Source organism: Zootoca vivipara, chromosome 1 (assembly GCF_965207765.1).
Source record: "Zootoca vivipara chromosome 1, rZooViv2.hap1.1, whole genome shotgun sequence".
Taxonomy (NCBI): domain Eukaryota; kingdom Metazoa; phylum Chordata; class Lepidosauria; order Squamata; family Lacertidae; genus Zootoca; species Zootoca vivipara.
The window spans coordinates 37,673,299-37,745,387 of NC_142582.1; the positions used below are offsets into that span (position 1 = coordinate 37,673,299).

The 72,089-nt window shown below is 41.6% G+C and overlaps 1 protein-coding gene across 2 annotated transcripts; it reads right to left on the reverse strand.

Moving 5' to 3' along the window:
- Positions 1-2,340: 2,340 nt before the first annotated feature.
- Positions 2,341-36,942, reverse strand: SPOPL (speckle type BTB/POZ protein like). 2 transcript variants are annotated; one of them, XM_088661846.1, is made up of 12 exons: positions 36,451-36,912; positions 32,247-32,312; positions 19,717-19,854; positions 18,954-19,075; positions 17,830-17,981; positions 15,397-15,524; positions 10,768-10,945; positions 10,627-10,682; positions 9,660-9,782; positions 8,336-8,478; positions 8,187-8,240; positions 2,341-6,938 (listed from the first exon to the last, which is right to left on the reverse strand). In XM_088661846.1, exons 3-12 carry the CDS (start codon positions 19,792-19,794, stop codon positions 6,794-6,796), a joined length of 1,179 nt encoding a protein of 392 aa, XP_088517972.1. In that variant the 5' UTR covers positions 19,795-19,854; positions 32,247-32,312; positions 36,451-36,912; the 3' UTR covers positions 2,341-6,793. The 2 variants fall into 2 exon arrangements, with proteins under 2 accessions (XP_088517972.1, XP_034986618.1); XM_035130727.3 differs by lacking the exon at positions 32,247-32,312 and having other exon boundaries at positions 36,451-36,942.
- Between the last annotated feature and the right edge of the window lie 35,147 nt (positions 36,943-72,089).

Sequence of the window (72,089 nt, forward strand, 5' to 3'; positions counted from 1 at the left end):
CAGGGACCGGAAAGTAACCCCGCATAAGTGGGGGGATGTCTGTATAGAGAAATGGAGACTGTTGTCTAGCTCACTTAACAGGATCAAGTTAAAGTATGCTAATTAATATTCTGTGCTTCAGGAGGGGGAAAAGGTTGTACTTTAAAATCTGGGGGGGGGGGCTCATCCATGTAGTGTGCATTTATGACGTTTCTTTACCTCTGCAGAAATTCTGACTTGCCCTCAAAACAAATCTGCATGTTTTAGACATGCTCAAGCTTGAATATGCAAATGGAAAAGAATGTATTAATTATCATTAGACATTCCTTCACAAAAGACTAGAACTAATTGGAGAAATAATTTGGGGAAATTGAGCTACATGACAGAAAACATTAAGATTCATCAAGTTTCAATTCTCTAATTCTGTCAGCTTGTCAAAAGTAGGAGTCTGCTATTAATATCTAAATGACTGGAGAGCATTTTTTCGCTCCACACCCACTTCCCACCTCACCCTCCAACAAATAGTAAAGTTTACAGCCTCTTAAAATGTTTGCTTTCAAATTAACCAGACCTGACCAGAGTGGTTCCCTCCCCCCGCCTCCCGGTTGAATGTTATTGGCAAAGAACTATGGCTATAAATCCAGAGTTGTATAAAAATACATTTTCAAAAACTCACCTTCTAAACAATATGGCCTCCTAAACAATATGGGATGAAGTGCTGCTGGGAAGCCGGGGGGGGGGGCAGACTCAGTCCCAAACTGGGCATCAATCTTTGCAGTACCTCACAAGCCAGCCTGCTTTAGAAAGGAAGCAGTTTTATTTTTCAAGCCATTATTTCACAACACTCCCTTCCCTCTTCAGTCCTTTGCCTACACTTTGGGTGAAGCCATCTACCCCAGGATGACCGTGGCTGAAAATGTTTGTGCTGAAATGCTGACTGGAAATCAAATTGCTAACCATCTGCTTCAAACCAATAGTTTGAAATGCAGATAGTTCTGTTATGAATACCTGTCTCTTAAACTATTGGTTCGGAGCAGATGCTTTTAATAACGAAGCAATTAAACAGCCAAGGCATCTCTTAAGCTGGAAGTCAGCAATCAAAGTACTTGTGTGGTGAAAATACCTAGAAATCCTGCAGAGTATGATATGAACAATACTTATAAATCATCACTCAACGTTTTGCATTTTTGTGAAACTAAAACAAGAATACTGGAAAAGGAAAGTCTTAGTAATGCAAGGACTAATATCCAGAGTTGCACAGAACAGAATTCCAGTAACTCTTGCAAATACCTTGTTCCCCTTCCCCAAAAGAAAAATCTGCTTCAGTGGGTTGGGGGTCTAGCATATATCACTTCCCTGTCTGCCTGAGGAGGCACCCAGTTCATGGGAGCTTCTGCTGGATTCAAGACCTTTCTGCTAGCAGAAAGAGTCCATCTATTTGTAGGATAACAGGTCTAGCTCCAACTCATTGCCAACAAGTGTAAAAATGATCAAAGTTAACAAATGTAATTTCTGCCAAAGTATTTTAAAAGAGGCCAGGAAAAGAAGGCAAAACACGATTCTCTAGGGAGAGCACTCTGTAGCTCAGGTGCCAAAACAGAGAAAGCCCTGCTTTAGGCAGATGATAATTTTACAGATCAAAAGTAGGGATTTGAAATCAGGCCCCAAACTGGCAACCTATGCTGGTGGCTTGAAAACATATTAATATATTCTCACCATCTCATTTCATTCCATAGATGGACAGCAACATTTTGTACCACCTAAAGTTTCCAAGTCATCTTCAATGGGATGTGCTTTGGAGCTCATTACAGTAGTCCGATCTGGACGTCACGGATGACAAATAGCTGTTTTTATCTTCCAACATTTGCAAACTGGCAAATTAGTTAGTAAAAGGTATTCCAGACAGACCAGAGATATTGTTGTGTGCAGCACACATGCCACAACTCTACCCTCCCCAGCTGTAACCCAACACCCCAACACCACCCAAAAAATGGGATCTGAAATCAACCTTCTATTCGCTATGAAAGGCTTCTTCAAGTGAAAATTCAGTAGGAAGCGGTCAGTGTGCTAGCTCTCGGTGCAGATGTACACCGATGCCACTCCAAACTTTTGAATATGAATCTTTATGACACTTCCTACAATGTAGCAGTCTATAAGGAGCTCTAAAATCAGCATCAATACAATGTGTGTGTGTGTGTGAAGTTGTAAACCTGTGTATACAAAGTGATCTGTTTTCTATTCATTTCTGAATTAAAAAATTGTCAAGACGGTGAACAACATTGTGATCCTTGTTGAAGTTGCTATATGTCAAGGGAAACGTAGCAAAGTCAGTGTCTCAAAGACAACAAGGTACACAGAAGATTTCTGTATAAGTAACAACTTTATTGTAACTTGATGTCCTGAAATGCAAAAATATTTTCAGCAACAAGGTACAAAAAGTATTTCACTGTTAACATCAGGCGGATATAAAAGGCTGGATGGTTTGATGCAAGTGTTTAACATGATAGGTAATGTGAATAACTCCCAGCTAAGACCCAGGTTTAAAGTCCTTCCAATGTTTAGATTCTAAAACAGAACTAAAGAGAAACCTTCATTCTGACATATAAAAATCCAGAATTAACTAGATTACAGAGTATAATTAACGCAAACCACAGCAAACACTGACAAAAATGAGTGTCCATTTCAGGGGAAGTCCATTTGCTGCAAGCAGAAAGCAAGCAATTCAATGCACTTGTGTTGTAAAACAAACCAGTACCTAACAGTTTGTAGGAAGTGTTAAGAAAATTCAATCAACCCAGCCAATAAGAATTAAAACTTGGGACAAACATAAATTGGTTTAAGAAATCATATGTTATAGCCTAAAAACAAAGCATCTCCCACTGTTTAACCTAGCAATTTCTATAGGAACTTTACTTAGCACAATTACTTAGACTTGACTTTGAAGGAACAGCCTCTTCATAAGGGGACAAACAAAGATATTGTACTCTGTCTTACGCTTAGAAGGCAGATGTCATCAAAAACTCATTGAAATTCCATACTTAAATAATGAAACCATGCCAACAAAAACACACACACACAACCCCAACACAAATCGTCTTAAGCCTTTCTTCTATCAATAACCTCATTTTAGAATTCAGAGTTTACTGAGCACAGAGAAAATATACATCTGAAACATATTTTGCATCTGTAGCTTCTGAAGATAGACAAACTGTTGTACACATACCCACTCTATTCTGCATTCATGTATTCCTCATACATCAGTACTCCTATATACCTTTCCCAAGAATTTTCAAAAACAAGTTCATCCCATTATATTTCAAAAAGGCACTATGCATTCATACTTCAGCATGCAGTAAATGGACTGTCGAAATCTGGATGGGTTACTGAAGTTTCCTTCACTGAAGTACATTGTCACATACTTCAATTAAGTGAAACCTCAGCCACTTCTAACAGCAAATAGAGTCCTATTTTTCTGAAAAATAAATCTGTTAAAAACTCACACACCATTACACAAAACATGCAGGGTGCTCCCTTTGGGGGGGGGGTTTGATGGTGATGGCCGGTGGGTATTGAAGGGACAGAGTTGGCAAGCCAAACATGGCACTTGGGTAACTGTGCTGAAAATCCCAATGAGTAGACTGTTCCTATTCTCACCAAATGTCAAGTATTCAGCCATAAAACGCATGTGCAAACAGACCTTTTCTCCTGCAGCACTAGGGGAAGGATCAAGACTATCACTGGGCAGAACCAAATCAACAGGGCCCTCCAGTGGAGAAAGGGGTGATTCCTACCAATTTTTCCCTGCTCCCTTAGCCCCATGCACCCCCCCAAGCTGCCCTAGGGGGTCAGGTGAACCTGCAGGACAGCTGGGAGATGGAGCGCTGAGGCTGAAGGAGGAAGGAAGTGAAAATGACCTTTCTCACCTTTTCCCACTGAGAACCTCTAACGGACTTTAGATCTCTTCTCTGGAAAGAAAAGTCTAGTTCCAATCAGGATTTTTTAATATGGAACAAGAGGAAATGTAATCAGGCTGCAGTGAGACAGAGAAAATTGTTCTTGCCAGCACTATTGGAAGAGTGACAACACTGCATGTGGTTCACTAAGGGGGGGGGATGTGGATTTGTTTAACCCATTTTGTGCATTTTTAATAGCAAATGCATTGAACAATATACACACAGCTCCTGCTTTCAGAACACAATGCATTTCCAGGAAATCATTTGTTAGGCAAGTGTTCACATAACAAGCTGATGGTTTCCAATGTTTCCTATGGGAACATTTCTAATCCATGATTTGTCTGATCTCCCTGCCTGGTTTCTGCCTGAAATGGCTGCTGCAGACTAGCAAGCCACAAACAAGGAAGGAAGAGGGTAAACTCTGGCTGTTCAGATATCTGAATCAGCCATTTGGGTAGTGAGGTTTGGGTGTAATTCTTTGTGTACAGATAACTGAAATTCCAGATAAAGATTATTCCATAGTGGGACCTGCGTTTATATCAGTTATCATGATTGGCTGCTAAGTGTACCATGTGACATACATTTTGTTAATTTGACAAGTGGACTTTTCATAGAGATGTATCCTACAGCATTATTATTTTTTTGGTACAAAGTGTGCTATTATGCTTTTTAAAAACTTGTAAACAAAATGCTTAAGATCTTCCATCTGATTGCTCTATCTAGCAGTTTCTGAATAAGCTGAAATGGACAATTACGGTATTAAATAGTCAAGTCACGCTGTATATTATAGCTGCAACTTTCACGTTGCGAGGCTGTTCATTATGATAATTTCTTACACTGCAGCAGAAGTTTCTCTGTGATGGAAGGACACAGCTTACCTGATAAAACACCTACAAAACCTTAGTTTGGATTAGGAGAAACTGCCAATAAATGTTATAAGCTATGATGCATCTCTGTATCAGTTTGGTTCACTGAATAATATTGGGGCCCACTGAAACCACCAGGAGTGCAATTAAAATGGCCTTTAATTGTGCCTGAAGGATGATAATTTAAATACTGCATTCAAGTCACCTTAAAGAGTGAGTTTAGCCAGAAAGTGGGTATGTTTCACATTTTAGCACTGTGCTGGCTTGGGAGCACTCTGTTTGCCCCCAACTGTTCTTTAATAAATGTTTACTCAAATTAATAAACATGCTCGAGAACTTTAAACATGTCAATGCTCCTCACTGAAAACAGAAAGGAGGCACATTTTGAGAAGGTAAACAAACCTTAATAGAGTAAGCATGTGAATCAAACGGGTCAATTAAAATATTTAGCTAAAAATTCAGAGCAATTCCCTTTTCCTATGTTAAATACAACTTTTACCACGCAACAGATCTAGCACATCACCAGGTTTAAAGTAAAATTCATTGTCAATCAGTCAAGAAGCGTTTACAAATGTGCACTGCTGCAGACAAATCCTCCCAACTGTAAACAAAGCTAGCAAAAACACTGGAAGTGGTGGCATTAAAGCGAAGGTTTGTATAGAAAAACTGGCCCTTTACAAGCAGTTTACAGGTTGTTATATCCTTTTCACATTATGCAGAATTTCAATACCATCCACAATGCTAGTACAATAGCAAATGCTAAAAACAGCAAGTCAGTGCTTATAAATACTGACATTTCAGACTCCTATTCTTCCTGTTAAGTGTGTGTCTGTGCAACTTCCACTAGTGTGAACAGGCTTGTGCATACACACACTAAAGGAACATAGCTAAGCCTGCCCAGAGTGTGAAAATAGAATGGATTCTAACATGAACACTTGAGATAGTCACTTTGAATCAACATCTCTAAAGTCATGCTTTCCTTGTTTGCAGTAACAAAACTAAATCCCATGTGGCTGTGGGCATCTTAATGTATTTCAAAAGTTAGGCCACAATTGCTGTACCATATTTATCAAAACCAAAATATATATGTACCACACAACATACAAAAGTTACACATTAAAAGTGCATACTGAGAATCCATAATTTGGCCCATTTCTGAAATTTACATTTGGTCATTCTTATGCATCCTTGACCTTCCATGTATCCCATGTGAGAAATAACCACTTCTTCCCCAGCATATATCACTTGTTCTCTCTCCATACTAGCTTTCGCTCTGGTTCAGTACAATGTAAATGTAAAATAGCAATGAACACAGGCCAAAAAGGGTTACTGTGTGTTTCTTTTAACATCTGATGGAGACACTCACGGAGTAAGCATTTAGAAATTCTAGCAAAATACATTTCTGGGCCAGGACATTGCATATTTCTCTCACTCACCTGAACCAATGAAAAATAAATTATATTCAGAGTAATATATTGCCACAGCATGCCTGACAGCACCCTCTGAAGGTAGACAGATGCACCCTAAATACAGTACTTTGACTGGAGTGCTTGCTGCCCCTCAACTCAAGCGCTTTTAATAAGAGGCTAGTTGAAACCTTCCAGTTACCACAAGACCAAATTATACTCTTCATTATGGGTTTTTGTTTTTGTTTTTTTAAAAGGAAGATCCCTTTCAATAACGGTCTTCATTTATCAGCATTACTGCATTATGGAGCTAGTGCAATCCTACATAGCCGAGTCAAAAAGACGAGGCACAATTTAAAAAAGAAAAGAAAAACCACAAATGAACTCGAGTAACTGACGTTAAGGCCTTTCAGTGAACTGGAGAGTTATCAGTCTAAATTAAAGCTGATTATTAAACCATATATTATTATCCACTCTTAAAAGCTTTCTGTTCTGTGGACAGGGGGTAGCAAATTCTGGCAGATGGTCTGTGGAAACCCCTCTGGACAGGGATGAGGAGTCTTTTACTCTCTATAGTTCATGGAAGATTTCATGACTGTTTTAGTCGTTTGCGTGGAATGCCAAACTGTGGACACTGTGCAGATGCTAACGCTCGAAAGGCCTCAGCTACTAAGTGGGGGTGGGAGTGGATCATTGACTTCCAGCCGGCTGTTTCCATGATGTCCGTGGCTTGGCTGTCAATAAAAGAATTACAAGAATCAGGTTCAGGAGACAATGCAATCCTATGTATGTCCACTTGGAAGTTACACAGTAAGTTCAGTGGGACATGCTCCCAGGTAAATCAGCTTGCTGGTATATCTAAGCCATGGATTAGAAGAGTGCCTGCGATCCTGAGCATACTTTTCTGAAAGCAAGCCCCATTAACTCAATGAGAGTTGCTTCCAAGTAAGCATGCATAGCATTGTACTATCCAGGATCATTTTTTTCAGCTGTTTTAGAAATTGTGCACTTGGCTGCAAAGGACAATCTAGCTCTTGGAGAATCTGCAGCAAACTTGTTTTTCAATTTGAAGCCAATTTTTTATTATTTGTACCCCACCCGTCCCGCTAGGTCGCTCCAGCCACCCTGCTACCAAAGCAGAATTTAAAAACTTGCAGTAAGTCCAACATTGGCTTCTCTGTATCACATGATTAAGTTTGACCATGACTACAAAAGCTGTTTTTCAGATCTTCGAGTCCTGGATCAACATGGGAAGCTTGTTTAAGGTTTCAGCAAAGGCCCTATTCTGTTCCAGATGGACATTACAAGAATATCTTCTGTGACTTAAGACGCTGCACTTGTGGTATGAGAACAGTGGAAGGTATTCTCTGTCAATTTCAGTGCCCTATGTACAAGGAAAGAATTGCTGGCCCGGATTCAACTAACTCAAGTGTACTAGCAGAAGCAAGGGGAAGGGCTCCCATTATTGAAACATGGTGCCCCCACTCCCCCAAATTTGCTCTAGGGAATGAGGAAAACCCCCAGAAGAGTACATTTGGGGCGGGGGGGGGAGGAGAAGAGGGACTGCTCCATCTGGCAAGCAGAAATGCTTGCGCTGATGGAACAATCAGAAGAGTGTGACATGGAATTCCACCCATAGTCTCAGTTTCAACTCTGCTTAAGTCTACAGAAAATGGAGAAACAGGGAAGAAATTGTTAACAGAAAGTGGCTTCATTTCTTTTGCAAGAGAAAGTTGGGAACAAATCTATATGGATACTGGTATTTTAATTGTTTCCATTTGGTATACATTGTTTATTCCACTATGATAGAATTTAAGATCAAGACAACAAAAACTGATTGGGTTGTATTCAATCATGTTTTACTCAGAGTATAGCAAATTAATGACCCTTAGTCATATTTGATAGGTCAACTCCGATTACAGGACTTGCACCAAATACCACACCCTGTTTACAGACAGCTTTGAAGCGTAGCCAGTACATACTTGCTGTTCCAGTTTTTCGCATCTTTACAACCAAGTTGCCTAAGAACACTGCACCTATGGCATGAAAGAATATCCAGATATTAATTTTTCAGGAGATTTCACTTCACGGGATGCAAATTCTTTTTAAAGGAAGGAAGTCAATTACATACCTGTTAATAAACTCTATTGCTTGTGCTTTCAACTGCTCCGCACTGTGCAAATCTGCGAGGATGAGGATGTCTGCAACATTTTCTACTGAGAGGTTACTACACAGAGCTTCTTCACACATGATCTTTAGCCGTTCCAGTGCATACTAAAGGAAGAGGGAGAAAGCCCGTTGTCATTCACATTTGTTCTTTCCTACCTTAATCTAAAAAGCAGATGTTTCTAATAGGTATATACTTTCTAAGTAACTGTGAAGTAATTGGCCCCTCAAAGAATTGCCAACTGTTTTAATGGAAGGAAATACACAGACTCCCTTCAAACACACATTCAGTGGCCGTGTGAGGTGAAATGGGACTGTGCCGGCTGGTTATGTTACCCGGCGGTTGTATCTCTGGCAGAAGAGAACCTATATATATATATATATATATATATATATATATATATATATATATATGTACAGTCATACCTCGGTTTAAGTACGCTTCGGTTTGAGTACTTTCAGTTTAAGTACTCCACGGATCCGTCTGGAACGGATTAGTCCACTTTCAATTACTTTCAATGGGAAAGTTCGCTTCAGGTTAAGTACGCTTGAGGTTAAGTACGGACTTCCAGAACCAATTACACTCATACTTCGGGTTAAGTACGCTTCAGGTTGAGTACTCCGCGGACCCGTCTGGAATGGATTAATCCACTTTCCATTACTTTCAATGGGAAAGTTCGTTTCAGGTTCAGTACGCTTCAGTTTAAGTACTCCACAGACCGCCTGGAACGGATTAATCAACTTTCCAATACTTTCAATGGGAAAGTTTGCTTCAGGTTAAGTACACTTCAGGTTAAGTACAGACTTCCAGAACCAATTGTGTACTTAAACCGAGGTACCACTGTACAGCTTAAATACAATTTGTCCACTATTAGCTATAAAAGCCTGCTGCTGTCATCTCAAGCTTTAAACAAATGTTAAGGGTTCGCATCTGAAGCTCACCTTCTGTATCCGTGACACTGTGATAATGTCTGGACACAGCGTAAATGCAATAGGCCTGAATTAGTCCTCTATCACTTGTCTTTGCATATTTACTCTTTGTAAACAAATCCATTCAATTTGCACAACAGCACAGGAAGGCAGCTGTTCCTCAAGTTCTCTCTAAAGACACCCAGAACACCTGAGAGGAAGCATTTAGCTAAATTACATAGGATCTTATGTCTTCTAGTACATTTCTACTGCTAATAATCCAGTTCCCTTTTCTTAACTATATAAAAATCTCTCAAAACAAACACTTTTTGGGCTTCATTCAAATGACCTATAAAGCCCTTGTATAGGCAATTACTTACTTTGTCTGCTGCTGCCAACAAGCTGTCAGCCATTTTTTCAAGGTTTGGAGCTTTCCCGGTATAAATGAACCTCATCATCTCTTTAAAAACGTCAGGGTCTACATCATTTATTTCTACACGATTCTGTTACGTGAAACAGGGAAAAAACTTGTCATGGTTCCGACTTAAAATATTACAATCCACCTACACTGTGTAATTCCTAATAGCTTACTATTTCATATCCAAAGTGTCCTGATGTAACGCGACAGGAGATATTTAGCTCCTGCTGTAGTTGCTTGGAATCCTTGCATCAAAATAAAGGTGGGCACATTCAAATCCTATTCAAAAGTTAAAAATGGGGGAGCCTAACTCTTAACATCTTAACATCCACATACATTTCAGACAGGTTTCTAGAGCATGCTGAACCATAAGACTGCACTTGCTGAAATGGATGGAATCTGTCTAGCTGTTGTAATCTTAAGGGCCAGGCATGTTAATTCTATGCTTCTCATACAATTAGTCCCTCCATTTCCATTTCTGAGGGAAAGTTTAAATTTTAATGCAATGCCAGTTTTATTTGAATGCTTCTCAATATTAAATCCTTGCAACTATGTCCTTTGCCCCTCATTTTGTTTGGTAACAATGACCGTTTCAGGAGCAGCTAGGCCATATTGTGCCATGCATTAGTCTTGTTGAAAATGCAGCCCGCCCCCTGCCCCCGGGGAGAGCATGAAGACAAAATGCCCCATCTAATGTGGCACTATTACCCATAGTTTTTCTGCCCTATAAATAATTGCCATTTTAAACAATGTCCAGTTAAAATCTTGATCACCTTTTAAGTTAATTGTAAGGTTTTTTTTAATCAGTTAACCTAACCCAGTTACCCAGCTACTGCATTCTTGATCTACACCAAAAGCTTACAGTTTTCTGTAAAAAAAAAATCCTCCTTTAAGTGACTACAAGTCATATGATGATAACATTCTCTCACCTTTTTGCTTTCCTCCATTTCGTGTTCAAACATTGCATTAAAAACAGGTGAACGAGCTGTAGCAAGAGACAAAAGCATTAGTACCACACTAAGGTCAAAATAATTTTATCAAACAAATTATAATACAGAAGGAGGAGGTACCTGCAAGAACAGATTTATGAGCTTTGAACTCTTGTCCACCTACATAAAAGCTACAATCTGTAAATCTTGTTGTTTCCCAGAGATTTCCTAGATCTTCTGCTAGTCGGCATTCAGGTACCTTTAGTGTGTTTGTACTGGACTGTCCTGATATATTCACTGAGTCTTGGACCACGCTCACCTAGCAAAAAACAGTAATTTTATGTGATCATGATGTTACAGCTCCTATGGTTAACCTAGATTTAAGAATACAAACAAATAGATAGTTCTTCAATCCTCAAGCAGTGACACTTCATTTTAGTTCAGATATTCCGATATCCCAATATAAGCTGGAAGAAGAAAATGAAGCACAGAAGCAGCTATCCCTATAAGCTCACACTCAACTGGCACAGTTCTTTATACAACCAGCACAGAAGAAATAAAAAAATCAGGGGTGGACATTTCTTTGAAATCCACCACCAACAAAATCAGCATCACATAGTACTACTGTTCCAGCTTGCACCCTGAGAAGTTCCTACCCTGAAAGTGAGATTCAAGAATACAGCAGACTTGAAAAGAGATTGCACTGTTAGTATCATTAGAAACTAAGCAGAAGAATAGTACCGTAATTTTGTAACACCCGGGAATGCTTTTATAGGTCAGAAAAGATTCTGCTAGCTAACATTTTATAGTACTATTTAGAGATAAAGCAAGTGTTTTAAACAAACAAACAATAAAACAACACAGAATGCAGGTGGCTCAACCAAGGTCAGAAGGAAGTGGCACTGATACAGACAATGGCCTCTCCTGGCTGAAGTCCACATTGGAGAAGGACTGAAAAAGGGCCAGGGTTCAATCCCTGGAATATCCAATTTATTTGTTTTTATTTTTAACATTTAAAAAAAAATCAGGTAGAAGAGAATGTGAAACACATGCCCAACAAATAGCCTGATCTGGAATAAGATTGCGTCATATGGATGGTATCCAACCTTCTTGCTCTGGGAACAAAATAATGGCTTCACAAGGTGAAACTATTGGATCACATCCCGTGTTCCTAGGATAACTCTTGACCTGCAAGCAAGATCAGCCTTAGCAAATTCATGGATAGGTAGTGTTCAAAGCCAATACATGAAGCTAATGCTTCAAGACTTGCTTTGCTCAACAAAGCAGTAACTGAGCACTCCCTGAAAGAAGTTGTGAAAACAAAGGGCAAGGTTTGATTCCCCCCAAGTCAAACCACTGCAGTGCAAAATATTTCATCTTTTACAGAAACCTCTGACCTCTTAGTCAATATTCACTTATAAAACTACTTTGATCTACAGCAAAAACTATTTGAATCAGAAATATTTTATGGAGTAAGGATCCTTTTCAGACCTAGACATGTGTTACATCCACTTACCAACTGAATAATTGTATTCATAACAAATTCATCACACAGCTAATTTAGCCTGTCTATCTAAATAAAATAAGATGCAGTATATTTGCACTATTTAGTCTCAGGGGCCACATTTCAATTATTCTTCCTACACAGCATAATGACACATAATTAAGTTGTAATCTTGCCAAGATTTTTTTTGTGTACACATTTCTTGTAAATACACAGATCAAAGCAAACTTATTAGCAGTTAGAGCATATGTCATCCTCCTAAGCCACTAATCAGTCCAGGGCAGCAGTGATAACCTGCCAATGTATATTTAACATTCAGTGCACTGGGATCATAACCTTCCATTTTTAAGTACTGTATCATAAGCAGTCTTACTGGATTTTACTAAGACTGTTTAGGTTTCCGGCATAATTTTTAGCTATGTGCATATATTCCTCCCTGAGGCTAAAGATCTATTCCACCAGAGAATCTATATTCACTGGATTTTTCAATTAATCTAAGTAAAATGCACTTGCTCAAACACTCATGTGTAGCAGGGGTTGCCAATATTTTGTAATGTTGTGTTAACAGGCTTAAGTCTGAAGTGTACCATAATAAATTTGCTTCTAAATATCTAATGCTATCAAGGGATAATTGCTGTAGAAACCTTATCAATATATGGAAAGTTACAATCGCTTTTAAGAATGCCTAGTCCTGTTGTGTTGGATGTGTTTCAATCAGGAAGGCTCAAGGATGTGGACAAGATGCTTGGATCGTTCAGGGTGGCCACTTGTACTCTGGAGCCTAGCCCCTCTTGACTGAAGAAAAAAACTAGCAGGGAGGAGACAGCTGTTTGGGGCAGGGACTTGATTAATGCCTCCCTGCGGGGTGGTCCCTTAAAAAACACTCCCTGAATTCAGAAAATCTAAGTAACTACCAGCAGTTGCTAGTCTCCCCTTCTTGGGCAAGGTTCTTGAGCAGGTAGTCACAGACTAAATCCAGGCGCTCTTGGAGGAAACTGACTTTCCAGATCCATTTTAATCGGGGTTTAGGCCCAGTTTTGGCACAGAAACTGCTTTGGTCGCCCTGTATGATGACCTCTGTCGGGAGAAAGAAAGGGGAAATGTGTCTCTGTTAATTCTCCTCAACCTGTCAGCGGCTTTTGATACCATCAACCATGGCATCCTTCTGGAGCAACTGTCTGAATTAGAGGTGGGTGACATTGCTTTCTGGTAGTTCCCGTCCTCCTTGGATGGATGTTTCCAGAGGGGGGTGCTTCAGCCCCATGGAACCTTCAACGTGGGGTTCTTCAGTGTTCAATTTTATCCCCTATGTATGCTATTTAATATCTACATGACACCATTCAGTGGGGTTATCCAGAGGTTTGGAGTACATTGTAATAATATGCTGATGACACACAGCTCTACTTCTCCTTTACATCTGCAGGTGAGGCAGTGAATGTCATGGACCATTGTCTCACCTCAGTCATGGACTGGATGGGAGCCAACAAACTGAAGCTCAATCCAGATAAGACTGAGGCACTATTAGTGGGCAGTTCCCTAGACCGGAAGGCTGCCTGCCCTTGATGGGGTTACACTCCCTCTGTAGGAGCAGGTATGTAGCTTGGGGGTACTTCTGGATCCTTTACTGTCGCTTGAGGCTCAGGTGGCCTCAGTGGCCTGGAGTGCCTTCCATCAGCTTCGGCTGGTGGCCCAGCTGCGCCCCTATCTGAACAGGGATAGCCTAACTACTGTTTAAATAAATAAATAAATAATAAATAATTGTCCAGTAGCACCTTAGAGACCAACTAAGTTTGTTCTGGGTATAAGCTTTTGTGTGCATGCACACCTGTATCTGAAGAAGTGTCAGACCAACACGGCTACCTGCCTGAATCTAACTACTGTTGTCTATGCTCTGGTAACCTCGAGGTTAGACATAGGGCTGCCACTGAAGATGGTTCAGAAACTTCAGCTGGTGCAGAATTTGGCAGCCAGGTTCCTCACCGGGGGAAGATGGTTTGAGCATATTACACCAAACCTGACTCAACTGCAGAGGCTGCCATTTACTTTTTGGGCCTAATTCGAAGTGCTGGTTTTGACCTATAAATAGGGTTGCCAGACTCAATAGAGCGTTTAATTGCCCTGCTCTCTTTTGAGTCTAGAAACCTTAAAGAGAAACCAGCAGACCCTTTGCTTGGAAACAAAGGGTCTGCTGGTTTCTCTTTAAGGTTTCCAGACTCAAAAGAGAGCAGGGCAATTAAAGGCACAGAAGTCATGTCCTCTATTGAGTCTGGCAACCCTACCTATAAAGCCTTAAATGGCTTAGGACCGGAATACCTCACGGACCCCCCCCCTTTCCATATGAACCAACCTGGATCCTGAGATCATCATCTGAGACCATTATTCATGTGCCTTCTCAATGGGAGGTCCAAAAGGCAGCAATGTGAGAATGGGCCTTTTCTGCAGTGACTCCTTGTTTGAGGAATGCTTTCCCCAGGGAGCTTTGGCTGGCACCTTCATTATACACCTTTAGGCACAAGGCTAAAATGTTCCTCTTCAACCATGCCTTTGGCTGATTAACACCCTATACCATTTTAAATGTGTTTGTGGTAGGGGGTGGGGGAATTATTGTTTTTGTTTTTATTATATATTGTGTGTTCTTATTTATATTTCTATGTTGTGAACTTCCTTGTGATCTTCGGGTGAAGAGTGGCATGCTGCTACTACTACTACTACTAATAATAATAATAATAATGTAATTATGTCCAGATGACTGAGATTTTACTAACACTTGTATGTCAAATTCAGCCCTACATTTGGCAGTCAGGAGCATAAAAATCCAGGTCTTCAGTTGTCACTGTCCAATTTAAACACAGACATATTATTAATTTAAATCATAGTAAAGGGGAGTTCACTTCCTCTCAAAGACAAACCAACTGTGGCTTCTCTGTAGCTCCACAATGACCATCATAGAGTACCAACCTAGGAAATTGATCCCACAACCCTGCCTTATATGTTACACCTTCTTCCACCCAAACAAGACTAGTGCAGTTTTTATCCCAGGGTCATTCTACAGCTTTCCCTTCTCTACATGCCAAACAGGAATGCTCCCAATGGCTGACATAGAAAAATCTTGCATCGAATACTTTAAAAAACCCACTATTATGCTAAAATATTTTATCAGGGCATTTCTGTATCGCAGAGGGATGAACATAACATTTGAAAATATTCTTCAGTCATAGCCATGGAAACCAATATTCTATTTTAAAAAGCACTGGTTGATTACCTACCTCACAAAATAACGTAAGCTTATCATCTGGTAAAAGACCATTAGCTTCATCAAGTAAGAAGTCTCTTCGAATGAATTTTTTAAAACCCCAATCTTTGCCTTGAACAAATCGATATGCTCTTTGGCTTTCTAAATAAATCAGATTAAGTACATTCAATTAAAACTGTTTTAATATACATACACAATAAGTGAAATCCAAGAACCAAATCAAACTTAGTAAGATAACAATTGTACTAAAGACTAAAGCAAAATATGAGCTGTATCCAGATTAGCACCTTCATTAAGAGAAAGACTCCTTTTGTTTATACCTGGGCATGGAAGCGGTGGTCCTCCAGGTGTTAATGGGCTACAACTTCCATCATCCCTGGCTGGGGCTGATGGGAATTGAAACACACCACCAGCTGGACAGCCACAGGGTCCCCACCACTATGTTTGGAGATGGAATTGGTTCCAGTACAGATTTCCCCCACATCCCCAGGTAGCACACCCCATGTCATTCTGTAGGGTCCCCCAGCCCTCCAGTGCAGTTTTCAGGGGTTGCATTGGGAAGGAAGAATCAGTACAAATCACCTCCCAAGTGCAAGTGGAATGTCACTGAATGCACATCTGGATCCAACCCTATATTTTAAAATTAAGCTTGGTGGGTTGGTGGAGGTTTGCGTATCATGTTCACATTCAGAACCCAAAGCACTGTAGAAATAACTTCAGAAAGTCAAAAAAAGGTTTGAGACACAGCACAAGGACTTCATGTGGACAAGAGGCCTTGAATTTAACTCATGGGATTCTTTTTAATGTTTGATATGTTACTGTTTTATATATGTTGTAAACCACCCAGAGTCGCTAGGGAAACCCAGCCAAATGGGTAGGGTATAACAATAACAATAATTGCTATTATTCTGACTACAGTACTGTGTTCAGTTTCGTAGAATTACCACTTCCTTTTCCGAGATGCCTTTTAGTACAGGAGATTGGTGCAAGAGTAGAATTCCAGCCACACGTTTCAGCTGGAAGTTCATAAATCACCCCCCAAATCTCTCATAAGCCCAGATGCAGCAGAGGAACCACTGATGTCAGAGACACTGCAGATGGCTAAGTTCATAGAATTCCATTTAGTCCTCCCTCTGCCCCTTCCTCACATGATTCCAACCTCCAATTTCACTTCTATGCCCACATACCACAAATTTTCTGGGAGCTACAGTGGGGGTGTGAAAATTCCCCTAGCACTTAGGCAGCCCAGGGTACCCCCCCCCATTATTCTGGTTCTAAGTTAATGCATTATTACTTTTTAAAAACAAATGTTAGCAGCAATTGGACCATTAAAGACAATGGATTTTTTCCTGCAATTAGCTGCTGTTACATTTTAGGAGCATTTTAGTGCTTTGAACAATTTACAATCCTTATCCCATTAAGGGCAGAGGATATTTTTTCCATAATTGAATGATACAAAGTTAAGCAACAGCTGATTTCCTCACTTTCTTCAGTAAGTTTATAATGACAAGGATCTGAACCAGTCTATTATTGAACCATATACCCAAGGCTACACCATATACAGTACTAGAGGGCACATGTTTCATTCCTGATGTGGTGACACACAAGACCAGCTCCCATACATACTCTTTTTCAGTATGGCTGAAAACACACACACACACACACACACACTGTCCAAATATCTTGCTTGTGATAATAGTGCAAGTTAGCAAGATATAATTTATGACAAAATTAAACTTCAGAAAGTGGGATTCGAAAAACTGAAGTCAGTTTTATTCAGGATATGTAAAACAGAACAACTGATTTTTAACGACAAAACACACTTGGTAGTCTCATTAACCCCTGTAGGCTAAAATGCGAACATGATTTGTAGATAAAAGGTAATAGCCAACATTCCTCCCTTCTGAAAGAAAGTATCCATCAGCAGAATAGGGGAGAGAAGCATTCTGGATGATTCCTCCTCCCCTTTGTCCCCACCCCACATGCTCCAGGGGGCCCCCCAACCCTATGGAGATTTTATTTTTAAAGAACTTGTCAAACAGTGAATAGTCCCTCTTTGTCCTGCTTTCCCCAGGCAACAGCTGGATACTTGTCATGGCAACTTGAAAAATTATATCATAAATAAATATACCACAAAACATTAGGAAAACTTATGTAATCATGTTTGAATAGGAAATGCATACAAAAAGAAAGACAGTCAAATCTCATTTAGATTTAAATAACTGAATTGCCTCTGAATTGCCAACTATACCATTCTCCAAACTATACCATTGACCAAAACCAGAGGAAGCCATTACACTGTGACTGACCTTGTACACAGACACAAAATAATAAATCTGAGTTTACCAGCTTTTAAATAAATAAATAAAAATCTGATTTGACAGACCTTTTACTCCTTAAACTGAAAACAACCTATCGTTCTTGAAGCATTTTAAAATCCACTTACCCATTGCTTTCGTTTCTTCTCTTTTTGCATTTAAAAGAGAAAATTTAAATTTTGCTCTCACTTCACTTTTTGGACAACTAACTAGAAGTAAATACAGTGAAAGGTAATCTTTGCTTTCATCATCCAGTCCTTTGGGGTTTACTCTCAGGCACCTGAAATAAAGAACATAAGAAGCAAGCCTTAGAAACATCAACTTGTTCTCCAATCCATAAAGGCCTAACCTGCTAAGATATTTAAAAATTGGAGTACTGTTGTGATATGTTTTTTTTTACATGTATAGAAGATGTCCCCTGGGTTCTGGAGATCAGTTAAACTTACATATGTATTCAATACCCATGACCTCCAGTTGCTCATATCTATATATCCCTATTGCTCTTCTCCTGCTGTCACACCTTTCAATACTCCAAGGAGCGATCATATATACAGTGGTGTTCTCCTGAAATGTGTCTCCAGAAGGGTGGGGCCCTCTTGAACAAAATGAGATTATTATTATTTATTACATTTCTATACCACCCTTCATTCAAGGATCACAGGGCAGTTTACAAATAGGGAACCCTGCTAGTGCCACACGGATGGGAGTTGAGCCATAATTTGCTTAGCAAATCACAAGGCCAGTTTGGAATGCATGTTGCTCCAGACAAGTCACAAGACAGCAAGTCATTCAACTACCCTGGGCTACCATGGCTTTGCTCATAGCACTGTGGCGGGAGCTGCAATGAAAGAGCAGCAAAGCTGCAGCAATCTTCCTTCCAGGAACTTGGCTTGGCTTAGTATTACATGCAAACTGGGGCCCTGAATTCCCCCAAATTGCTCTCAGTAACCTCACAGATGAAGATTTGAACCCAATGTCTCTCTGGCCCTAATCCAACACATTACATCATCTTGCCTTATTTTGCCACAAACTACTGTATATAGTATTTCAAACTATTAGCTGTTCGGATCTCTGCAATGTACCAGAAAATAAGTGATAGTTTGCCCCACTTTCATCAATAAAAACAGTTTTAACACTGGAGGATAAACCACCATACATGCGATTTTATTTATGACATATTCACAGAGTCTCAAGAGACCGTATGCTTAAAGAAAAGAAAGTGAGAAGCCACTGACAAATGACTCATACCTACCATTTCATTTTGTCATTTGGCCCTGATGAAAAAGTAGAACTCTTTAAAACTTCCCCCATTTCTTCTCGGCAGAAGCTGAAGTTATTAATGGTCCACATATAAGAAAATTTTACAACTTTAACCTGAATAAGAGATGCAGACAATCACGTAAATTCACCAGATTCACTTTTCTTCAGCTAATTTTTTTTTAAAAAAACAGTTATTGAAGAAATAACCTCAACTGAAAAGTTCAAACTGTTTTTTTTTGGGGGGGGGGCGGATATCTCATAGAATTAAGGAGTCACTGAAGCTTATATTGTGCACTTGTTTTAAAAAAGCCAATGTTTCAGAATAGGATTCCATAAGCTACCAATTTGGGACATTTGAGCGAGATTCATTCCTTAGGGGCCCCTTATTTGATCAGTTATCCACCAGCAACGGCAGGCTTTTTCAGAGCCACAGGTTGAATTATTGTAGACTTTAGGTGGTTAATTCATTTGTCCTACACCTCAGCAACCTTCAGTTGTATTCAATAGCTGCACAAATAGAAGGCAACTTGCACAATGACTGTTTCTCAATGGGTGCCCTCACCTCTGCAAACCCTCCCAATCACTTTATACAACCTTCAGTATTTGATTTCTTGCCTATTATATTGCTGATCTCATAGTCACCATATGGGTGTCACATTGCATTACTGATGGAAGCTACATCTGAAAGTGTCCTGCTATTAAACATGTCATTAACAAAACCTGGACACACACATACATACAGGTATGTGGCTTACCTGTGTGTAACACCAGCTTTCAGCTATAGGACCACTGGACATCTCTCCAGGTGGTGGAGGAGTGGAGACTCTTGACATCCCCACTTTATTGCAATTTTTTACAGTATAAAGGCAGCAATTCAATTGTCAGTATTCTTCCTACACAAATTAAGATCAAACAATGCATTAGTATTTAGAAAAGGTACAGCCAAGTACTCACTATTAAGGTATTGCTTTAACTACTTATGGTAGACGTTAGATAAATTACTGAAAAAATATCAAGGGCAACTGTAAGAAAAGTCTATTGACCAGATATCAAATACCAACAAATGTTTGTGTTCCACCCATGTAAATGAAAGATATTTTGTGATTTAGTACCCCGGGGAGGACATCCCTCAATTTTCAGATGGCACACAGTCAAAGTGAGATTGTCTAAACATCTGTAAACCGGTATTACTCTTGGGGATGTGTGAAATCAGTGGGAGACTGGTTAAGTTATTTGTGTGCTATAGAAGAATAAATGTATTCATCTCAACTAGAAATTCTGCGAAGACCATCTTTTGAAAAGCAGGTGGCTTTTACAGCAGCTGAATCAGAGTAGATATTTCTACCTGAAGTCATTCATGCATTATGTCTGTCCAAAAGTTCTTCTCTACTCTGTTCTTGACTGAAAAGTACCCTTTAGTTCAGAGGCTCTGGTATGTGCAATTGCCTTTACTTTTTATTACAGGATGGCTGTCATGTCTTTACATGGAACAATCCCAAATTGTCTGGGTTAGTGGAGTCTGTAGCCTGAAGCATCTGTAACCCGAGGTACCACTGTACTACCAATTCTTCATGAATAACCTTCCTGTCCCAATTTACAATAATAGTAAGAGCACAGCAAGTTGTTTTGATTATTTAAAAGCTGCCTCCTAGGACTTTACACCTTCCAAGAAGTTTTATAGAACATCACACTATGTAATATGAAGAGTCTACCTCTCATTAAATGCAAATGATTGGTTAGCTCAGGCTCCTGGGTACTCATAACCTGGCTACTGTGATGTTCAACTGTGTGTTATTTATTCCTCCATTCTGCTAAACCAGTCTTGTATTCAATAACTTGCTTGGTAGTCATAAGAGACCAGAATTCCATGGATATAAGGATATGAAATTCCATGAAGACAAGTGAGCAGACTGCCAGAGGAAGGACAAATTGCCTCAACCCTTTTCTGCCAATGTGCTTAGTAGAAGATCTTTTAAATAGCCTTCTAAGAGGCTAGTAGCTTGAATCTCCATGTTGGCTACAGAGGAGAGGGGTTGGCCTCTGTGGCCAGGATGAAAACACAAAATACTAGCTTATTTCCAAACTAGTAAAAAAAAAAAAAGGCTGGTAACTTTTGTGGGCTTATTTACAAGTTGCCCTAAGTGGTGTTACTGTTCAAAGATGCCTGCACATGCTCATTAAAAGCTAAGCTAAATGTGAAGAAAGGATAAAATTTCCCTGAAGAGGGACCCTGACTCCTCTAGGGCTGAGGAGCAAGAAGCCCCCACTCCTGCTATTACTATCAGATAACCACATAAAAAGATACAAGTGTGTTCTAGATTTCATCTAGTAGAAACCAGTTAGTTGGTCAATCAAATAAGGCAGAAATGAAATGAACGGCATCTCAGCCAGACACAGGCAAACTCGGCCCTCCAGATGTTTTGGGACTACAACTCCCATGATCCCTAGCTAACAGGATCAGTGGTCAGGGATGATGGGAATTGTAGTCCCAAAACACCTGGAGGGCTGAGTTTGCCTATGCCTCAGCCCTATAATTGCTTCTTCGAACACTTTCCTCTGCTTACTATGTCTTTGCCATATTTCTGCATGCTGCCCTGTGATCATAACTGTTCCTATAAATAAATATCCCCCGCAGAAAATGGGGTTGTAACCCACTCAGGGTGACTTTTCATTATTAAAGTTACATAAAAGTAGACCCACAAAGTAGCTTAATTTATTGTCAACTATATGGAAGTTTCAGCCACTTGTCATTTACAGTTTTCTTTCTGTAAATAAAAAGTGGCTGAAGCAAAACACATCCCAAGAAGAGCAAATAAAACTTACAAATGGGCTGTCCCCTTGAAGTTTTTCAAACAAAACTCAGCCCAAATGCCGTGTAATTTTGAGACTTTTTTCACCCTTATAGACAATCACCCTGGAATATAAAAATACTCCCTAAAACTGTTAAGTTTCTTATTTTTTGTTTATGAATTAACATATTGGCTAACAAATGATGGCCATGTGATTTCTCAAGTGAAAATCAATCCAGGGGAGCATAGTAAAAAGTGCACTTTTCCTGACGCAACATATAGTTTTGCTTAGGATATCCTAAGCCAAAATACATCCCCACTCAGCCATGAAGCTCACTGGGTAACTTTGGGCCAGTCACCATCTCTTAGAGTAAACTACCTTACAGGGTTGTTGTAAGGATGAAATGGGGAGTAGGAGAACCATGTAAACCACATTGAGCTCCTTGGAAGAAAATGGTGGTATAGAAATGTAATAAAAAAGCGACTTTTTTTTTAGTTTTCCTAGATGAAATTGAAAATTGTATTGTCACTGCCTGGCTGACATATGCAGAGTTCCTTGGGGGGGGGGCAACTAGTAAGTGCAATAAATAACATTGATGATAATCCCTCCAACTAGTAAGTGCAATAAAACTGCTAGCACATTTGCAAAGCTAAGCAGGGTCCAGTATGGTTTCGAATTGGATAGGGAACAGACCATGGTTTGCAATGCCTGCACTGTAGGGGGTTGCACTACATTGGGAACCTGTCCAATTCTATGATTCTATTATTCTTTGTGTGCAGCAGTTGAATGGGCTTGGGGATGTTTAATCAAAATAGATGTTGTTGCTTATTTATACAATTGCTATAGTTTTACTTATGTACAAGCTAGAAAGAATAAACTTGGCACATTTATAGCTCATCTGCAGACAACAACAACAAAAAGTAGAAACGCTAAAAATGTGATTATCCAGTCAAAAATAGTCTCGACTGGATAATTAATATAATATGGGAAGTGACTCTGGGTTTCTCGGAAAGTGATTGTAAAGGGCTGCTCACCAACAATACTTGTAACAATACACAGCAGCACATATTTTGACAACTTTCAAGTGTGAATCTTTATCAATATTTTTACCATTCAGTTTGGTTGTAAGATAAATATTTATGCTTTAAGAATATGAGCCCATTGGCTCCTTGTTGTTTATATATTTTGGAAACCAATGACACTGCACACCATATAGTTTGTGTTACAAACTAAATAGATATCTTTGCATTAATACTTTTGTTTTAAAATAATTTCTACTCTATCATTGCCCATGAAGAAACTATACTGTCATCTACTTCAGAATTAGATTTTTAAAAAGCTTAATACAATAGACACAACCCAGCCAAGTTAAACAATTTATAACATCCTCCTAAACTCAACAAAGTCCCACTGCATTCCATGGATCTCGCTCCTAATAAAAGACTGCAGCTTAAATCTCACTGATTTCTATGGAGCATTCAAGTACACACTGAGCTTCTTCCATTTAAATAAATGGGATCTAAAAGTGCTTAACTTTGGCTGGATTGTGCCTAGTGTGGATTTATGTCAGATGGATTATCAGTAAGAATGAGAGAGTACAGCTTTAAACTGAAGCTTTGCCAATATGTGTACGAACATCTAAAATCACTATGGAAATTCTGTTGGTAGTTACAGGCTATGCTTTTAAACGTTCTGCTTGCAGCAGTTATCAAAAAGTAATTGTAGATATTTAATCAGTGTGACTCCTAAAGCATAGGTTCAGTATGGGTTGCTCATTTCACAAAATAAAAATAAATCTAGCCGCTTCTATTTGCAGCAAACAACCCAAAGCCTCAAATATGAAGCTGAATTGTCCTCAAGTGGTCTCTTGCCTTAATTCTTAAATTTGTGCTAGCATTATTAATGCTTAGCAGTCCCATTGTGCTATGTGTTGTACATGACTGACGTCTTCTCCACTCAAGATCAAAGACAATATACACCAGAAGCGCAAAACACATAGACAAGGTAACAGTAAGATTAAGATGAATAACTGTCAGAGCACTTCACAATTGTCTACTGTCAAGCTTTCTTTCATGGTTCACAGGACAGCACAGGGAGGCTTTTAAAGATAGATCTGATCTGAGGAGGTATATAACATCCGCTTTTCATATGTTTACACTGAACTACTTCAATGCATTTGGTGCCCTGGGAACAGGAAGAAACTTGTAAGGTTTGATCAAATGAGCATCCCTGGAAACCCACAGCTGCAAACATCTCAGTGCTCAACATAAAGCAGACAAATGCAGGTGTAAAGATGCAGAAATGCAGTAATGCACATAAAACTCGACAGTATCATTAGGACAACAGGTAGCATATTACCACCAGATCCTGTTTCCTATATTTTGCTAAACACCAATATAAAATATCGTGCTCTTCTTTTAACACATTTAATGGTTAAAAATTGTATAATGCTTTATTTAAAATATATTTAAAAATAATAACAAGTTAAGAATCAGCTTTATTGTTTTAGAGCTCTGGCTAAAGATGCAGCATTTGCTGAATTATGTAATTAGTTGTATAATAAAGAAGACTCCTTAGTATTAAGGCCAACTTTGTTCTACAGTACAAGCAAAACCAAACTGGGATACAGTCACTCAGTAATGCAATGATCTAGTCTTGTTAGCAAGAAAATAGTTTGCTCAAGATGACCAGCTGTAGCTGGAACACCGAGGGCACACACAGATTTCTCGTATTATATTAATCACCAGGACTTCTACTAAAATTAGTTCCTTTGCACTAATATTGTGTTATGCTACCTTCCTTAAAAACAAACCTTTCTAATATACTCAACTCAACATTTTCTCCAGGCATCTCATGCCCACAAGGAACAATTTGAGGGGTTCATTTAAACTTGGTTTACAAACTGTCAGCTTTAGCCAAACATCTGTCTACAGTATAATATATTCATCCATATTCTATCCTATTACTGAAGCCTAGGAACAAATGCACTAACCACTAGCACACTTCTAAAATTAGGAAACTGTAGGTATAGATATAGTAGAGTCTTCTGCATGCACAGAATTGGGAGAGAAGCACTTGGCCAGGCATCCCCAAACTGCGGCCCTCCAGATGTTTTGGCTTACAACTCCCATGATCCCTAGCTAACAGGACCTGTGGTTAGGGATGATGGGAATTGTAGTCCAAAACATCTGGAGGGCCGAAGTTTGGGGATGCCTGCACTTGACTGTATCACTGTGCCTTGCAGCAGCTGTCAGAAGAACCCTTCCAATTTTCCAAGAAGGGAGAGAAGAGTCCAAGGGCATCTGCTCCCACCCCAGACCTATCACAAGGGCACATTTCCAAAAACTAATCTAATTTAATAACCACAAGCAGCAACATGTAAGAGCAATACTGATGGTGCAGCCACTTAACGCTCCCATTCTGCTGAACCAGATGATCAAGTACTTATTCTTGGATCTGGTGGGAGGCACTGGTTAACTATTGGGCTGGCACACTACAAATAGAAATAATAATAATAATTGTTATCTTTTAAAAGAAATATCATTTAAAAGTCCAAAACATTGATCACTGATCTCCACCTGCATCCTTTTATGTGCATACCTTGAGAAATATGATACCCGCTTCTAATGGTTAACTGCAAGTTTATACATGCAAAATGTAACAGGCATGTTTATTTTAATTGAAAGAGTGAGCAGTACAAACTTCTGAACCTTATTTACGTTCTACTTCAATAGATCAATCTTTTAAAAATCTAGCCAAGTCTACAAGCCTCATCTTATACAGATAACTCCATGAACACTACAGCAAAGTTACTGCACAGACCATGAAATCCAATTTAAAGGTATTATGAATTGCATATCAAACTAAAATATTTAGTCTGTTTCAGAAACGTATGAGCAAAAGATATATAAATCACAAACAGCTCTACCTTATTAGCTTTAGGATTTTACTTACTTTAGTAAGTCAAGTTCAGATTTGTGCTAGGTTATGAACTCTAGAGACATAGCCGTATCTCTTTTGGTGTAAAAAACGTAAAGGGTATATACCAAGGTGTTAATTGACAAATGAAGTTAGTACAAATTCAAGTCAATTGTCAAAGAATGGGTCTACACTTTTGAGTCATATTTATTTTCTTAGGATTTTCGCTTATACGTCATCATCATCATACCACAAAATAAATTGATAATCAGAGTTCATCTTGCTTTCTGAAACCATTTTTACCCCAGACAGTGATGTCACCAAACATCATTACACAGGTTTATACAATTACCAAAACCAAACAGCATTAGCAGCAGTCTTCCATAATTCTTATTGCCTTGGTGAGCATACCACCACCTCTGGCAGATGGGATGAGCCCCAGCTGTCTCAATTGGAAGCTACAGCAGTGGTTGGGAAGTAGCCTGGTAGCTGCAGAGCAATCCCTGCCTCTTTCCCAGCTCTAGGGGTTATTTGGTCATGGCACTGTAAAGAGGGCCAGAGCACCTTGGCCCCAGACAGCCAAACCAAGAAGGCTTTATACCTCCTTTTACACATGATGCAAAACAATTGTTTGGCTGTTTGTGCTGGAACATTGGGCTTACACTTTGCACCCTCCTCATATCCTTCAATTCTCACACTTTAGAATTTAAATATTCATGCCAAAGCCTTGAACTTATGCACTTCCCTGTCCCTTCTGTGGGCAAATTCCCCTTTTCACTTTCTGACTTGATCAAGCCATATTTTGCCTAATTTGGACACAACAGCCAACTATGTTTTGATCAAACCAGGAAATGAGAGCTGGAACAGGTGTATCCAGGGCAGGGAGAAGAAGCACAGGAGCTCAAGGTTGCACATGAATATTCAAACCATAGTTCCCCACTGCAGGTGGACAGATCCAGTACTGAAAAGCAGCAGCTTTTATGCCGTTACATTTTGGCAATGAATTTTAGCTGGCCAATAAGAATTTATGGAATGGTGTCAATGTAAGAAATAACTCTGTAGCATCATCAAGAACTTAGGATCCAGGAAGGCAAAATAAGAAAGGCTGCTGCATTAGCCAGATGAATATAATATCATCATGCACTTTAAATGCAAATTTGCCTTTTGCCATCCATTATCCAAGGACAAAAATAATATGGTGCGCTTCCATGGTATACCAGTATCTAGAAAAAGCTTAACCCGATTAGCACTTGCTAAATTACAGATGCTTAGGAACTAACATACACAGTTTCTTACATTCTTAACTAAGAGGCCTTCTTTGGGTAGTGGAGTTTGCTGTTCTAGCTTTTCCAACTCCTCATAACCGTAGGAGTGAACTAGGACTACACAGCACACATGAAGTACTAATAAGCAGATTCCCTCACCAAACTATAAAGGAATAACCTTGCAAGCAAAAAAAAAACCAAAACAAATTACTTTGAGGAAACATTTACCTATATCACTGAGCCCCAAGATCAATGAAGTGACACTGCCATGCAATCATAATACACATACAGGAAAGGGAGAACAAGTGGATTACTGCACTTCTAAATGTCTACCTCTTTCACAGAAATGCTGCCCTGGAGACCATCTACCAAGAGTGGAGGGTTACAATCCAATCACTACTCCTCTCCTTAATGAGTGTACAACAGGCAGCAGTGTGCAGAATGCATTGTCCTGAGTGTTTCTTCAAGGCAGTCAAACCACAGTTCAGTTTGTGTTCAGAACCAAGAGAAATGCTACAGTGCCAAAGTAACTGAGCAGATAATACCAAGCTACCAAATTAGACATGATTTTATCAAACTAGATTTTGTATATCATTCATTCTCATTAATATATATACATATAGGGACCCCTGACCATTAGGTCCAGTCGTGACCGACTCTGGGTTTGCAGCGCTCATCTCGCGTTATTGACCAAGGGAGCCAGCGTACAGCTTCCAGGTCATGTGGCCAGCATGACAAAGCCGCTTCTGGTGAACCAGAGCAGCGCACAGAAACACCGTTTACCTTCCCGCTGTAGCGGTACCTATTTATCTACTTGCACTGTTGACATGCTTTTGAACTGCTAGATTGGCAGGAGCTGGGACCGAGCAATGGGAGCTCACCCTGTCGTGGGGATTCGAACCGCCGAACTTCTGATCGGCAAGCCCTAGGCTCTGTGGTTTAACCCACAGCACCACCTGTGTATATATAACCTATCTCCCAGACACTGAAGGCAGCTTATATGGGTTTCTGTCATCTGACCCTTATACCAACTCCATGAGACCGAGAAGCAAATCAAGTTTTCTTTCAAAAGTAGCAGCTAATTCACTGAATTATCTTCCTTCTTATAATTTTTAATTTTGTCAAGTATGAATATGACAAACCTGTGTGTTCAGCATATACAGATGTACTTCCCAAAATTATATGACTGAAGATGCTTGGAGTTTACCAAATACTGAAGTTTACCAAAAAGTAATCCTGAGTACAGAATTAATTTGGACAGATCAAGCATGAGAACCACCACTTAGTCTGAGGACAAGAGAAACCCTGCTTTGAATGCTGCTGTCTTCAAGGGAGCTCAGTTTTTATCAGCAGCAGGTCTCTCCTTTGATGAGCTTTCTTTGCACTTTGCTTTGAATTCCAAACCATCAGCTGATTTTTGGGACTTCAAAGCACTGTCACCCTGCTATTCTTGATCCTTCCAGGTTTTGCGGTATACAGTCGTACCCTGGTTCTTGAACGCCTTGTGACTCGAAGATTTTGGCTCCCAAATGCCACAAACCTGGGACTGAGTGTTTTTTGGAAGCTGAACCTCCAACGCGGCTTCCAATTGAGTGCAGGAAGCTCCTGCAGCCAATTGGAAGCTGCGCCTTGGTTTTCGAATGTTTTCGGAAGTCAAACAGACTTCCGGAACGGATTCTGTTTGAGAACCAACGTATGACAAAACCTTTCAATAGCAAAAACCTTTCAATAAATATATGAGCTGTAAACAGTTTTAATCTAAAATTTTAGAGAAATACGTGTCTATGCCTTTTTGACTGAATTTTGGATTTTATTTTAGTCCTGTAAATTTATCTCTAAGCTGCTATGGGTGTCTTATTAATTGAAGAAGTTCACATTTTTTATTGTTGTTGTTGTTTTCTTCTACGCCATTCTTCCTTCTGAAATTTCTAACATTTCTAATAAAACCATGCTAACAAAAAGTCTTAAAAATTACATTTAAAACTGCAAATACATAATGACTATATTGCATTGATCCCCTTCATGGATCAATGCCTTGTCGTGGCGAAGGGGCTTGAATAACTCAGAGAAGCTATGAGCTATGCCATGCAGGGCCACCCAAGATGGACAGGTCATAGTGGAGAGTTTTGACTAAACGTGATCCACCTGGAGAAGGAACTGGCAAGCCACTCCAGTATCCCTGCCAAGAAAACTCCATGGACAAAGACAACAGGCATATAAAAGTTATGACGTTGGAAGATGAGCCCCTCAGGTCGGAAGGCGTCCAACATGCTACTGAGGAAGAGCGGAGGACAAGTACAAGTAGATTCAGAGCTGATGAAGCGGCTGGGCCAAAGCCGAAAGGACACTCAGTTGCGGATATGCCTGGAAGCGAAAGGAAAGTCCGATGCTGTAAAGAAAAATATTGCATAGGAACCTGGAATGTAAGAACCATGAATAGAGGTAAGCTGGATGTGGTCAAAAATGAGATGACAAGAATAAATATCGACATCCTGGGCATCAGTGAACTAAAATGGAAGGGAATGGGTGAATTCAGTTCGGGTGACTATCATATCTACTACTGTGGGCAAGAATCCTGTAGAAGAAATGGAGTGGCCCTCATAGTCAACAAAAGAGTGGCAAAAGCTGTAATGGGATGCAATCTCAAAAATGACAGAATGATCTCGATACGAATCCAAGGCAGACCTTTTAACATCACAGTAATCCAAGTTTATGCACCAACTACCGGTGCTGAAGAAAGTGAAATTGACCAATTCTATGAAGACCTACAACACCTTCTAGAAATGACACCAAAGAAGGATGTTCTTCTCATTACAGGGGATTGGAATGCTAAAGTAGGGAATCAAGAGATAAAAGGAACAACTGGCAAGTTTGGCCTTGGAGTTCAAAATGAAGCAGGGCAAAGGCTAATAGAGTTCTGTCAAGAGAACAAGCTGGTCATCACAAACACTCTCTTCCAACAACACAAGAGACGACTCTACACATGGATATCACCAAATGGGCAGCATCGAAATCAGATTGATTATATTCTCTGCAGCCAAAGATGGAGAAGCTCTATACAGTCAGCAAAAACAAGACCTGGAGCTGACTGTAACTCAGATCATCAGCTTCTTATAGCAAAATTCCAGCTTAAACTGAAGAAAGTAGGAAAAACCACTGGGCCAGTAAGATACAATCTGAATCAAATCCCTTATGAATACACAGTGGAAGTGAGGAACAGGTTTAAGGATTTAGATTTGGTGGACAGAGTGCCTGAAGAACTATGGATGGAGGCTCGTAACATTATACAGGAGGCAGCAACGAAAACCATCCCAAGGAAAAGGAAATGCAAGAAGGCAAAATGGCTGTCCAACGAGGCCTTACGAATAGCGGAGGAGAGGAGGCAAGCAAAATGCAAGGGAGATAGGGAAAGATACAGGAAACTGAATGCAGATTTCCAAAAAACAGCAAGGAGAGATAAGAGGGTCTTCTTAAATGAGCAATGCAAAGAAATAGAGGAAAACAATAGAATGGGGAAAACCAGAGATCTGTTCAAGAAAATTGGAGATATGAAAGGAACATTTCGTACAAAGATTACCATAATCAAGGACAAAAGTGGTAAGGACCTAACAGAAGCAGAAGACATCAAGAAGAGGTGGCAAGAATACACAGAGGAATTATACCAGAAAGATATGGAGATCTCGTACACCCCAGGTAGTGTGGTTGCTGACCTTGAGCCAGACATCTTGGAGAGTGAAGTCAAATGGGCCTTAGAAAGCACTGCTAATAACAAAGCCAGTGGAAGTGATGATATTCCAGCTGAACTATTTAAAATTTTAAAAGATGATGCTGTTAAGGTGCTACACCCAATATGCCAGCAAGTTTGGAAAACTCAGCAATGGCCAGAGGATTGGAGAAGATCAGTCTACATCCCAATTCCAAAGAAGGGCAGTGCCAAAGAATGCTCCAACTACCGCACAATTGCGCTCATTTCACACGCTAGCAAGGTTATGCTTAAAATTCTACAAGGCAGGCTTAGGCAGTATGTGGACCGAGAACTCCCAGAAGTGCAAGCTGGATTTCGAAAGGGCAGAGGAACCAGAGACCAAATAGCAAACATGCGCTGGATTATGGAGAAAGCTAGAGAGTTCCAGAAAAATGTCTACTTCTGCTTCATTGACTATGCAAAAGCCTTTGACTGTGTCGACCACAGCAAACTATGGCAAGTTCTTAAAGAAATGGGAGTGCCTGATCACCTCATCTGTCTCCTGAGAAATCTCTATGTGGGACAAGAAGCTACAGTTAGAACTGGATATGGAACAACTGATTGGTTCAAAATTGGGAAAGGAGTACGACAAGGTTGTATATTGTCTCCCTGCTTATTTAACTTATATGCAGAATTCATCATGCGAAAGGCTGGACTAGATGAATCCCAAGCAGGAATTAAGATTGCCGGAAGAAATATCAACAACCTCAGATATGCAGATGACACAACCTTGATGGCAGAAAGTGAGGAGGAATTAAAGAACCTTTTAATGAGGGTGAAAGAGGAGAGCGCAAAATATGGTCTGAAGCTCAACATCAAAAAAACCAAGATCATGGCCACTGGTCCCATCACCTCCTGGCAAATAGAAGGGGAAGAAATGGAGGCAGTGAGAGATTTTACTTTCTTGGGCTCCTTGATCACTGCAGATGGTGACAGGAGTCACGAAATTAAAAGACGCCTGCTTCTTGGGAGAAAAGCAATGACAAACCTAGACAGCATCTTAAAAAGCAGAGACATCACCTTGCCGACAAAGGTCCGTATAGTTAAAGCTATGGTTTTCCCAGTAGTGATGTATGGAAGTGAGAGCTGGACCATAAAGAAGGCTGATCGCCGAAGAATTGATGCTTTTGAATTATGGTGCTGGAGGAGACTCTTGAGAGTCCCATGGACTGCTAGAAGATCAAACCTATCAATTCTTAAGGAAATCAGCCCTGAGTGCTCCCTGGAAGGACAGATCGTGAAGCTGAGGCTCCAATACTTTGGCCACCTCATGAGAAGAGAAGAATCCTTGGAAAAGACTCTGATGTTGGGAAAGATTGAGGGCACTAGGAGAAGGGGACGACAGAGGACGAGATGGTTGGACAGTGTTCTCGAAGCTACGAACATGAGTTTGACCAAACTACGGGAGGCAGTGCAAGACAGGAGTGCCTGGCGTGCTATGGTCCATGGGGTCACGAAGAGTCGGACACGACTAAACGACTAAACAACAACAACAACAACAACATATTGCAACAGGTATAACACAGCAATTTAGTCAGGTGATGCAGGTAACATTAATTTTGCTTACAAGTTAATACTTTACTCAGGATTTTTTGTGTTAACTTCAAGTGTCTTCAGTCATCAGGCTAGAGACCTGTAGGAATAGACAAGTTTTTACCTGACACCTAAACAAAACCAGTGTAGGTGCCAACCTGATTTCTAAATGGGCAGATTTCCATAAGCAGGGCATCATCACTGAGAATGCACTGCTTCATGTGGCTCCCCCATGAACACATCAACAGCAGTAGTACCAAAGCCTCTCCCCACTCCAGATCTTAAACTCTGGTTGGCTGGTACTGGGCGGCATGACCCTTCAAATGCTTAGAGCTTGAGCTGTTTAGGGCTTTATATGTTAGTACCAACCCCTTGAATTCGGCTTGGCATATTTCACTGGCATTGCTCCTGACAACACACAAGTAGTGGCATTGTACGTCAGTTGCAGCTTCCAAACCATCTTCAAGGTAACCATTGTTAATAAAGCAAACCTTTTAAGCAATCTACATTAGGAGGTTGCAATTGGCATCCCTTCACAAACATAAAGCCAGATCCAGATAAACTAATAATTTACATACTTGCATACCAATTTTGGAGGGATAATTTTATTTCCCAAATGACACAAACTTTCCCTTTATGTTAAAAGTATAAAGCAATGCAATGCAATTTGAAATACTGAGTGGATATAAAAAGCATTTATTAGAATAATCTACTGCGATTTCCAGGCCTCCATGCCAGAAAGGTGGAGACACATAATTTGTAGTAAACAAGAGTGATTCATTTACTACAATATGACTACAGCAGTGTAAGCAGCCAATAGCAATAGGAATTCATTTCCCGTGTAGGAGAGGAAGGTCAAAACAGATTAATTTGAGCCATACATTTTCCTTTGGGCTGGGTTCCTCTGCAGGAAGGGCAGGATATAAATTTAATAAATAATAATCTTTCAAGCTCCAAACAAACTGCACTGAAGTTCCAACTGAACAATGTAACTGGTTTCCTGAAAAATGTGTTTAGGACTTAAAGATAAGTGCTAAAAATCCTCTTAAATAAAAGGCTATTTCAAATGTTGTTCTGTCTCTCATTTATTCTTAAATGCATGAGCTACAGAACTCAAAGCAGGCTTCATGTCAGATAAGGTTTGCTAAAGTAAAAGACTGCTGTAAAAATTCAAGCATTTTTTAAAAAAACAAAAAATGATAATGAGAAAAGGCAAGGATTGCTAGTGAGGTGGATAGGATTCCATGGGGGGTTGGGGAATTTATTATTAAATCAGTTTTATACTTTAAATTATTACAACAATTTACGAAGTTCAAAAGTTGCCATTCACATTTTTTTTGTTGACTGTCCCTCAAGAAACAGATATAATGTACCATTCTTTAAGCATGCTAATAGTATTATATCATCTGTTTATGTCTTCAAGACTTTCCATAAAATATAAATAATTCCCAGATTTGTAAACACTGTGAAACCACAGCTTCAAATACAAATAAACTATAGGTTAACATGTATGAGTGCTTTTGCTTCCCTACTCCTGTCTTTGTTATGCAAAGGGAGAGAAATAAGCAAAAGTCAAGTTTATTTTGAGCAGGGTTTGCTTGTGCAAATGAGCGCTCATGGCTATTTCTTTGCAAACAAACACAAAGGTAGAAATGCCAGCTTTGCCCATTATGACAAGCCAGAATGAGGCTTGTTTCCTCCCTCACATGGGGACAGTCAGCAGAAAGAGAAGAGATAAGTGTTCATACACTATAGTTAAGCACTGCATGCAAACAAGGCCAGAATAAGGGAAATATATTATTCCTAATCAAATATTTTAATTAATCTAATTTTAGTTACCAGGGGGGGAAACTCAAGACATTTGTATAGCCTGTGTAACATTAACATAATTGGCTTTTTGAAGTTTTGTTTACTAAACTACAATTCTAAATTAGATTCTAACCAATAGGGGCCATCAGAACATTGTCCAGAAAACCCATATTCCTGAGATATGCACAACAAAGAAGAAATTATGAACTGAACTACCACAGCCAATTTTTTATTTAAGTTATTTAAACAACCGGGCCCTGAAACTAAAACATAAAATTACTAGTAAACACACAGAAGGCAGGAATGGGTGAGGAACTAGTCTTTCAGTTTTCCCCCTACATGTTCCAAAGACGACCTGTTCAACCAATCACTTACTTATGAGAAAAATGTCAATACCACACTGGAGGGGAAAGCGGGAGACAGAAGGAGTGGGAGGGGGGGGAGAGAGAGGGGGGATGGGAGGGAGAGGGAGAGACCCATCAAGAGCAACAGTGTATCTAGCACCTCATTGAGAAGAACATAAATAGTACTTTATGGTAGGATAAACTAGACTGATGTGTGTAGTACTGTACTTTGGGACTGGAGATTTCTCCAAATGGAAAAAGTCTTCTTTGCCCACACACATTTTCAAGGGGAGCTTCCTTCAAAAAAATGGATGCATGTACTCAAATTATGATAAGAAATTGTTTAATTGTTAGCGTTTATTGTGTTGTATTATGTTTTTATTTGTTTATGTTGTGTTATTATAAAATGAATAATTTTTTTGGGGAAAAAACAAATTATGATAAGAAAACTGTATCAGGCAATATTCTAAAGGACTTCCCCTTTGTAAACACAATAGTCAAAACACTAGTTAAATATGTCCATCTGAAATACAGGATGGTCAAGTGAAGGTTAGGCATCAAAAGAAACAAATGAGAAAAATTAACACCAGAGACCAATGTGAATTTTAACTTATAACAAGTCAGAATTTGAAATAAAGTGTGGGTAAAAATTCACAGCAAAATACCTTGGTAAATCCAATAATTCCTGCCAAATTTGTACCAAGAATGGGGAGTGGCAAGATATAAAAGAACAAATAATCCTATAGCACCTTCAAGACAGACAAATATACTGTAGCATATGCCTTCAAATAATATAAGAAAAAACCTTCAAAATCCACATTTGGGCAATACCTTTTTTGAGACGAACCAAAAGTTCACAGAAGTATGACATGTTTTTGAGTTCTTCAGAACATCCTGCCTGATGACAAGCTCTGGAGAACTCAAAAACTTGTCACACTTTTGTAACATTATGGCTGGTCTCAATAAAGGCATTGCCAAAGTGTGGGTTTTGGGGGGAGTCATCTGTGAGATCAGTAGGCCTCAACTCCTTAACCAATGAGACTCTTGCAGCACCTGGGGGGGGGGGTCTAGATTTTTCTGACACATGTTCTTAGACCGCAAAAGATTATGCTAAGGCACATTTGTTAGCCTTTAAGTCAGGCATCCCCAAACTGCAGCCCTCCAGATGTTTTGGCCTAAAACTCCCATGATCCCTAGCTAACAGGACCAGTGGTCGGGGAAGATGGGAAATGTAGTCCAAAACATCTGGAGGGCCGAAGTTTGGGGATGCCTGCTTTAAGTTGTCACAAGATCACCGGGTATTTTTCATGACTACAGTACTCTTCTTCAACAGAATGATTAGGACTGTCCTATAATTAAAACCCTGAGGAAGTTGGTCATGAAACACCTACAATGACATCTTGACCCTGCCTCTCTAAGGCTGCAATCTTACAGGGGGAATTAAGTCCTGCTGATATTTAGTTTCTGAACAAACATGAAGGAGAGCAAAACACCACAGGAAGAAGGTTGGTGGGGAGGGGTGAGAGAGAGAGAGAGAGAGATAAACAGAGGCAGAAATTGAGAGGAAGACTCATAGAGTAGCAAGTAGAGAAAGCCCTTGTCCAACGAATCACATTCCAAAGAGGTTTGAATTAGACATAAAATGACAGCACTGCATCATAATGAAGCTTTCATATGTGTGTGTGTTTACCAGAAAGCATACGATAAAAGAAAAGTGTATAAATATGCAAAGGCACCTGGGATTTCCTAAAAAAAAAAAAGTATCCGGAAAAGAAGGTGCACAAACATCCCAGGCTGCCCCCACCCACGTCTCTTGGGCACCAACCTCTCTCTTTTTTGGAGGGGGGGGGGCAGAATCATCAGTAACAATTTCATGGGGAGGAAGTAAGAGGAGCCTTCCGTGAGAAGTGCGTGTGTGCATATTGTGTGTGTGTGTGTGTGAGAGAGAGAGAGAGAGAGCCAAGTGTGCGAAGTGTGTTACCCGAGTGCCAATACAGCCCCCGCCCACAGAGAGGAGAGGGGAGAAGTGCTGCCCCATAACGACCACGACCCAGACTGAATCATCACCCCCCTCGATCCTTTTACCGGAGTTCGGCGCTGGCGGGGGGTCTCGGCCGGCCTCATACTGACGGGACTGGAAGAGGGGGCTCCGCTAGTCCGTGGCCCCCGCTGACGATGGCGTGAGGGGAAGAGGGCGAGGAGGGAGGAGGAGGAGGCGGCGGCGGAGGGGGCTGTGGCGGAAGCGTCGCGTCCGGGCAGAGCTGCTGGCGGCGGAGCCGCATTTCCCCCTCTCTCTCCTCCCGTCACAAGCCTCCTCGGCCACCCCTCAGGTGGGGAAGCGAAAGTGGGGAGCCCGATCGGCCCACCTTCGCGCACGGGCGCGGGGCCCCTCTCGGCTCCCGTACACGAGGAAGAAAAAGAGGGGGGAGGGAAACGGGTCTGGGGGGTGGGGGGGGAGAGAGAGAGCAAATGAGAGAGAGAAACCCTCACAGAGAAGGCGGCGGCGACGGCCGTAGGCAGCTGCTTGTTGCTATTACTGCTGCCGCCGCCGCTTCCTCACTTCCGGGAGCGACGCGGCGTGTGTGTGACGTCATGACGCAGCCAGGGCATTTGCGCGTGTGGGGGTGTGGGGGTCCCCCCCCCCAAAAAAGAGCTGCGCCGTTCTGTAGGAGGACTTACTTGGGGTGGGGAGTACTATAATATTTTTATGTTTTTTTTAAAAAAAAAAAAAACCGAACGCCTCCATCCGGGTACTTGCAAGGGAAGCTCCGGTTCTGCTGTGGGAAGAACGTAGGTACTTGTAGGAGCCCGTGCCCAATTCCATATTATAGGAACTTGCCTTTGGGCGCATATACAGCCCACACACATATATGTGTGTGTGTGTGTGTTTAGATATATAGATGTATACACAAACAAACAAACAAACGGAAATTACACGTTTACACATACACACAGAGAGAATATATGTACTGTACAGTATATGCAAACCACCAAGTGAGGGTTATAGTTCATCTGATGAACTGTGCTCTAGTTGACAAATGCTTTTATCCCATGTTAAAATTTAGTCTTTTAGGCTTCACAAACCTTTACTGTAGCTGGTCACAGAATTTGCCTGCCCTGGGCAACATGAAGGACAGATTTGGTCCCACTTGGCTCAGCTGTCCATGACCACTCAGCTGGCAGAGGGAAGGAGGGTATACAATGCAAGTGTGTATACAATGCAAGTGTGTGCAACGCCATCTCTCACTCTCTTTCTTGGCATTGACACGGAGCATAGTAACAAGCACAGACCTGTAAAATCCATTACCAACTGAGCAGAGGGGACAGGCTTCCTTCCTCCACAGCCAACATGGAAATCAAACATGCTTCGTCTACCAACAGCCTACCCACCTAAATATAATTACTATTGCTACCAGGCAATGAGTGTATCTGTAGACCACTCTTCATGATTGCCCATAGCGATCTTGGAGCAATTTCTGAGATAATAAATTATATTCAACATAGAATGACATTAAAATACGAAAATTAAAATTAGTCATTAATAAAATACAGCTGTGCAGAAATAAAACCTAAAAGTGTTAGGCAGGCTGCATGACTTCATTTCCTCCAAAGACCCTGTAGAACAGGTATGTTTTAACTTGGCTACAAGCCTTTCAGAGTTGTTCCCATCCCTTGTTAAATACAAGCCTAGACAAGCCAAGTTCTGCACTGCACAGAGATTGGCAGAGGCCAGCCAAGTACACGCAGTGGCAGCTTCTGCTCATTCTGGCTGGCCTGCTGGACCCAAAGAGAGCAGGTAGAGTAGCCTTTGACAACCTGGTGCCCTTCAAATGTTTGGGAGTGCAACTCCCATTAGCACCAGCCAGCAGAGGGAGATAGCAAAAGGCAGAATAGTGGTTGCTCCTTACAACTCACTGGTCCAGCCCTATCTACCATGCTACCTAGAGAATCACTCGCTGGAATCTGGATCATCACTTTGTAATGGTGAGTGGGCTTGCACGTTCCTCTGATCCTTGTGAACGAAGCTGTCGGGAATTTCATACTCCTAGCAGGGTCACCCAAGGTGGTAAGGTCAAAGGTTTCCATCAATGGTATCTCTGAAGAATTTTACACGTCACTTGGGAAGACAGGCGAACTAATGCCAGTGTACTGGAAGCAAAGATCACCAGTGTCAAAGCAATGAATCTTCAACATCTTTGTTGGACTGGTCATGTTGTTCAGATGCCTGATTATCATCTTCCAAGGCAACTACTCTATTCTGAACTTAAAAATGGAAAGCATAATGCTGGTGGTCAACAAAAGAGGTTTAAAGACTATCTCAAGGTAAATCTAAAAAAAGTAGGATAAACACCAACAATTGGGAAACATTTGCCTGCAGTGCTCCAATTGAAGAAAAGCCTTTACTGAAGGTGTCATGGACTTTGAAGATGCTTGAACTCAGGATGAAACGTGCTAAGAGGAAGGCATGTTTGGCCAACCTTCACCTTGATAAACCCCTGCCTGGAAACCTATGTCCCCACTGTGGAAGGATATGTGGATCCAGAATTGGCCTCCACAGTCACTTACAGACTCACTGTTAAGACTGTGTTCATGGAAGACAATCTTACTCAGCTACGAGTGATCACCAGAGAAGCTACCTCAAGATAGAAGGTTAGAATCTTTTTTCCTTGAACAAATAATTTTCACATCTGTCATAAGTGTCTGCATAATAGTTTGTTTGTTTTTTAAAATGGGGGTTGGAGTATCTTTATAATGGCAGTTGTATTAGGGGGTGGGATGTAATATGGTACCAAAGGCAGTGAAAATCCAAAGTAGACCTTCTCATTCCTTTCCCCTCCCCCCTTTCATCTCCAGGGGAAAAATGCAGTTTATAGAAACAACTAAAATGTTATTTTATTTTAATTGAATATCTAAATATGCTTTTTGAAGACATTGTTATGAGTTTGGGGCATACAGCCTACCCCTCATCCCTATTCTAATTCCTAGATCTATTTCTGGAATACCCAGGGCAGCCTGGTAATGGCCTGCTATGTATGGGTCTTTAAGGTAACAAAGGAAGTGGCTCTGTGCCAGATGTCAAATGTGTGGACCTCCCTCCCTCAACTGTCTCTCAGCTAAAAGACAAAAGACCAGAATGGAGAATTGAGTTATGTGAGCCAGAAGCTGGAAGAAAAGCTGCAGGCTGGCCAGTCAAAGAGAGAGAACAATGTTTGATTTCTTTTTTTAAAAACAAGGTTGTGGCTATGGGAGAAACAAGACCCTTTGGGGGTGTTAATGCTGTGAACCCCTCCACTGCAGGCTCAGGTTATATATATGTGTGTGTAAATAAACCATATATTACATTCTCAAAGGAAACACGAACCCTGGGTAAGTGCCTGGAACACCGTTTGGAGATTGGAGTGGCATGCAACAATATCCTTCCAGAGTTATAGATGAGCTTTCCACTTTCCTAACTGAATGCTGTGTCTGATCTCTTCCGGGGGGGGGGGGGTGTTGCAGAAACATCATTGCCATGTTCTTCCCTTTGTAGTCATTCAAAATGATAGGATACAGGACTCAAGAGCTTCCAAGCTTTATACAGGCATTACTATTTTGTCTTGCAAGCGCAAACAGTTTCCCATGCTTTCGTAAGTTAATGATATTTTCTCCTTCCCCTGCATTTACATGAGTTTAAGGGTATTTGTTTGCATGGGACATGAGACGCCGGATTGTGGAGCTAAATACTGTGTGAAATGGGGAGCCAGGGAAGGAGTTAGCTGTAAAATGCATAATTTACAAAAGAGAAATGTAAACTTTGTAGAAAGAAAACAGCAGCGAATAAGTTCCGTTTGGGTTCCTAACTTGTCATGAAAGCAAGAGAATTGTTGCACATCTTAGGCCTGAGCTACATGGGCAGCAGCATGGGGTTCTTCTGCTCTGAAGTGCTGCTTCTGCAGCACAGGGGTTCTGACCCAGTGTAAGAGTTCGCGTTTGGGCATGCAGAGGGAGGCAGGACAAAGTACTGTAAGTCAAGGCAAGGATTTCAGGATTCAAGTGATACCACAGACACTACCTAGCCAATAGGCACTGTGGTGATATCACCCCTTTAAGACTGGTTTATGGGAATGGGTTAGATTAGAACCTCAGAAATAATGAGCTCACACACAGCAGTCTCCTGTTAAGATTTCAAAGCCTGTGTCACAAGGTAATAGGGTGGAAGAGGTGAACACCCATGGTCTAAGTTCCCATATAACCTGGATTGGTGGGAGCTCTCAGCAGCCAGCCAGCCAGCATCTATTTGGGCTTTTGACAGCATCTTGTTCCGTTGCTCAGCCTACTCAAATTTAAGTGTAAGTTTTTGTGTTATTAACTGGATTAGTTAGTGTTTGTTGCTTTCTTACCTTCTGAGCTATTTTAATCTGTGTAATTATTTTGAATTTTTCACTCTTGTAGAGTTTTGTTTTAGTAAAGTCTGTGTATGATTTTATGGAAATTGGTCTGGTCTGTGTTCTTGGGAGGCAGGGATCTCAGCTTCCCTGGTCAGTTTCAGGGGTTCTCTAAGTGCTCGCTGTTCGCCATATCTGGGCTCTCTGAAAATATGGCACAAACTCTGAAGGCTGTAATTTTAAACACAAACCAGGGAGTAAGCCCCATTGCACACAGTGAGAGTTACCTATGTGTAATCAGCCACATAATTATCTAAACAATGGCCCACCAAGTAGGGAAGTAACACCAGTTAAAGAGAGGCAATTCAAAGTAATCACTTAAGACACATTACTTACCCAATAAGTGTTCATATGACTTCAGTTAAGGCTGCTCTGGCTGCTGCTCCAACCACAATATGAGACCAGCAAAAAGCAGGCGAGCAGGGTGCGTTGGAGGAATTTCCCTGGCACTTTGTTTATGTCTGCAGCAACACTCTTGAGCTTTCCTTCTTCCCATTTTCTTTTGCTTTGGTTTGACTGTCAGTTTCCTCTTGATGCCTTTCCTCTCCACAGGTGCTTCCTCCTCTCAGGACTATGAGCTTTATTATTCTTTTTTCTTTTTGAGCTGTATCGCATAGACACCTGCGCACCTTCACACTCCATTAGCCCATAACAAATGCTAAACAGAAGAAGGACGAAAACACCATATGTGTGAGAATCGAATGAAGTTAGGACTGTGCAGAGTTAGGAAGAAATGACAAAGACACGGGGTGGTAAGAATGGGTGAATCGTTGGTGGGGAGGTCTGGGAGAAGTGATGGTGGAGGAGGAACCCCAGGGAAATAGCTAGGGTGAAGGGCGTTGTAGGATGACCTGAGAGAAACATACAGTACAAGGATTGCAGCACAAAACCTTAATTGTGATAGGTGGGCCTGGGGTGAGGAACAGATCTCACACACTGTCCAGTGTACATTCAGGTGCATATTTCTGTGAAAGGGACCCCCTTCAGTCTGAAATCTCAAGACAGACTTATGCTGAAAGAAGTTGTACTTAACATCAAGAGGATGCATTTAAAATAATAATAATCACATTTCCATTCCACCTTTCTTCCAAGGAGCTCACACTGGCATATATAATTCTCCCCTTTCCCCGTTTTATCCTAATCACAACCTTGTGATGTAGGGAAGGGTGAGAAACAGCGATTGGCCCAAGGTCACCCAGTGAGCTTTCTGGCTGAGATTTATACCTGAGTCTCCCAAGCTCTAGGCGAGGACTCTAACTCCTACACTACACTGGCTTTCTATTGGGTAAAAAACAGGGTGCCTAACATGAATTTTCAGGTTGGGGTAGCTTATTTTCCAGGAGTATTTCACATTAATTATAAAAATATTTACATGCACCCGTATCATTAAAAATATATCACAACAGTCTACAACAATATATAAACATAAAAATGTGCAGTAAAATTTTAAAAAGTTAAAAGCAAATTAAAAGCAAAAGAATTGAAAACAATTATCAGTAGGCCATTGTGTGTGATGTACTCTAATTCCCTGCCCAAAATAGAAAAGGTGTGAGGTGGTGTTTAAAGGTTGGCACAGAAGGGGCCTGCTGAATCACTCTTGGCAGGATGCTCCACAGGACTCGGCCGAGAACACTAAAAGCTCGGTTTCTCCTAGTCATCAAAGGAGTCTTCCCAACTGGAGAAAGAACCAGAGACGCTCCTGCAGGTTATCTCAAGGGTGATAGAGATGACATAGAAAAGTTCAGGCAATCCCTGAGTTTTCCTGGACCTAAGTTGCTCAGGGCTCTTGTTGAACCTGGCTTGGTAGTAGATGGGCAGCCCATGGAGATGCTTTGACAATGATGTCACATGTTCTTGACCAGAAGCTTCCATCAGCAATTTGACTGCAGCATTCTGCACCAGCTGGAGCTTGTGAACCAGACCAAATCATGAGGAAGTCATGCCTCCTGTTGCGTCCACTTCATGTTGTGTCTTTTCACGTTATGTCCCGCGGCAACCCAGAAGTACCAGAATGGGTTACTTCTGGGTTTTGCTGCTTGCGCCTGCGCAGAAGCGCCAAATCACGCCGTGCACCTGTGCAGATGCAGAGCTTCGAGTTGCGGGCATTTCACGTTACAGACGAGCCTCCGGAACAGATCCCGTCCATAACATGAGGTACCACTGTAATCCCGCTTTCAGGCTCTAAAGAAAATACTGTACTTCTAAATTTTGGGCTGCATACTGAAGTAAGTTTTGGACTGTTGAAAGCAGGTGCCCATACACACTATACCTTTAAAGCATATTTGAAGCACAATGGTCTCCTCAAAGAATTCTGGGCACTGTAGTGTATCCCTCACAGAGTTAGAATTCCCAGCAACCCTTCACAAACTGGTGTGCCCAGAATTCTTTGAGGGACAGAATGTGCTTTGAATGTGCTTTTATGGTGTAGTACCGGTATATACAAACCCTAAAAAGTGCACTGGAATAGACTGTTTTGAATGCTATTTGCTGCATGCATCTTTCTCATGTTGCAAGCTACTCTTGAAACACTGTTATTTCTTCACTACTCTTGTTACACACTTACTTTAGGAATTCTATCTTCAGTGATTAACATATGACTCATTCTTCCTTTCATTTATGGCTTCTTGTTTTTCGCACTTTTGGGAAACCACACAGTTTTTTTTTAGTTTTTTTACTGTTTCCCTCTGCTTCCTTCCTCAAATCAGTAACATTGCTTAACACTGTTCTTTTTAATTTCTAATCCTTGAGGATTCTTTAACCAATTTCAGATTCCTTTCCTCATCAAAATAAAGCTGAAGCAAAGACTCATGATTTCAACAGCTCCACCAGCTTTCAAATAACAGATTTGCAGCCCTTATCAACATAAGCAGTTTGCCGTTATTAGAGGAGGCATTTATGGCACTCCCAGGTTGTTGCTGTTTCGGAGTAGAATTCAGTGACATGCCAGCAAATTCATATTGCATGATTATAGTTGATTGGGATGTCTTGCAAAACATGCCCACTTCGCCAAAATATTGGATTTTTATTTTATTTTATTATTATTTTGCAATAAGGAAAGTGATGGGGAGCATAGCTGCCAAGTTATCCCCTTTTTAAAGGGATTTTCCCTTATGCTGAATAGGCTTCCTCGCAAGAAAAGGGAATACTTGGCAGCTATGATGGGGAGATGCATTGGAAAGTTGTGTGATAACATTCGCTTTAACACAATGCCATTTAACCTCCCAGCAAACAAATCAGGACAAATGTTCAATAAACAGGTTACCTGGAATCATCTTTAGTTTATTGTGGTGACCATGAAGACCCCAGCTTCATCTGCTGTCTCAAAACCAATGAGAAACATGGGATTGCTGAACAGCAAACTCACAGTATGCAGTTTATGGGGTGCAATTATAAGACAAATGAGTTCTGGGACACATTTGACACCATTGATTCCCTGCACCGTTGAAAATTTCAGCCCTAAGAGGCAGGGCCTGCAAATTGGGAGAGGGAGGTTCTGTTGTACAGGCACTTGCCATGTGGACTTGTATGGACTGGCCTGGTTTTCTTTTGGCAAGGAACAGATGCAATAAATTACAGTGGTACCTCTACTTACGAATTTAATGCGTTCCGAATGCACATTTGTAAGTCGAAAAAATTTGTAAGTCAAATCCCATAGGAATGCATTGGGAGAAAAAAATTGTAAGTCAAAGCAACCCTATCTAAAAATTCGTAAGTAGAAAAAATCCTATCTAAACCGCATCCAAGATGGCGGACAGAGCTCCATTCATAAGTAGAAACATTCGTAAGTAGAGTTATTCGTAAGTAGAGGTACCACTGTATCATATCTGAGCTATGGGAGGTGGGGGGAAGGGAGGAACCCTGTCAAATGGATAAGGAATACATATAAACCACACTAAACTTGAAGGGGCTTCATAAGTTCAGTGCCTATACAGACCTTCATTTGTAACTGCTGACATCCCATCTCCATTGTGGCACATTCCACATCTGATTCAGCAGACCTTTTGTATAAGCTGGGTCTGCTAATGAGCATAGCTTTTAGGAAAGTATCCCTTCAGATTCCAATTCCTTCCGTTCCCACTAAGAGTCAGAGCTATTTCCTGTGAAAGAGGTGTGGTTTCTTTGGTTGTTTTTTTTTAAAAAAAAAAAATCGTAATTTGAAACTATTCAAAGCTCAAGAAGGAGGAAAGGGTAATTTAAAGTATTGATTATTCAATATAAAACTGAATAGTTTAATTTTCATGACTTACAAAAAAGTTGGGATGAGCTGGAAACTTAAAAGGAAAGCTTCCTTGAAATGATGTGACATAAAAATATTCACCGAAGAATTTCTTACAGGGTTTTACTGAGCTCCGGAGGGGCTCTCTATATGCTGGTTTTGAATCTGGAATTACTAGAGCATATTTCTTCTACAAAAACATTGAAGGTTTTATAAATCCACTTTCATTGGCCATCTGTGAAATCCTGAGGTGGGCATTTTTAAAACAGCCTCCCTAATGGGAAGGAAGGAATTTCATTAGGTTAAAGGCAGACTTGGGTGGAATCTACATACGTATAAAAACTGTTCTGAAAATGCTTTTTTTTAAAAAAAGCATTTTAAAAAATACATTGAATTTTCCATAAGGCTCACCATCGCCATCTATTGCCACATTGTATATTGCACTTAAAACATTTTATTTGCAGCTGTATAGCTGAGTCCTTATACACATTAGGAAAAGCACTTTATAATTTTTATTCAGTTTTATTTTGTTTCATTCTGTTTGAAAGACAAACATACAGTAAGAAGTAACAGAGAAAAACACATGTGCATCTGGCATAGTTCCATCTCTCCCGTTAACTACATTGGAAGGAGGCAGGGAAAGAAAGAAGGAAGAACTGAACTCAGCTCTTTTCCATCCTGGCCATAGTGAGCTGGCAGAGCTTCAGAAGTGATGTTAGCTCCATCACATATTCACCACCACCACCACCACCACCACAAGACAGCTCTGCAAGAGTGTAACTAGATGAAGATTTCATTTTAGTTATTTTTCTCTCAAGTGTGTCACCAAACCTCCTGAATGCTTCTAATGCTAATTAGTTGGGGAAAATTTATACAGCATGTTTTCAATCTTGTAGTGCTCCAGTAATGTCAAGTGCGTTTTAATCACAGGCATAAATAATGAGAATATAATGTTTTGAAAGCTTCCACGAACAGTCCTGATGTGGAGGAAGGGAAGAAACCTGCAATAATAAAGCACTAGATCTTCTTGAATGCGAGTCGGGGGTGGGGGGAGTAGGGACGGTTTGTATGTATTCTTCTTAACAAATAAGCCCACTTTATCTTGCATGTGCAGTAGCAGCTGGCAGGGTGGTTCTAGAGGGCAACATTGCTTACCTGGCTTCTCAAAGGCATGCATTGCTCCTACTCACCAAAAATGAGAGGGCAAAAGTGGCTGGAAGTCCTGGTTTGGGCTCCAGATCAGAGAGGCCAAACACAACCCTAACATATACAGAATATATCTTTCTTTTTGGGAGAAAGAGTAACATCTGCCTAAAGGCAATAAAAAAATCTTATGCCATCTGCACTTTTGGGCTTCAGTTTGTCAGAACTTAAAAATGTGAAGCATAGTTTGAGCCTAAGATGTGAATTGGAAGATGTGTAAGCTTTTATAAAATAATAATAATAATAATAATAATAATAATAATAATAATAATAATAATAATACAGTATAGGACAATCAGGATTGCATACCCAGTCATCTGGTATGGATTCTTTTGTTGAGATTCTTGCATTTCAGGTGGCTGGACTGGATGACCCTTACGATCCCTTCCAACTCTACCAGCTGAAAACTGGTTTGCACACTCATGCATTGTTGTTCCATGACTCTCTCTCTCTCTCTCTCTCTCTCTCTCTCTCTCTCTCTCTCTCTCTCTCTCTCTCTCTCTCTCTCTCTTTTACACTTGAAGAATTGGGTCTTTAATAAGTGAAACTGAATGAAAAAGCCCCCAAACAAATTACAGTAGAATTAACAAGGATGTTACAATGTTGAAAAATATGGTGTTGAACAAGCTTTTTACAGGACCTTAGAATGTGAACCCATTCCAGTGACTTTTCCCAGGTTTCTATGTCCTTCACCAGATGTCAATAAAAACTATAGTTTTGGCCACCTTCTAAAGTTGAACTCGCAGCTGTGCTCTTAAGGAGCTCTTGGTAGGAGCAGCTGTAAATAGCCAGGCAGGAAATGCTACCAAACCACCAAAGATTGGCTAAATGTGTTCAACACTACACTGCTGTCTTTGTGCTCTGTATACAGATATGCAGACACAACAAGCACATACAGCCCTGTTCTCACTGACTGACTGGAGTAGTAAGATTATGCCGGCTGGCACTGCTTCACTCTCTGCATTCCCACTGCTTCGAACCCAGATCGCTGAACCTCCAAAAAAGTGAGAACAGGCTCTTCACACATACAACTGTATGCCCAACCACCCAGAGACTCTGTGGCTCAAACCGGAAACTATTACACCTATACCTGCCCAATGAGTTGACCCACTGTACTGTGTATTGCAGCAGCTGTAAAGGCAGTTTAGTAGCCTCAGGGCCTGGGCTGAGCCTACCTACCCACAATGGTCTTTATATCCTTCTGGAGAAGAAAGATAAGAGAGCTTCCTATTCCAGTGAAGCCTGCCTTGATCAACGAGGCCTTCCTTAGCTCCTGGGTATTCCTGTATCCTTTGGTCCCAGCTTGCTTCTCAGTATGTCTTGATTTATGCTTTGTCCCCAAGTCCTGGCTTTATCCTAGTACAGTGCACCTGAAAGTGTTGCCCATAGCCTAGCCCTCACAGCAGTTAGGTGTGAACTATGCTCATATGTTCATTCAGGTAAGATTCATGTAAAAAAATGTGCAAACTCCATCACCACAGACAAATTTCAGGAATAGGTCTAAGAGAATAGTGATAGTTTTAAGGGAGATATGTAAATAAGGTGGTTTGAAGGATCCATATACAAGTTTAAGAGGGGTCATGGGAAAAGTGGTCTCTGGTGAACAACCCTTGCTCCCTGGAGGCTTGGGCCTGGACACCATTTTCATTTAGCCCAATACCTCTTATGTAGCATTGTTTTGGGGCATTATGTGATGTTAATGTGGAGCCCAGACCCAACCTCCAGATGCTGCTCAGAATACAAGGCTGGGAAAAGCATTTTTAAGGATTCAGGAGTGCAATGGGTCAGCGCATCTGACTGTTAACCAGAAGGTTGGTGGTTCGAGCCCACCCAGGGACAGCTGTGGGCAGAATTCCTGCATTGCAGGGGGCCAAATAGATGGCCGTCTGGGTCCCTTCCAACTCTACAATTCCATGATTCTAAGTTCTCCAAGGATGCGAGGTGCTGATGACAGGCCTGTCTTTACAGTGTCGCTGCAATTACAAACACTTCAATTGCAATATATTTTGAGAAACATAACTGCCAGTGACACTTACAGAAATGAAACTGAACACTGTTAACATGAAAGAAAGAAAATGTTTTGTTAATCCAAACTGTGCTTGATAGAAAACTCTTCTGATTTCATATGTAGTTTTCATCCATGCAGTGATCAAAAGAAGAAATACCTCTATCCTGGAAAACAAATTAGGATAACTAGTTTTAAAGCTTTTATAAGTAATAGCTGAGTGCACTTCTAAAATTAATATTTTTCTCTCTCTTAAAAAATTAAAACATTATTCCTTCGGTATGACTTCTCATTAATTGTGTTTATTGCACATGGGCTGGTTGTGAGAGTGCATCCATAAGGATTGTTTGGAGCAACAACTCTTGAATTCAAAGGGACTCTGAGCTAAAAAAATATGGCTGGCTATCATTTCAATAGATCTGGAGCCATTCAAACAATTTCTACACAGGCAATGTAATCTTCCTCCAAGGTTTGGTCCCTGCCAGGTTTACTCTGATAGAATCATAGAGTTGGAAGAGACCACAAGGGCCATCCAGTCCAACCCCCTGCCAAGCAGGAAACACCATCAAAGCATTCTTGACATATGGCTGTCAAGCCTCTGCTTAAAGACCTCCAAAGAAGGAGACTCCACCACACTCCTTGGTAGCAAAATCCACTGCCGAACAGCTCTTACTGTCAGGAAGTTCTTCCTAATGTTTAGGTGGAATCTTCTTTCTTGTAGCTTGAATCCATTGCTCCGTGTCCGCTTCTCTGGAGCAGTAGAAAACAATCTTTCTCCCTCCTCTATATGACATCCTTTTATATATTTGAACATGGCTATCATATCACACCTTAACCTTCTCTTCTCCAGGCTAAACATACCCAGCTCCCTAAGCCGTTCCTCATAAGGCATCATTTCCAGGCCTTTGACCATTTTGGTTGCCCTCTTCTGGACACGTTCCAGCTTGTCAGTATCCTTCTTGAACTGTGGTGCCCAGAACTGGACACAGTACTCCAGGTGAGGTCTGACCAGAGCAGAATACAGTGGTACTATTACTTCCCTTGATCTAGATGCTATACTCCTATTGATTCAGCCCAGAATTGCATTGGCTTTTTTAGCTGCTGCATCACACTGTTGACTCATGTCAAGTTTGTGGTCTACCAAGACTCCTAGATCCTTTTCACATGTACTGCTCTTAAGCCAGGTGTCTCCCATCCTGTATTTGTGCCTTTCATTTTTTTTGCCCAAGTGTAGTACTTTACATTTCTCCTTGTTAAAATTCATCTTGTTTGCTTTCGCCCTGTTGTCTAATCTGTTAAGGTCATTTTGAAGTGTGATCCTGTCCTCTGGGGTATTAGCCACCTCTCCCAATTTGGTGTCATCTGCAAACTTGCTGAGGATGCCTTCAATCCCATCATCCAAGTCATTGATAAAGGTGTTGAATAAGACTGGGCCCAAGACAGAACCCTGTGGCACCCCACTAGTCACTACTCTCCAGGATTAAGAGGAGCCATTGATGAGCACCCTTTGGGCTCGGTCATTCAGCCAGTTACAAATCCACTGAATGGTAGCATTGTCAAGTCCGCATTTTACCAGCTTCTTTACAAGAATATCATGGGGCACCTTGTCAAAGGCCTTGCTGAAATCACAGCGTTCCCTTCATCTACCAGGCTTGTAATTCTGTCAAAAAATGAGATCAGATTAGTCTGACATGACTTATTTTTCAGAAACCCATGCTGGGCGGCTTCCAACAGAAACATTAAAATACACTAATTTCTTAAACATTAAATAAAAGCCTCCCTAAACAGGGCTGCCTTCAGATGTCTTCTAAAAATCTGGTAGCTGTTTTCCTTTTTGACATCTGATGGGAGGGCGTTCCACAGGGCAGGCGCCACCACCGAGAAGGCCCTCTGCCTGGTTCCCTGCAACTTGGCTTCTCGCAATGAGGGAACCGCCAGAAGGCCCTCAGAGCTGGACCTCAGTGTCCGGGCAGAACGATGGGGGTGGAGATGCTCCTTTAGGTATACTGGACCGAGGCCGTTTAGGGCTTTAAAGGTCAGCACCAACACTTTGAACTGTGCTTGGAAACGTACTGGGATGCCATGATTGCTGATATCCTGGAAGCATGGTGTGGTTTGACCCAACTCTAGGCAACCATGTGCCTGACTAAAATAAGGGTTCTCTAGAGTAGCACTGAATTGATTACAGGAGTATTAAAGTTATGCACGCTTTAGTATTGCATTGCTGTTCTGTTATGACATAGCTCACAGCTATGTAACAGAACGGGCAATTATAATCGTAGCTTGGCAAACATTAAAACTATATAAAGAAAATGCTCTTAGCTTCACAGTGGGGGTAAAAAGGAAAAGCTAAGGCCATGTTATTTGCTTTGTTTGAAAAATGTAAGCAGGCCCCTTTCAGGGTCACATTCATAAGACAAATTGCACATGAGATTTTCAATATGTCATAGAAAAAGAATAGATCCCAATACCTTAAAGAGAAGCTTTTGAATGGATTGTATGATCTGAGAATTTATAACCCTGCTAATAGAATCTTCTCCACACGGTAATGGAAATACATTGCTCAAACAGGAAGAAGTATTCACTTTAAAACTTTCTAAGCACGCCACCAAACCTGAAGTAGCATCACTTCTCATGCTTTCAAAGTAGGATATTAATACATGCTGGAAAAGATTTGTCTGGAAAGACCAGCACCCTTCCTGTCTGAATTCTCTTCTCCTTGCAATCCTTGGAGTGTGGTGACTTGGTAGTTAGTAAGTGATGTGTGTGGAGACCTTTTAACCATCCCCAAGAAATAAATTCAGACAGACTCAAAATTTTGGTTTGGTTTTTGGCAGAATTTAGGCCACAACTTTATTGATTACAATCAGTAAAGGCTCTGGTTCGACTAGCTACCTGCAGCCCTGCAGGCAGCACAGACTCTGGGCACCAACGATAAGCCAGCCTTGGGTGAACACCTGGGACAGTTGCAAATGGGGGGGGGGGTCTGCTCAGCCTCCACCCAGATGAGCCCTGGACTCAGGCTCAGGGCACAACCCCGCACAGGGAAGACCAACCATGAGTCCGTGGATTCCATCTTAAAGGAATACCCAACACATAGGGATGGCTAGGCATCCTGCCATCCCTATCAACCTAAACCAGAGCCTATCCGCAACCTTACAAGTTGTGACAGTTTGCTACACGGCAGGCGAAACCCAAGTGGCACCAGCCAATCAGCCAAGTGGGGAAAATTCCTTCCGTGCCCTTGTCCCAATGACAGGCGACACACGAAGGCATAGCAAGATCAAGCGCAAGCCCTAAATATAGGAAGAGGTGGGTGGGTCTTCCGATGCACTGAGCCCCAAAGAGAATCTCAGGGACACGTGCAGCGGGTTAAATAGTGGTCCCTTGATAGCTTTGACTGGCGTCCCTCTAGCCCAATTGCTCCCAAGATCAAGGGACCAATAGGGTGTATGTGGCTGCTCCAATGTTCCCACCCACAACACAGGGTCTGATTGCCAGGTTCCACTGCAACACGTGCCCTCTTGTTAGGGAGGACTCGATATAATGAAAATGCACTCTGCATCTCCTCAGGAGCACTCTTATTTATTGTGCTCCATAATTGAGCCCTACAATAAGTTCTGCTCTACCAACATGGAATTGCATCTATACCGTATATTTAAGGCAGGTGGCTTCCCCAAAGAATCCTGAGAGCTGCAGCTTATAATGGGTGGTAGGAAATGTAGCTTTGTGAGCTCCAAACTACAGTTCCAAAAATTCTTGGGGGGGGGGGGAACCATGTGCTTTTAATGCATGGTGTGGATGTGTTAGAGTTGAAAAGGATCTCAAAGAAATGCCAGCCCAACACCCCCCTCCCCCCGCTCAGTGCAGGACACAACCCTTGACAGATGGCAGTCCCGTCTCTGTTTGAATGCCTCCAGTCATTAATGCACACGGTATCTGTAAGACTGATGAGACAGGCTTGCTGCTAGATATACACACTCTCTTTTCCCATGCAGTTAAAATGTGCTTGAGATGGAGGGGGAAAGACTTATAAATGGTGGGCCAGGATGGGTGTGTAGCCTGTTAGTTCTGCACAAGTACATATGGCAGAAATGGGCTATTAATGATTGTGCTAATATTAGTACATTTTATCTCATTTATGCATACACAGAAGCACCAGGGGAAAGTAGCAGCCCCTATAAAATAGCTAAGAAGAATTGAAGTTAGTTCTCTTAAATGCTTTTTTTATTCTTAAAAAAAGTCCCAGCCCCTATAAAATAGCTAAGAAGAATTGAAGTTGGTTCTCTTAAATGCTATTTTATTTTTATTTTAAAAAACCACTTTTTGTTCTCCATAATATATTGGCACCGTTACAATTAATAGTCTGTTTGAATCTCCATTAAACCTTCCAGAGGTTTACAACTCAGGCATAAAATTTCACTCTGGGCTGAAACTTGTTATCTAAGGTCTCAGCCCAGAAGCTATGCTTTTTCAAAACAATTTGTTTCATTAAACAATTTGCCTTTAACTGGAAGCCTTTCATTTTCAATTAATTTCAAGCCGTGTGATGTGTATTCCCTCAATCTGGCACAGCACACACACACACACACACACACACACACACACACACACACACAAGAAAAATCAATTGGAAAGCAAGTGGAATAGTGCATATGGGTTGTGGGGGGGCAGTGTTGGGTGTTGGCTTGGAAAGGTCTATGGAAGTTAGCTCAAATGAAATGGTGTATTAGCCATGTGCTGGAAGGAACCTCTTGTTGGATTGCCCTTAAAACCACAAGGATTGTCTAGCCAGAGTTCAGCCCTGTGGAATCCCCTTTATTTCAACAAAAGCGAGTTAACGGACGCACCATTTGTTCACTGACATCAGAGGGACAAGTGCCGAACTTTGGCTGGTTAATGTCCAGGAAAGCATGTTCTATATGTCATACAGACATTTAGTTCTAGAGTACAAGCACAGAGGCTTCACACATAAAAAAGTAGAGAGCTTCTGCTCTGGTATCGGGGCTGGAGTGTTGGACCAGGACCAGTCAGGGACCAGGTTCAAATCCTTGCTCCATCACAAAACTTACCCTTGGATGACCAGCCACCCACTCTCATCAGGTTGTTGTGAGGATGAAATTGGTGGGAGTGGGGAGAACCAGGTACAGTATACTGTCCTGAGCTCCTTGGAGGAAGGGTGGGGGAAATATGTAATCAATGCAATAACAGAAAAGATAATCCAGGTGGGCAAAAGTGCCTTGTTGAGTTCAATTCCAGCCTCTGCAAGCAGCTGATCACCACCACATAGGCTCATGACTGTGCTAGTTAGACTTTCCATCCATGTGAGCATCTGAAACCCCACCTTCTCCCTCCCCCACCAGCATTTAGAATGGCACAATGACCTCCCCATATGCTGTTAACTCCACCCTCCATTACTGCTTTCACATGAGATGTGATTGATTTAGACACCCCATCATTCAGTTTATCAGACACTTGATCCCCAAAGCCAAGTTTTAAAAGAACTCAACCCGGAATGTTTAATATTGTGTAACAAGAAGAGTGGCAAGAGTTGGTGGTGTTTTACCAGTACTCTATTATATTATTATTTTTTAAAAGGAAGTTTTCTTTCCTTGATAAATCGTCCCTTATTTCTTTTCTTTCAAGCAGTTGGAGGTGATGGGATTTATTGTGTCATTGGATATAGTAGCATCAGTCTCTCAATTCACCACAGTAAATAGAATTTTTGATTACATCGCTGCAGGAGTTCATTCTTGTCACTGCACCTAAGTAGCAATATGTATAGGAGGCAGAAACAACAGGCAGTTTCCTACCTCCTCTCATTTTTAAGAGAGAGTGAGAAATTCTCTCTTGGGATAGGATATTATACTTCTGCGGGGAACTTTCCACTACCCACTTCTGAAATACGCATTTCAGTTGTAGGCGTTCGGAAATCATCAATGCACAACAATATTATAATGATTACCGTAAATGCAGGCAGTATGTGCAAACACCATTATTTGGTGCTTACCTTTGTTTTGCCTTTCACAATATTGCTCTCTGCTAGAAATACCCCATCTCTTGATTATCTCTAGATGCTGGTGGTGGCGGCAGAGAAAATGAGAGATGGGTAGTAATTGAATAGAATGCTTGCATGAGATTTGACGGGTTAAAAGTAGGTAAGTAAAAAATGAAGGCAGCCTTTTAAGTGTGAAAGTGATGAGCAGAGAAGGCTCTCCTTAATATAATCTAACAGCTGCCTTAACCCAGGTCAGGTTAGTCATCCATTCATTCCAGCACTGTCTTTCAAGGTATTTAGGCAGAGTTTGTTTCCGTCAACAGTTATGTGATATTTTCAACTGGAGATCCCAGGGTGAGGAGGTAAGCTCTGCCCCGCACAATCAATCACATGATACAGTGTGCACACACAATTTGCATGGCAATGCCCATCAACTTTGGGGACCCTGGCTCCCTCTAATGTTTTATGGGGTGGCAGTGAAGGGACTTTGGCCCCTCGGAGTTGGCTCCTATGTCCATACTACAATATGTACAGTAATAATTAGCTACCAGGCTAGGTTTAAGTGCTAGTATTGGCATGCAACACCCTATACGGCTTGCCAGGATAGCTAAAAGACTGCTTCATCATCTACTTATCCAACCAATCATTGCATTCTGCAGGAGAGGGAATCTTGCAGATATCAGGAGGTCCATTCCACACAGTGCTGGAATCAGGCCTTTACTGTGGTGGCACCTCCCTTTTGAAACTCCCTCTCATTGCATATCAGACATGTGTCTTCTCCATTGTCTTTTCAGCATCTGCTCAAGTCATTCCTCTTTCAGCAACTACAATCTTTATCCCAGTTGGAAACTATCCCGAGTCTGAATTTAATTTATGTATGTGCTGCTTTTTAAAACCGTTTTTATAATTGTTTTATTTAATTCAATTGTTTTTATATGTGCAGTTGTTTTAGTCACTTTTGTATGTAATTGCTATTGTCAATTGCTTCGGGATGCTGCATGGAAAGCGAATAATGAATGAAATGAATAAATAAATAACAATCAATACAATTATATTTAATTTGTTAATATAAAGCCACCCAATAATATTGGTCTCTGGGTGGCTCACAAACATAAAATAATGAAATACAAATAAAACGCAATATTATAAAATAACTACTTGCAGCTTGTATTTCTTTTTGGTTCAACAAGACAAGAGAACCTCTGGGATACACTTGCTTGCTTACTTGGAAGTAACTTTCCTGCCCCATGTTCAGTAAGGTTTCCTCCTTAGTAAGTATATTTCAGATTGCAGCCTTAGGTGGTGGATATTTTTCTCATCTGCTTTCTCATCTATTCCATACAGATGGAGCAAATGGAAAATGCAAACAACATAAAGGTTAATAGAAACAGTGACAGCCCTTAATTGTAGCAGAGTAAACACCTCTCTGCAATTATAGTTAATGCTTATCTTTGTTTTTCATGCAATGATCAACCAATGAGGCATGCCTCCAGCGTGAGATGAAAAGTGGGCATCTGGATCTGTTTGTATAGTTATCAGACTAATGCAGAAATGATGCCCAGCTCATTTTCTGAACATACTCAGTTCAGTATCTGCATAACTCACCTGGAAAATGCAAAAATCTAGGCTGCCAGCAAAACCCGCCCAAATAATACACATGCCTAGTACATCTCATTGTGGCTTATTTCTGACCTCCTAAATTGCACTGGAGAAGGCTTTGAGGTCTCTGCTGTTACCATTTGGCAAATCACATATAGTGCCTATCTCATAATGGCGTTAGCAATTTACTTTCAAATATATTTTGCTACTTTTGGGGGGAGGGTAAGTGCTCCCCTTCATTTTATCCATTGGACCAAATCTTCCTATATGAAAGGTTTCCTTTAGGGTTGCCAGGACACAATCTGGGGAATATTTAGATATCTTTACTTCCATCATAGGAGACATGATAGCCGCAGTTTTCCCTTGGGAGCAGAGGTGGCTAAATAAAGCAGGCTGAATCCAGAAAGGAAGGAGCTTGGCAAACTTTACTTGAGTTATAAACAGGTGGGCAGAACAAAACTGGAGCAGTGAAGCTGCTGCAAATAAGTGTACCAAACATAGTTAGTTAGTTAGCTAGTCAGACAGCGAGCTGAGTAAGGCTTCTAACCAGAAGTGCTATCTTTTCTAGGTGAGGGTACCTGATATGAATGTCCTGACGTTGTGCATGTGAAGATGTGAGGAGCCAAGGGGCAGAGCTGAACACCCTCTGAGCACTGAGGCAGCCTGGCCTCCTCACAAAAAGAACATTGGGGAAGGGCTGAAACTGCCTCGGCCCCTAGGAGACGGTGCCTATGCATATAATAGAGTGAAAATAGTACTGCACATCCTGAATATGTTAGCCTTGCTATACACAAAGCCCCAGGCTGAAGGAAACGTCCTTGGCTCCACCCACTTGATGTTGTGATTTACATTCCACCTTAAGGGTTTGACATGTTACTGTTGTATGTCGCATGTCTGTTACGTGCCAGCACAGATTGCTGGGAATTTGCTGTATAGCTTTTGCTTTTGCGCTCTCTCTCTCTCTCTCAGGAGAAGAAGAAGAAGGCAGACACATTTTCCCTTTCTCTGACTTATAGTTAATAAACTGCTGTAATTATGCTTACATACGCATCCTCAGTGCCTCTTCTGTTGTTCAGGATCTGCTAAAGAATGTGTTCCTGCTTCGGTGAAGCAGAGCCATTATCTGTGTTGCTCCAGAGGTCCAGATTTCAGCCAGCATGTCGGCTGGAGGGCACGTGCCAGCTGAAGGCCAGCCAGCAGGCTGGCCGATGCCCTCTGGATGTCAACACTTGCCAAGCAATCCCTTCCTTTGTGAGTCCAGTTTGCAACTGGATCTCTCTGGACAGGACCAAGGCAGCTCAGGTCACCCTGAGTGACCCTTGCTCTTGCACCTACTAGCAATTTTCGAACTCAAAGAACAAATAAACCATTGGCATACCCTTTTTGGATGTGGTCCCCTACCATTGCTATTCTGCTGTGCTCCTTTTTCTCTCCCCACTTCCTCTGATGTGAGGTCATTTGCAAATCACAACAGCTGGGTTTGGTGGCAAAGGATAGGCCCAAGGAGAAGGCATACCTACTCAGATCTTTTCCCACCCATCAGGGGGCAAAAGTGATATGATCATGTTCTGGCACCCCTAACTACATTTCATGGATTTCCCTTGGCTTACTTCCACCTATGATTCGACTCACTTTATATAATTTAGTAATAATATAATAATTATTATTTATTATTTATACCCCGCCCATCTGACCGGGTCTCCCCTGCCACTCTGGGTGGCTTCCAACACACATCAAAATAAATTAAAATATCACAGACTAAAAACTTCCCTAAACAGGGCTGCCTTTAGGTATTTTCTAAGTGTCAGGTGGTTGTTTATCTCTCTGACTTCTGATGGGAGGGCGTTCCACAGGGCGGGTGCCACTACCAAGAAGGCCCTCTGCCTAGTAATGCCATGTGTGCAGTGTGCTGCCCGATTGCAGGAGTGGCTCACACTTTCACCCCCCCCCCCCATATCAATGCACTCCTGGCTGTTGTGCACAGCACCACTGAGTGACAATGCTTCACTTGTGCGATGGTGGTTGTGCAAGGATGCATGTATCCTTCCCCAGCCAATTGGCTGAGCCAAAAGACTTGGAGTGGGGTTTAGGTGAGGATCGGAAGGAAACCTCTCCTCTCTGGTGTATGCTGCCACATAGAGGCTCAGCCTGGATGCTGGTCAGCTCCTTCCTTTCCGGTCATATCCTGGAGCCTTAAGAGACCCCTTCTTCACCTTTATCCAGCGATCAATTGCCTTTTTGTGTGCTATATATACTTACGTGCTGACAATAATTGCAGAAACATTAAACATGGCAGCACAAAATTGCTTCTGGTTTATAATTTCACCGAAGAGGGAGAATGTACAGAGATCCTTATACAACTCAACTAAACTGGTCAATAACGTATTTAATGGTTCAGAAACCACAAATGGCCCACATTGCAGTTTCAGCATGTAGTGTAGCAGTGTGCTCCTTTTAAGCATTCTTCAATCCTTTTTAAAAAATTGTACAGATGGGAGGGACCCCAAGGGTCATCTAGTTCAACCCCTGCAATGTCCATATATAACACAAACATGTAAAAAAAATACTATACAGTCGTAACTTGGTATTCAAATGCCTTGGGAGTCGAATGTTTTGGCTCCTGAACGATTGAAAACCGGAAGTGATTGTTCCAGTTTTTGAACATTCTTTGGAACCTGAACATCCAACATGACTTCTGTGACTTCTGATTGGCTGCAGAAGCTTCCTGCAGCCAATCAGAAGCCACACATTGGTTTCCAATCATTTTGGAAGATGAATGGACTTCCGGAACGGATTCCGTTCAACTTCCAAGGTACCACTGTATATAGAAGTCATTTTTGGTTTCATTTGTAATACACTGGACATAAGAGAGTCCAACACTGTAAAAATGTTCATCCACAATCAATATTCCCCTTTCTAATAACAGGCTGAAAACCTAGATCCTATCAGAATGGCCACAAAAAGCATAATATTCAGTGCTATTTTTCTAGAAAAAGTGATGCCTGAACTCACCACGAATGCTTCCCTTGTTCTCTTACAATGGCAATTGCGCCCACCTGAGAGGTGCTGGAACTGAGTTCCAGGGAGTTCCAGCTGGAAAAAAGCCCTGATATTAATGCCCAAATGGCTGGAAGAATAAAAGCATCTTTGCCTGGCACCAAAACGATGACAATAGTGGCACCAGGAGAACTTCCTAGATAAACAGGCAGCAAGGAAGAGGAGAAGCAAGGTCAGAGCCCTCCAAGGGTTTTTAGGGGACCTTCACAATGACAGTGTCAACCCCTGATTCTCTAGCATAGATAGTGATTGTTTATCTCTAGCATGAATGAATATATATATATATAGAGAGAGGGGGGCTCTCAAACATAGCACCCTAAGTGTCGTGGATTTGGGGAGATCTCAAACATGGTGCCCTCAGTGAGCCCCTATAGCCTGGAAGAATCAGGACATTCCAATTGAGAATTCTGCTAGGCTGCAGCTGGTCTCCAGTACAGAATGGAAATAGCAGTGCTTTTGAGTAATAGGTCCTCTGCAGGTCTAGGGACCTTTGCAAATGCCCCATCTTACCACCCTCTAGAGCTGGTCCTGCGTGTAGAGAAAGATAGGATGCAAAGGTACCAAAATAATTGGCATCTATTGTGAATAAACAATCATTATTCATACTTGCCCAAATCTCTGAATAATTTACTTCCTTTGTGCTTTTTAGTTTTTTAATGGCTTGTGCTGCAGGATGCTTCTAACAGATTTTAGCTAATAAGGGAGCTGTAATTGATATGACGCATCTTCACAGCCGCAAGCCACTCAAGAAGAGCAGTAAGGGAATGGGGTAGCTGTTGCAATTAAAAATGAAGGTAGTTTTTTTATATAATTTTTTTAAAAAATGACAATCTTCTCAGCAGATACTCAACACAAAAACTTACAAGGGAACAATATCATTGCTGGCGGAACTAGTTTTTGAATTACTAACAGCAGCCCACACTGAAGAAAATATGTTGTCATCTCTAGAAATAAGAATACTTAAAAAAAAAGACAGCAAACATCTGCATTAAAGCAGTGGATTAGATGCTAGCAGTATTGATGAGGGGGTGCTTAGGTTAACTTGAGACAAAGTGTAACATGTTAGCCCTAAGGACGAGCTTTACTTATCTGCAGAATTGCAGTAGTTCTAGGTAGGTGCACTTCATTCATCAGAATCTTAGTACGGTGAGAAGCAAGTGTGTATATTCCAGAAGGCTGGCCTTCCTTGATGATGCTAGCTGCCTCTGAACCTCAAAAAATACTATATTAAGATATTTCACAGTCTCATCTGACCAGCAAGAGTCATTTTAGATGATGCCAGGCCTAGCTAATATGGACTAGAGCTGAATGGATTTAGGGAACAATATAATTGTATGTTAATCTTCTACTGGAATTTACCCATCTCTCCCTAAATCCCCTCTCCATCTTTTAGATTTTTTTTTTCATTTCTCACCACCACCCTCTTAATATTAGTACCAAAATAATAAAGTTATGTTTATCCTTTTCAAAACTGATTCTAATTCATTGAGAAACAATGACTGGATAGGAGGGATCAGGGGAGAAGAGCCAATATAAACCGGACATTAACAACAGGACATTTTTTTTTACTCTGTTTGTACCTTGTTCATTTAGCTGTGCTAAATTCAATAAAAGCAACATATAAGCCGTCATTTATTGTTCTGAACTTGATAACTGTTAATCTTTGGTATCACACTGAAAAGTCACCACGTGCCAGCAGTACTGAAGACCTGCCAAATTGTACAATACTGCACAGCAGTGAGTCTAATGCGTCTTCTCTCCTCCTCTCAGGGCAAAATGTTCCCTCAGATGCCCCTGTGGTGGCAGTTGCAGGGTATGGAGGAAGTCGGGAGCCAGATGGTGACAGTTCCTCAAGCTTATTTCTTCTCTTCTCCCCTAAGGGAGTGGGGAGGGAGGGAATGGAAAGTTGCCTGGTAAGCAAGCAGACTTCTGCTCATGCAACTCTCAGTCCAAGTCAGTGTAAATTCACAGGCAATATATCTATTTGTAGCTGTGGCTGCTAGCCATAGATACATGATAGCTGCAAAATAGCTTCTATGCTCGGACAGCACAGCTCCTGCTATAATAGGTTGGGGATAAATAGCAGGGAAATGGCATTTATATCCTGTTTTGTCTGCAAGGGGATTGGTTGGCATTTTTTTAGAAGAAAAAGTGATGAACATGACCCATGATGGGAAATTTTGGGTGATTATTGTTGTATCATAACAATTTCAACATCTGTCATATTACTGATACAGCTATAACCACAACATGCTCAAGTAGTACAATTATTCTATCTTGCCACAAAAGGAATAGGGTATCAACACAACTTGTGGACAACATGGAAAAGGTACACAATATAACAGGAGAACAAAGAGCAAATATTGCAGACACAGCTTTTCAGAACAAATGTCTCCATAAATCCCATTTAACTCCAGATTTTTATGTGCATGTAGTAGAAACTACACTGAGTCATTTCCCCCTTCCCTTTTCTGCTCTCTTCCAAGCTTCATCCAGAAGTTTTTAAGTTTCTCCCAACTGCAGTGTGACCAAAGATGAGTTCAATGTCAACCTGCAAAGCTGACAGCTGGATGTTGCTCAGTGGGTCTTCCAAGGCTGTGTTCTCCAATATTATTTCTTGGGGGCTTTGTATCTTGCTTACTGTTGCCTCTCTTTTCCATGATCTGCCTTGTTCTGGAGTTATTAAGGCAGGGTAGGTCAATTGGCTCTGCTGTGGAGCCTCTGCGTAATCGTTCACAATATTTCTTGGAACCATATGAAGAAATATATTTTTTGCCAGCATCTCCAGAATGAAACAATAGGCAACTGGTGATGTCACATGTTGTGTTTGAAATATTCTATTCTCAGCTGAAACATACACGCAGGATTGCTTCCTCCTTTCTTTCTGAAATAATACTGGAAACCTTCAAAGAAGTACAGTAGTGAATTGAGAGGAAACTTTGCTGACAGTGTTTAGCCAACTTGCAGAAAGATCTGATCATTTTGACGGTGATTCTGATCAGGAGGGCCCACCCAAGAGGCAAGGTGAGGAGATTGCCTCAGGTGGCAGATTTCCCTAGAGAACTACATTATTCAGTAATATACTGTCATGACCTGGCAGGACAATGGGGAGGGGAACAGGATCCTGGGAAGGGGTATAGCCAGGACTGGAACACACCGAGGTAAACTGGGGGTGGGGAAGGAGAGGTTAATGTAGGAAGTACTCACGGGATGACTGAGAATGGCAAGGGGTTAAGGGTCAATGCACAGGAACTAGAGCAGCAGGACCCATCACCACCACAGGAGCCCTATCTCCATGAACATGGCAGACTCTGAGGCAGGGGTAGGCAACCTAAGGCCCGGGGGCCAGATGCGGCCCAATCGCCTTCTCAATCTGGCCCACAGACGGTCTGGGAATCAGCATGTTTTTACATGAGTAGAATGTGTGCTTTTATTTAAAATGCTTCTCTGGGTTATTTGTGGGGCATAGGAATTTGTTTACCCCCCCCCCAAAAAAATAGTCCTGCCCACCACATGGTCTGAGGGATGGTGGGCTGGCCCATGGCTGAAAAAGGTTGCTGACCCCTGCCTTAGGTGTAGGGAGCAGCGGGAGTGGCGCTCCTAGAGGCTGAGGAAGGCAAGGGCCCATAGCCCAGCTCCTTAGCTGGCCAGGTGGGGCTCGCTAGCTCTGGGAGGAGATGTGTGATTCCTCAGCTGGTATATAGGCTTGGAACAGGTGAGGGTCATATGCCTCATTAAGCCCAGATGCTGCAATCCAGGATCTCTGCGGGACTGTGCTTCAGTTTGGACTTTGGACATGTGGAGTGACCATGCACTGGGGACTTGACATACTGACTTGCCACCAGGTAGGCCATGGGTTCAGGACATAGACATTTGCTGCAATGACCATACATTTCTAAAATAATTTTGTTTGGAAGTTCATGCAATCACACCAGTGTCAGGTATCTTGGTATGTGAAATCAACACCGAGGAAAGCAAGCTGCTTTGGTGTATGTCTTCTCTCAAGCCATTCAAAGTAAAATGGATATATTCAGGTTCATGTTTACATGTGTATGTGACAGAGAGGCAGCAAAAAGTTTCAAAGCATGTTTCTGTACTTCAATTGCTCTCTTTTTTTGGGTGGGTAAAAATGCAGACCTTTTAATCTAAAAGCTGAAAACAACAAGTTATATTAGTCACTTCAGTCCACAAACAAACTGGCTATGAAAAGGATGAATAAGTTCCACATGCCGCAGTTGAGATAAGCAACCAAAACCACATTTATCTGGTTGTGGTATAACTCATGTACAACTTTTAATGTAATTGCTTTTACCTTTTTGTGACCAGCTGGATTCTTGTGCAGCAGCAGAAACAGCTGCACTGCTCAGAAAAAGTCCTCCCAAAGCATATGAAATTATCAGAATTCCATGATGATACTGTTAATTCAGGATGAGCTTTGAAAATAGGGTATTATTTACACTCCAACTAGATAGATAGATATAGGTGTGTGTGTGTGCGCGCGCACACACACATACATTATATATATATATATATATAAAGAGAGAGAGAGAGAGAGAGAGAGAGAGAGAGTCCTTTGACCTTTGATTCCATGCTTAGCAACATAGGAGAATGAATAGGGGCTTCATTCACTTCACTTTTATAAGGTGGAGAGTTGATCATCTTGAAGTCTATAATTAGTCTGTTCAAAATTGTGTCCTTCTGTCTGGAGGTAACGAAGTGTGAAAATGCTCTACCTAATTCAAGGATCTCATGTCCCGCTGCTGCAGGAAAAGGTGTCGCTACATATCTGCAAGCACCTGGTTACGAAAATATGAGCGTTCTGAAAAATAACTGATAGGGAGAGAGCAAACTAGCCAGGGGTGTGGGAGGGGAGAGCAAATAAGTGTTTCAATTTAAATTGAGCTGCAAAAATCAGTGCTGAAAGCATTGATCACTTAAACTGTGTGATTAATTGACTAATGCTTGGTCTTGGCCATAGATTAAAAATAGAGCAATAATTAACTGGAGCCAGATATCTGGACTGTCTTACTAACTGCGCTTGAGACAGTTTCTCTGCAGCTTGATGATGATGCTGTATTCTACTGCTGTATCTCCTTGCTGGATGACTTTGCTGTTACTAAATGCATCTCTACATCCTAGTCTGGAAACTGTCCAAGGGCAGAGATAGCCAACCTGCTGCTCCCTGGATACTGTTGGACTCCAACTCCCATCAGCCCCAGTCAGCCTGGCCAATGGTAAGGGATGATGGTAGTTGTAATCCACAACATGTGGAGGAAAGTGGGTTGGCTACCCCTTGGCCTAGACTTATCAACCTTCCTTTAGTACAAGGATGGTGAACAACTGACTCTCTAGATGCTCTTGGACAGCAATCTCCATAATGTCTGACAACAGGCTATGCTGTTTGAGGTTGGTGGGAGTCTAAAAACACCTGGAGGTCATTGTGTTGGTTACCCCAGATCTACACTGAGCGGCTCTCAATAAGGATGAAAACAAGGCCAGGGTGGTGTGAGAGAAGCTATGCTTAATAACCAGTATTTCAGGTTATGCGGTAAATGGCATGTTGAACAAGTAATGTGGAGCTGTCTTACAACCTGGAAGAAAGTGCAGAAAGGGAAATAAGAGAAAGGCTTGCATGGTGGCACAATGGACCTAAGATGAATAAGATGGAGAGAGGTCAGGTAAAAGCAAGGGCAGATGAACTGTGTGTTATGTTTACAGGTAGGTAGCCGTGTTGGTCTGGATCGAAGTAAAATAAAAAAATTCTTTCAGTAGCACCTTAAAGACCAACTAAGTTTTTATTTTGGTATGAGCTTTCGTGTGCATGCACACTTCTTCAGATACAGTGAAATGGAAGTTTCCAGGCACTTATGTAGAGAAGGGGTGGGGAGGGGTGGGGATGGGGATGGGGAGGGGGGATCACTCAGAAGGGTGGTGGAAATGGGTGATTGACTGACTGATAGCTGTTGATGACCGCAAACGACTGCAAATGGTTTTGCATGAAAAAGCAAGGGTTGAGATGGCTGAAGATCGCTTATCATGTATAATGTGATAAGAACCCGATATCTCTGTTCAAACCAGGTCCCTCCATGGTTTTGAGCTTGGTGATAAGTTGCAATTCAGCAACTTCTCTTTCCAGTCTATTTCTGAAATTCTTTTGTAGTAAGACAGCTACTTTGAGATCTTGTATAGAATGTCCTGGGAGATTGAAGTGTTCTCCTACTGGTTTTTCTGTCTTCTGGTTCCTGATGTCAGATTTATGTCCATTTATCCTTTGGCGTAGGGTTTGGCCTGTTTGTCCAATATAGAGAGCTGAAGGGCACTGTTGGCATTTGATGGCATACACAATGTTAGAGGATGAGCAATTAAATAGTCCTGAGATGGTATGTTGGATGTTGTTGGGGCCAGTAATGGTGTTGTCTGGGTGTATGTGGCAGCAAAGTTGGCATCTGGGTTTATTGCAGGCTCTGGTACCAGTGTCCATGTTAAGTCTGGTGGTTGTATTATTGTGGGTGAGGAGTTGTTTAAGATTGGGTGGCTGTCTGTAGGCAATGAAAGGTCTTCCTCCCAGAGCTTGAGAAAGGGAGCGGTCATTGTCCAGGAGAGGCTGTAGATCTCTGATGATGCGTTGTACTGTTTTAGCTTGGGAGCTGTATGTGATGACTAGTGGTGTTCTGTTATTTTCTTTTTTGGGTCTGTCTTGCAGCAGGTTCTCTCTAGGTATCTGTCTGGCTCTGTTGATCTGTTGTTTAACTTCATCAGGTGGATATTTTAGTTCTAAAAAGGTTTGCTGTAGATCTCTTAGGTGAGATTCTCTGTCTGTAGAGTTGGAACAGATGCGGTTGTAACGTAAGGCCTGGCTGTATACGATGGATTGTTTGGTATGTTTGGGATGGTAGCTAGAAGCATGTAGATATGTTTGTCGGTCAGTTGGTTTTCTGTATAAGGTGGTGTCTATACGTCCATCCTGTATTTTTATAGTAGTGTCCAAAAAATGTATTTCTTGCATAGATTGGTTCATTGTTAGGTTGATGGTGGGGTGAAAGTCATTGAATGTCTGGTGGAAGGTTTCCAGGGTCTGTTGTCCATGTGTCCAGATAATAAAAATATCGTCAATGTATCGCAGGTACAGGAGAGGTTTGAGTGGGTAGGAGTTAAGGAAACGTTGTTCTAAATCTGCCATGAAGATGTTGGCATACTGTGGGGCCATGCGGGTGCCCATGGCTGTGCCGCTGATCTGGAGGAACAGGTCATCACCAAATTTGAAGTGGTTGTGGGTAAGGACAAAGTGGCAGAGTTTGGTAGCAAAGTCCGCTGTGGTTTTATCTGAAATGGTGTTCCTTATGGCTTGTAAACCATCATTGTGTGGGATGTTGGTATATAGAGATTCCACATCCATAGTGGCTAGTATAGTATTGTTAGGAAGATTGTTCAAATATTGTATTTTCCTCAGAAAATCTGTGGTGTCACGTACGTAGCTGGGAGCACTGATAGCATATGGTTTCAGAACAGAGTCCATATAGCCGGAAACACCCACTGTAATGGTGCCAATACCTGAGATGATGGGGCGTCCTGGGTTTCCTGGTTTGTGTATTTTGGGTAGAAGATAGAAAGTTCCTGGCCGAGGTTCCGCTGGTGTGTTTGTGAGGATCTGTTCTTGGATGTGTAGGGGTAGCTCCTTAATAATCTTGTTCAGTTCTTTTTTGTATGCTTGTGTGGGGTCTGAGTCCAATTTCATGTAAAAGGCAGTATTGGAAAGTTGTCTGTGGGCCTCTTGGATGTAATCAGTTTTGTTCATGATGACGACAGCTCCACCCTTGTCTGCCTCTTTAATTATAATGTCTGGGTTGTTCCTGAGATTTTCCATGGCTCTCCTTTCAGCATGGTTTAGATTTTGTTGTAAGCGATGGTGTTTTCTGGTCACATCCGTTTGGATTCTGTGGCGGAAGCATTCGATGTACAGATCTAGTGTGGTATTGCGTCCATCAGGAGGGGTCCATGTGGAGTCCCTTTTTGTGTAACTTCTTTTCGGTGGTAGTTGGTGGTCAATGTTCTGTTCATTGATGCGTTTGGAGGGTGATGGTTGTTCCCCAGTAAGTTGAGAGGTGTTGTGTTGTGGGGATGTAGTTTGTTCTACTTTGTCTTGTTCTTGTGTGTGATGAAAATACTCCTTCAGGCGTAAACGGCGGAAAAATGCTTCCAGGTCCCCGCAGAACTGAATCATGTGTTGGGATTTGGCAGGGCAGAATGATAGTCCCCGTGAAAGGACGGATTCCTCAGCTGGGCTGAGTGTTTGCTGTGAAAGATTGACAATGTTGTTGATCTTGTTTTGATTGGTGGCCTGTAGGTTGGAAAGGTTGCAGAGTTTTTTATTTTTCTGGTTCTTCAGTAACTCCAGTTGAGAGTGGTAAATGGTTTGTTTTTCCTTGTGGAACTTCTGCCAGGCCGGGTGATTCCTGATGGAGTTCTCCAGTGCAGAGAGTTCCTCCTTTATTAACTTCTGTTTGGAATACAGAACGCCGATAAGATGTTTCAGCAGTTTCTTAGATAAAGTGTGGCATAGTTTTCTGGCATATTCTGTGGGATAAGTTGATTGAAGAGGGTTCTTAATTCTAAGACCCTTAGGTACAATGTCCAGGTTTTTGCATTTAGATAGAAAGAGGATGTCAGTTTGTACCTGGGCAAGTTTCTTGGTGAGGTTGATGGACTTCCATTTCATGCGGCTCAATGTGGTGCCTTCCATAGTTCTGGTTACAGGTAGGTAGCCGTGTTGGTCTGGATCGAAGTAAAATAAAAAAATTCTTTCAGTAGCACCTTAAAGACCAACTAAGTTTTTATTTTATCATTGTGTGGGATGTTGGTATATAGAGATTCCACATCCATAGTGGCTAGTATAGTATTGTTAGGAAGATTGTTCAAATATTGTATTTTCCTCAGAAAATCTGTGGTGTCACGTACGTAGCTGGGAGCACTGATAGCATATGGTGTGTTATGTGTTTCATATTAACTCATGGGCAGAAGCCAGTACTATTGTTTTGAATACTCAACTGCTGCTGAGATAGTTTATTGGACACAAAATGGCGCAACATTTTTACAGACCAGTATAGACTTCACTTTGATGTAGAAGTGCTAATTTCAGTATCCCCCATTCTGTTGCTTCCTTTCTCTCTATAAAAACAGTTCATAACCTTTTTTTTGGGGGGGGGGGAACCCAGTTACTACCTTATTTGGGGTTTCAAACATATAGTAAAAATAAGTTCCCAGATGAATCTGTGACTGAGTTGAGTGAATCTACACATTTTCGAAGAGAAATGCAGCTGAATTTTAATTTAAATGTAGCACACGGTATTATTGCTGAAATTATAAACAGGTAGGAGACAACAATTCATGAGTGACATTAATTGGGCAGGAAATCCAGTCATTACTTATTTCACTGTTCTTTTTGTTAATATTATCGTAATAGTGTATGTATTCAACATTCCAGGTCCTTAGCTCAAACCACTTTTTTTTTAAGTGTCCCATCGTCCCTCAAGAAGTGAATTCCATGCAAAGTAACAGAAAATAAAACTGCCAGCATCATTTGTAACAGAGGTCCAATGCAGCCCGCAGGCCTCTGTGTCTGGCCCTTGGACTCTCCTCAACCAAGCAACACTCCTCTCTCACAGGCCGCTCCCCTCACTGGCCTTGCTTCACACCCTCCTTGAGTGTTCCTGACCATGTATCTTGCCTTCCTGGGTAGAGGGGTGTTGGAGCATGTGCAAAAACTAGCCTCCAGCACAAAATTTCATATCCATTGGGCCAGTCACTATCTCTTAGCCTAACCTACCTCGCAGGGCTGTTGCAAAGATAAAATGGGGAGGGGGAGAACCTTGGTTTCCACCTTGAGCTCCATTGAGGAAAGGCGGGATATAACTTTAACAAGAAATAAAAAACAAAGTGTTCATAAGGTGCTCCTTCAAGTATCATCAACCCAAGCTGTATGTGTATATTTTATGTTATCACTAATAGACTTGCAGCTCAGTTGAATTGGATGAATGGAAAACAAAACAAAAACAAAGCGGCGATCTGAAGCTCGCAAACAGAAGCTGAGCACAGAAGCAGTCGCCCCATTTGCAATCCCCAGCAACTGGTATTCAGAGGCATATGGCCTATGATAGAGGAGATAGAACATAGCAGAATGTTTATTGTGGAAAGGGGACTAGGAAGAAACTGTTGAGAAATACCTACAAATTTACTGGGTGATTTGAGTTAGTGTTATTTGTTTATATGCACAGTGGCACCTGAATCATTAATATTCAAGCTCTTCTGATCTTGTAACGTATCTGGCGCCTGAAGCCTCCAGGCTGATCACAAAGCTGAAATACTGTAAAATCATTATGCTTTCACCTTTGATGTAAATAACCTGCCATTGATGAGAAAAGGTATCAGAAAAGCCAACACCAATCAGCAGCATTCAAGGGAAGGTTTAGAAAATCCCTTAACTACCCTCTGACTGATGGGTACTCGAGAGAAAAAATAAAATATATTATTTGATGCATTTCGAAAAGATAGTGATATTTTTTTTTTGGGGGGGGGAGTGTTGAAATACAGTGTAGCAAAAAAGATTAACTATGATCCAGTGCACATACATATTGTGGCTGCCTCATGGAAGTGATTTTTCAATGTTTCACTTGTAGAAAGGCGAGCAGGGAGTTAGCAGGAGCCCCCTCCAAGTATTGTTTTACCTCATAATATTGGTCCTTAACATCCTTTTTGTCCCTGCAGAGGGGACGATGGGAAAATACGCGAACCGAAGCGCAACCGTCTTTTGAAATTTGTGCTTCTCAAATTTTGCAGTACCATGTAAAAAAAAAAAAGGGCCTATATTAGTGAAAATCACAAAAATGCATTATATTAGGGGAAGTTGCTTTGCAAAATTGTGTGTACCAGAAAACATTACATACAAAATGTATTTATTAGGAATTCACACTAAAGTGCTGGATTTTGTTTTTGTTTTTTTAAAAATCAAACTGATGCAAAAATGTGGAGAACTGAATTTGAGATCTGAAAAATGAGAAATTGAAAGAAATCAAAATTGATGCCCCCCCATCCCGAAATGGCTATTATGCTATGTGTTGCTATTCTTTGGCCAGAAGCATCTTTCCCATAGGGCCTAGTGGCTCGTTGCACCAGGGTGCCGGCCTCTCAGGGGCGCCCCAGCAAATAGGGAAGCTGCATGGCTTTGACGGCTGCCTCCCCTTTCCCTGCATACCACCAGATGGTTGGCAGGGCGCAACGAACCACTAAGCCCTATGGCTCGTCCTCCTCCGCCACCTCCTCTCCCTCGGCCACAGGAATTCCCTCAGCTGCCACCCACCAAGCCACTGTTGTCTGAGGGAGTGGTGGGAGCGGCTCCCGAGGGGTCTCCTTTGCATCACCGGTGCCCGCCACCCCACCACCACCACTCCCCAGGGCACAGGTGGTGGTGTTGCAACCGCCTCCTGCTCCTCAGGCCTCTGGGCAGCAGTGAGAACACCGGCAGTGGGTTGTCATTGTCAGGCAGCGGAGGAGGAGGAGACTCCCTGGAGCCTCGCAAGCACGCACGGTGTTCTGGCGGTCTGGCTAGCCACGCCGTGGCCACCACATCAGCAGAGTGGTCCGCAAGTTGGGCCCTGAGTTCTAAATTCTGGGAAAGGGAGGGGTTGCCGGAGGGATCTTTGTGCCATGGCGTCGGATGTGCTTAAGATGGCCCTGTCTTTGGCCTCACTTTGCACGTCAACATTTACTCTATATCACTGCAAACAGAGTTTCATTTGCGTGTAATGATTCATCATGTAAATCGTGAAGCATCTGCTGCAAATGACTGAATAGACTGAGGACTCAGCTAGATTGGTAAAGAAAAAGTGTTTTATATAAGTTGTATATGCAGTATAACACCATGACACCAGATGGTGCTGTGGAGGCCCGTCTTTCCCTGTATGAGTTTGCAACACGTTTAAGTGAATTGCTTCTTTGATCCATGCTGAGTTGGTGTGGAGAAAACCTTCCTTTCTGTGTAGTGTTTGATGGTACAATACCACATTGTGACAAGTACTGTATTATGTTGAGTAATTTAAAATACTCTCCATGTATACACAAACCTTGGTAGCTTTCTTTGCCCTACAGAATAAAAAGCAATGAATAAGTGAAGCCATGACTTTGGTACCTCATTATTCAGAAGATGGAAATATGTCTAGTCCAGGGGTCCCCAGACTTACCGGGCTTTGGGCCGGTTCCCACCGCGCTGATCGCGCGGCGGGCCGGAGGGCAGGGCGCTTCCAGGTCGGAAAAGGCGCCGGAAATCGTTTGTGCGCATGCGTATGGGCCTCCCCCAACCCAGAAGTGCACCAGAAATGACCTCTTCTGGGTCGGGAGAGGCCCATACGCATGCACACAAAGGATTTTTGGTGCTTTTTTCCGACCTGGAAGAGCGCCGCCGCGCTGCGCGCCGTAAGAGCGGGTGGCGGCGAGCGGCGGGGGTCGTCGTGGGCCGGATTGGGAGGCCAATTGGGCCGCATCCGGCCCCCGGGCCGTAGTTTGGGAACCCCTGGACTAGTCATTTAGTTTTCAAAGCTGATTCCCCTTTCTGCTAATTTTCTACTACCTTTTTTCAGCTGAGTCAGTTTGCAATCTATTCAACACAGGTCACATTCACATGGTACATTTAAAGCACTATGTTACCACTTTAAACACTCAAGGATTCCCCAAAAGATCCTGGAGGCTACAGTTTAAGAGTGCTGATCAGGCATCCCCAAACTTCGGCCCTCCAGATGTTTTGGACTACAATTCCCATCTTCCCCGACCACTGGTCCTGTTAGCTAGGGATCATGGGAGTTGTAGGCCAAAACATCTGGAGGGCCGCAGTTTGGGGATGTCTGGTGCTGATAGTTATTTGGAGACCCTTAGGGCCAGATTTAGGTTTGATGAGGCCCTAAGCTACTGAAGGTAATGGGGCCCTTTATATGTCCAGCCGTCCTTTGTCAACAACAAATTTTCGCTGTTTTTGTGTGTTGAAAATATGCTATAGGGTAATTTATGGACCTAATAGGTATCTAAAGGCATTCACACATAAAAAAATATGTGTTTTAACAACTTTACAGTATGTACATTTGTTGGGCATATTTTTCTCATATTTTTGAAAACACTAAAAAGGAGGGGGGAAACACAACAGCCCGGAAATGGGTGGAGGAAAGTAGAGATTATTTC

Excerpts from the sequence above, each read along its gene's own strand:
- SPOPL (XM_035130727.3), bottom strand. The coding sequence starts at position 19,794 with ATGTCAAGAGTCTCCACTCCTCCACCACCTGGAGAGATGTCCAGTGGT. Across the intron at positions 15,525-17,829 it reads AGAAGAAACGAAAGCAATGG|AAAGCCAAAGAGCATATCGA; the intron begins GTAAGTGGATTT and ends TGATTTATTTAG. Across the intron at positions 9,783-10,626 it reads AAATGGAGGAAAGCAAAAAG|AATCGTGTAGAAATAAATGA; the intron begins GTGAGAGAATGT and ends TTCACGTAACAG.